This window comes from Oncorhynchus masou, chromosome 23, assembly GCF_036934945.1.
Source record: "Oncorhynchus masou masou isolate Uvic2021 chromosome 23, UVic_Omas_1.1, whole genome shotgun sequence".
In the NCBI taxonomy this organism is placed as follows: Eukaryota; Metazoa; Chordata; class Actinopteri; order Salmoniformes; family Salmonidae; genus Oncorhynchus; species Oncorhynchus masou.
In genome coordinates this window covers 41,400,992-41,473,080 of record NC_088234.1, presented here as the reverse complement: position 1 = coordinate 41,473,080, position 72,089 = coordinate 41,400,992, and the positions used below count along the sequence as shown (strand labels likewise).

At 41.7% G+C, this 72,089-nt stretch overlaps 3 protein-coding genes across 5 annotated transcripts; 2 read left to right on the top strand and 1 right to left on the bottom strand.

Moving 5' to 3' along the window:
* Positions 1-32,162: 32,162 nt before the first annotated feature.
* Positions 32,163-32,490, bottom strand: LOC135510102 (anaphase-promoting complex subunit CDC26-like). Its single transcript, XM_064930889.1, is given in 2 exon segments — positions 32,163-32,252; positions 32,254-32,490. Coding segments are annotated over 2 exon segments (297 nt in total). The 5' UTR covers positions 32,461-32,490.
* A 4,342-nt stretch (positions 32,491-36,832) lies between these two features.
* Positions 36,833-46,523, top strand: LOC135510848 (molybdenum cofactor sulfurase-like). Of its 3 annotated transcripts, none has more exons than XM_064932134.1 (15): positions 36,833-36,988; positions 37,487-37,576; positions 40,099-40,165; positions 40,296-40,940; positions 41,098-41,174; positions 41,440-41,639; positions 41,837-41,953; positions 42,069-42,464; positions 42,694-42,856; positions 42,966-43,053; positions 43,341-43,465; positions 43,639-43,735; positions 43,942-44,080; positions 44,179-44,283; positions 44,637-46,523. In XM_064932134.1, the coding sequence occupies exons 1-15, from the start codon at positions 36,985-36,987 to the stop codon at positions 44,730-44,732; spliced, it is 2,409 nt and encodes an 802-aa protein (XP_064788206.1). In that variant the 5' UTR covers positions 36,833-36,984; the 3' UTR covers positions 44,733-46,523. The 3 variants fall into 3 exon arrangements, 2 of the variants coding, with proteins under 2 accessions (XP_064788206.1, XP_064788205.1); XM_064932133.1 differs by having other exon boundaries at positions 36,833-37,227; positions 44,637-46,522; XR_010451170.1 differs by lacking the exons at positions 44,179-44,283; positions 44,637-46,523 and having other exon boundaries at positions 36,833-37,227; positions 43,341-43,485; positions 43,942-44,035.
* Positions 46,524-47,456: 933 nt separating this feature from the next.
* LOC135510850 (lysophosphatidylserine lipase ABHD12-like) lies at positions 47,457-64,585 on the top strand. Its single transcript, XM_064932135.1, has 13 exons — positions 47,457-47,720; positions 54,847-54,974; positions 55,072-55,177; positions 55,373-55,492; positions 55,569-55,599; positions 55,694-55,739; positions 56,112-56,241; positions 61,014-61,051; positions 61,192-61,271; positions 61,393-61,475; positions 63,588-63,666; positions 63,857-63,981; positions 64,101-64,585. The coding sequence occupies exons 1-13, from the start codon at positions 47,635-47,637 to the stop codon at positions 64,126-64,128; spliced, it is 1,080 nt and encodes a 359-aa protein (XP_064788207.1). The 5' UTR covers positions 47,457-47,634; the 3' UTR covers positions 64,129-64,585.
* Positions 64,586-72,089: the final 7,504 nt, after the last annotated feature.

Sequence of the window (72,089 nt, the reverse complement as noted above, 5' to 3'; positions counted from 1 at the left end):
TCTGAAAATCTGAAAACACCAACAACGATAAGAACCCCAAAGTATGAATGTAAATGAGTTTAATCCATCTCCTTCCATCTCTCTCCAAAAACATACCCTCCCTCCAAATTAGTGCAGTCCAGGATGATTTTGTGGATGGTGTCTGGGATGAACAGTTCAAAATGCATGTCCTGCACAGGAGTAACTGCCATCCAAGTCTGCCCTGGTTGCATCCTTATCACAGGCAGCCATGCGGGGTGGCTCATTCCTTGGACAAGAAGACCATTCAATTCCACCATTTTTTTACATCCATATTTCACCTCCTGCAGGTTGCTGATGAGCTGGTTGCTGAAAGGATGGTCCTAGGGCTGGCTGAGGATCAATCTCATCCTCTTCTTCCAACTCACTGTCAGACTCAGAATTGTCAGAGACAAGATCCTCATATTCTGAAAATTCTTCATTTTCCAAAGTGGAAGACGCTCCTTCCACACTAGCTTCTCACTCTGCAAAAATAATTTGTAAGGCCCTCTAAGCAGGCATTCTTTTTGCCATACTAATTGATTGTGGTAAGGAGCCACACACGCAAAGCTTTTTATTTGCTGTGCCCCTCCCACAATTTGCACCTGGCTGTGGTAGTGTGGGAAAATACTGCATTTTTTGTATCGAAATAACGTATTGTAATAACATTGTGCAAGTTCCCGCAAGACATTGTGTAGTTTCACATACTACAAAGGGCAAAGAGTGATAGAAATGTGGGAGACAGACAGGTTCTTGGTGCAATGTTGAAACAGCACGCCAAGGAAAGAGGAAGACAGAGTGAAGGCACATAGCAAACCTTTTTTGCAAAATTGTACTTGTTTTCACCTAAACACACACACACACACATACACACACACACACTTTTCCAGTGGACCCGAACACCACATATGTAATAAAAATGTGTAGGGGGGTGCACAGTGTGCACACAATGAAAATGTGTTATTTTACATGTTCTTAACAGAAAATGAGCAAAGGCCAATGAGTCTCAAGTATCATTTTTCCTTTAGTAAACATTGAAAATGGGTCCCACAAACCCAAACACGGGTTAAAAGGCCACTACTAAACAGAATGACAATTTTAAAAATAACTGGAAAATCATTTATAGTAGCTTAGTCCTGTAATTGAAAGCTACAGATTTGATAAAATGTAAAATCATCTTAAGGGGAAATTATTTTTGTTCAAAATGTGTGGTTTTAAAAAACTTCTTAGGGCTGAGATCCCGTTAACGGGATCGATATGACAACAGCCAGTGAAAGTGCAGTGCACCAAATTCAAAACAACAGAAATCTCATAATTAAAATTCCTCAAACATACAAATACCTTATACCATTTTAAAGGTAATCTTGTTGTTAATCGCACCAGTGTCCAATTTCAAATAGGCTTTACAGCGAAAGCACCACAAACAATTATGTTAGGTCAGAGCCATATCACAGAAAAACACAGCCATTTTTCCAGCCAAAGAGTAAAATCACAAAAATCAGAAATAGAGATAGAATTAATCACTAACCTTTGATGATCTTCATCAGATGACACTCATAGGACTTGTTACACAATACATGTATGATTTGTTTGATAAAATTCTTATTTATATAAAAAAATCTCAGTATACATTGACGCGTTATGTTCAGTAGTTCCAAAAACATCCAGTGTTTTTGCAGAGAGCCACATCATTTTACAGAAATACCCATTATAAATGTTGATGAAAATACAAGTGTTATACATGGAAATACAGATAAACTTCTCCTTAATGCAACCCCTGTGTCAGAATTCAAAAATGCTTTACGGAAAAAGCAAACCATGCAATAATCTGAGTACGGCGCTCAGAGACCCAACAAGCCAAAAAGATATCCGCCATATTGTGCAGTCAACAGAATTCAGAAATAACATTATATTCACTTACCTTTGATGATCTTCATCAGAATGCACTCCCAGGAATCCCAGTTCCACAGTAAATGGTTGATTTCTTCGATAATGTCCATCATTTATGTCCAAATAGCTACTTTTGTTAGCGCGTTTGATAAACAAAACTCACAAAGCGCGTTCACTAGTTGCAGACGAAATGTCAAAAGGTTCCGTTACAGTCCGTAGAAACATGTCAAACAATGTATAGAATCAATCTTTTGGATGTTTTTAACATAAAACTTCAATAATATTCCAATCGGAGAATTCCTTTGTCTTCAGAAAAGCAAATGTAACGGGAGCTACCTCTCATGTGAATGCACGTGACCAGCTCGTGGCTGCTGGCAGACCTCTGACTCATTCCCCTCTGATTCAGCCCCCCTTCACAGGAGAAGCCTCAAACAAGTTTCTAAAGACGGTTGACATCTAGTGGAAGCCTTAGGAAGTGCAAGATGACCAATATCCCACTGTATCTTCAATACGGGTTGAGTTGAAAATCGACCAACCTCAGATTTTCCACTTCCTGGTTGGATTTTTTCTCAGGTTTTTGCCTGCCATTTGAGTTCTGTTATACTCACAGATATCATTCAAACAGTTTTAGAAACTTCAGAGTGTTTTCTATCCAAATATCCCAATACTATGCATATATTAGCGACTGGGACTGAGGAGCAGGCAGTTTACTCTGGGCACTTTATTCATCCAAGCTACTCAATACTGCCCCCATCCATAAGAAGTTTTAAGAACCAAAACGCAATTACATTATGTATGCAGACAGTGCTGTTCTATGTTCTTATGAGAGAAAAGGTTGGAGACCCCTGCTCGTCTTGCCCAAACCGTTCAAATTTGACCCATATTAAAGGAGATACATTTTATTATTTGTATAGCAGAGGGGCAATTTCGGGATATACTGTATATAGCGTCCCAAAAAAATCACATTGGATAATGCTAATTATTAATTAATAAGTATGCAATATTGTTTTTATGTGAACATAATCAATTACCAAACTTAAATGCAAAACTCCAGTTTGCATTTTCAAGTTGACAGTTGTTGTTCAATGCCCTATCAGATAACACTGCAATACTGAGAAAGTAAATTGTTAAAAGTGTAAAGTTCTGTATTTATTTGCTTAGTGAACCTTGTGTTCTGTTTCGTTGTGTTCTTGAACATAGCCCTGTTTTTTTGTGTTCTTGAACATAGCCCTGTCTTTCATTTTTGTTCATTGATTTCACCAGTGTTAGTTACTCACCTGGTCTCATCAGCTCCTTATTTAGTTCAGTTCATTCTGTTTGTGCCTCTGTGAGGTATTGTTTGTTTTGACTCTACCAAGCCTTTTCCTAGCTCATTTGTGAGAACCAGTTATACCCTTCAGTCCTGGTTTTGATTCACTTGCCTGTTTGCCTACCTGCGTATGACCATTGCCTGCCTGTGACTACGATTCCTGCCTTCTGCGAAGGCGAAATAAACATCTGCAGTGCTCTGCGCGTGAATCTACACCTTTTTCTCCCTGAGTATTCAATAAAAAAAGATAAATCAAAACTCTCATTTGTAATTGTACTACATGAGTATCATTTGTGACAAAAATAAAATGTAACAAAAAAAAATCTTAATTAATTTACCAAGTACAAAATTGTAATTCTTAATGGGTAAAACATTATTCCTCCCATTTTATTTCCTCATTGTCAATACGTTATCCTGACCACATTCTTAACAATTTCACCTGTCAATCTATCACTGTGGGTGGGACTGTCAGGGGAGGAGTAGGATATTTTAGAGCCACGGAGTTGGTTTGGGTTTCAGACCTGTCAATTCATTATTGGGGGTGGGATTTTCAGGGAAGGAATAGATTAGTAATCTAGTCATTAAAGGGACATTTCTACTCTTTCACTGTGTATGTCCATTAATGTTATTTACGTGTCATAAAAATGTAGAATTTCCTCACTACATGCAAATATGAGAGTTTCTGCATCTCACCGTCGCCTGGTTGTAAGCAAACCACAGCCCCGTGGAGTGTGACAAATATCAAAATGTCTGTGTTTGTAGCCAGAACTTTCTGCCAGAGGATTTTGAAAAGGAACAGAAGTCTTAACTATGTTAACTTAACTATATTGTCGGACATTGAAAAGTGATGCTATCCTATTGATTTTCCCCTTCACTTCAAAGAGGGAGCTGTCCGATCAATCAACATCAGAGCAACAGAAAATAAGTCAAGCGGAGGTAATGTAATAACGGAGGTAATAACTAGCTAGTTAGCGAACTACAATTGTTTACCTAAAGCTAAATCTAGCAAGCTAGCTTTCATAATACGCTGGCTAGACATTCCAAAGCATATCAATGTACAGTAATTAGGCAGCTGCTACCCGAGACGATACCGGAGAGTCGGTGTCTGGTGGTGGTCTGCTTGTTGTCAATACCTGGAGGTGGTCTTGAGAAGAGCCGACCGGGCTCCTTTCCAGGTACAGCGAGAGCTGCCGACCTCTTCCTCTTGCTCTAGGAACAGCGGGGGCTAATACACCAGGGAACACTTGAAAGGCGAAAGCCCAGTAGCAGAGCGGGGGAGGGTGTTGCGTGTGTATTCAACCCACTCAAGTTGCTGGCCCCAGGTGGTGAGGTTGGCAGAGACAAGGCAGCGAAGAGTTGTCTCCAGATCTTGATTGGCTTGCTCCGACTGGCCTTTGGACTGCGGGTGAAACCCGGAGGACAGGCTGGCCGACAACTCAATGAGCGTGCAGAACAGCATGATGCATCATGAGCTGGACCATCTCTTCGGCAGAGGGTAGCTTGGGGGAGAATGAAGTACGCGGCTTTGGAAAACCGGTCCACTACTGTCAGGATGGCGATGTTGCAATCAGATGGAGCAAGACCCGTGATGAAGTCCAGGGATATGTGAGAGCAAAACGGTGAGCGACAGGCAGTGGTAGAAGACCAGCCAGAAGAAGACCATTCCAGGTTCTTGTGGTCCATCCACACAATGAAGGATGTTCCGCCCCCTCCAACTAGTGTCTTCACTCCTCCAATGCCATCTCCACATCGAGAAGCTAACGATTCCCCACATCGTAGTTCCTCTCTGTGGCATTGAGGTGATGGGAGAAGAAGGCGCAGGGATGTAACTTGAGGTCCAGGGCAGAACACTGGGACAGGACAGCTCTCACTCCGACATCAGAAGCATCGGCCTCCATCACGAACTGACGGGAAGGGATAGGATGAACCAATATGGGAGCAGTGGTGAAGCGGTGATTGAGGTCCCAGAACGCACAATCAGCAGCTGGGGACCATGTGAACGGAACCTTGGGAGAGGTGAGTGCAGACAGGAGTGAAGACAGGGTGCTGTAACCCCGGAAAAAGCAGTGATAGAAATTGGCAAACCCCAGGAAATGTTGCAGCTGCACTCTGGATGTAGGCTGGGGCCTATCCACCACCACGCTCACCTTCCTGGGATCCATCTGTACATTCCCTGCAGCGATGATGTAACCAAGGAAGGGGATGTTGGAGCGATGGAATTTGCATTTCTCCGCTTTTACAAAGGCTGGTTTTCCAGGAGGCGCTGGAGGACCTGTCGGACGAGGAGCACATGTTCTTTGGTTGAGTGGGAGAAAACAAACTGGTTCAACATGTCGTGGAGAACCTCATTAAAAAGGGGGCAGTTTGAAGTTTGGATGAATGAGGTTCCGATGAAAACTGCCTGTTACTCAGGCCCAGAAGCTAGGATATGCATTCAATAGAAAAAATAAAGTTTTAAATGTTTAATGTTTGAATAATAGAACTGATATGGCAAAAGGGAAAAACCCAAGGAGAGTCCATCCAGACTGTATTTTTTTTTAAAGCTCATCAGTGATGATTACTGTCCTTGGGTTTTGCCTGCATATAATGTTATACATTATTTTCACTGGGAATGGGAATATAAAAGGAATACAGTGCCTTGCGACATTATTTTAACCTTGAACTTTGTGTTTTCTTTGCCACATTTCAGGCTTCAAACATAAAGATATAAAACTGTATTTTTTTTGAAGAATCAACAAGTGCACCTCATTCATGAATCCAAACATTTATTGGATATTTCAAACTTTTTTTTAACAAATCAAAAACTGAAAAATTGGGCGTGCAAAATTATTCAGCCCCCTTCAGTTAAACTTTGTGGCGCCACCTTTTGCTGAGATTACAGCAAAAGTATTCTTGGGGTATTTGTCTCACACATTCAGTTTTGCTTAAATGAAAGACAAACACCTTGTTTTCCCATTCCTCTAAAATGCAAAACAGCAAAAGCATCAGTGAGGTTGGATGTTAAAGGATTTGGGAAACAGTTTACAGTTCTTTCCACAGATTCTCGATTGGATCACAAGGTCTGGATTTGACTTGAAAATTTCATTGGTCCCAGCATTTATGTTTTTTTCTCTGCAAGGTCATTCATTTAGCCATGTTCAAAAAGTCCCCCCGTGTGGTTCTGGGATTTTTGCTCACCGTTCTTGTGATCATTTTGACCCCACTGGGTGAGATCTTGCGTGGAACCCCAGATCGAGGAGATTATCAGTGGTCTTGTATGTCTTCCATAACTAATAATTGCTCCCACCGTTGATTTCTTCAAACCAAGCTGCTTACCTATTGCAGATTCTGTCTTCCCAGCCTGGTGCAGGTCTACAATTTTGTTTCTGGTGTCCTTTGACAGCTCTTTGGTCTTGGCCATAGTGGTGTTTGGAGTGTGACTGTTTGAGGTTGTGGACAGGTATCTTTTATACTGATAACAAGTTCAAACAGGTGCCATTAATACAGGTAAATGAGTGGAGGACAGAGGAGCCTCTTAAAGAAGAATTTACAGGTCTGTGAGAGCCAGAAATCTTGCTTGTTTGTAGGTGACCAAATACTTATTTTCCACCATAATTTGCAAATAAATTAATTAAAAATCCTACAATGTGATTTTCTGTCCCTTTTTACAAGCGCGCTCCTGAAAACAGATTTTCTTCCCTCATTTTGTCTGTCATAGTTGAAGTGTACCTATGCTGAAAATTACAGGCCTCTCTCATCTTTTTAAGTGGGAGAACTTGCACAATTGGTGTCTGACTAAATACTTTTTTGCCCCACTGTATAACACATGTATTTTCATGAATGTTTAATGTTACGATTTTTGTAATTTGAATTTCACGCTCTGCAATTTCACCGTACGTTGGCCAGGTGGGACAGTAGCACCCCAATGATCCGCAAGAAGTTAACCACGGCCTGGAACACAGCAGGAGCGTTGGTAAGTCCAAAATGGCATGACCAGGTATTCTTAGTGGCCGATGGCCGTTCAATAATAATTATTATATTCCATATTCACTTTTTATCAGCACCAGATGCTTTGCGTTCCGCACAGGTTCATCCTTGGAGGGAAAACGGTATTGGGTTGGCACGAAGGCACATCATTAACAAATCAAAAAGTGAAAAGTGGGTAGCAAAGTTATTTCTTAAGTTAATATGATGTCATTATGGCTACGGTAGTTTCCCATTCCTTTGCAAACACGATCAGTGAGGTTGGATGGAGAGATTTGTGACTGACATTTTTTGCACGGGCATAGGGTTTTGTCCTTCTCAATAGGGTAGGTGCAGAGGAAGTGAAGGGGCCCGCGCCTTGCTGAAAATCTCCCATAGGTCCTGGTATTCTGCAGGAATGGCGGAGTGGTCCGGGGCAACTTACGAGCCCACAGGAAGACTTCCCGGGGCAGGTTGCGCTGACTTCAGATCCCAGATCTCAACCCCATAGAAAATGGGCATGGCAGAACGGGCTCCAGCCCATAATGACTTCAGCAGCCTACATGGTAACCAAAAGGGTTCTTCAAAGGGTTCTCCTATGGGGAGAGTCGAAGAACCATTTTAGGTTCTAGATAGCACTTTTTTTCAAAGAGTGTACAGTACAATTTTGGACTATGTCCTACTTTATTCCCTTTGGTCTTGAACCTCGTGGTTTATACAATGTGACTGTTTGAATTTATGGATTTTTCCCACTTTCACAAGATTCATGGTGCCAAAACTGAGCACCCTCACATAATGGACGTAAATCGAGCGCTTAAAGAAGAATTTACTTGCTCAAACTTCCCATCATCCCTCATCATGGCAAAGACACGGAGAAATGCATATGATGCAGCTTTCAAATAAATTCATTAAAAATCTGGCTGTTGGAAAAGGAAATAGAGCTTGCATCATTTTGCCTTAATGAGTCAATGATAAGACGTTGGAAACAGCAGCGTGAGGAACTTTTGAATCAGGAGAAAAGACAACAAAAGATTTCAGAGGGAAAAAAGCAGATGGCCCCACTATTTGTAGCCACTCGACATCAGTGTAAATCGTGCATTTAAGGTGGCGCTCCTTGTTCAGTGGGAGGCTTGGATGACAAGTGGGGAGAAATCCTTCACTAAAACGGGCCGCAGGAGAAGAGCAACTTATGGTCAAGTCTGCCAGTGGGTCCTGACAGCGTGGAGCATTGTCAAAAAATCCACTATGATCAACGGGTTTCGAAAAGGCTGGACTGCTGCGTGTTGAAGGGGCAGCATGAGCTCAACGGGGTATTTGCCTCCGGATGAAAGTGAAGAGAGCACAATGAAAACAATCCAACATCGGATTAAGCAATTCTGAGGCTATTCAAACTCCGACACCGAAGGAAATGACTTCAGTGGTATCAGTGCACAGCAGGAGGAAGATAGTGACCAATGACTTTCTTGGTAGGCTACTGTTTTAATTTTTGTTTACAAGCCATGTTTCGTTAAAGCCTATTTATTTTTGTTACATGCCGTGTTTCGTTTAAAGGCTGTGTAAAGTTAATTTGTTTCAATGTACCGATAGGCACCTGAGGCTTATAGACATGTCCGGCTTATTTATGTACAAAATACATATTTTTTAATAATTCAGTGGGTGTGGTTTATATTCAGGTGAGCTTAATAGTCCAGCAATTACGGTAGTATATTATTCTAGCCTACTCACTATTGTTTGCCGTGCTTGTCTGCTGTAGGTGCTCATACACAACAACACACAACTAGACTGTCTACAAGTCAAGCCCCCCTCAAACTTTTCACATTTTTGCCAACAGGCCATCTCAGTGCCTCATCAAATCAAATTTTATTGGTCACATACACATGGCTAGCAGTGTAGTGAAATGCTTATGCTTCTAGATCCAACAGTGCAGCAGTATCTAACAGGTAATATCTAACAAATTCCACAACAAAACCTAATACACACAATCTAGTAAAGGAATTGCATAAGAATATATACAGTAAGTATAAAATATATGGATGAGCAGTGACAGAGCGGCTAAGATGCAATAGTGAATGATACAGTATATACATGAGATGAGTAATGCGAGATATGTAAACATTCTTAAAGTGGCATTATTAAAGTCAGGTGCTGTAGGTGTCCTGGAGGGTGGGTAGTTTTCCCTCTGATGCGTTGTGCAGACCGCACCACCCTCTGGAGAGCCCTGCGATTGTGGGCGGTGCAGTTGCCGTACCAGGTGGTGACACAGCCTGACAGGGCTCTCTCAATTGTTCACCTGTAAAAGTTAGTGAGGGTTTTCGGTGACAAGCCAAATTTTTTCAGCTTCCTGAGGTTGAAGATGCCCTGTTGCCTCTATTGATTGAGTGTAACAAAACACATACCAGTCTACTGTACCCAGATGAACATGGTTTATTGCATGGTTACACATCTTCAGTATCAGTCTTCATGTTTAGCCACGTCCTCATGATCAGTCTTCATGTCTTTCCAGGGGACTTGCAGCACAAAGAAATCTTCTGCAAGAGGTCAAAGCAGTAGATGGTGATTCTTCACCACCTACTGCTATGACCTCTGGCAGAAGATTTCTTTGTGCTGCAAGTCCCCTGGAAAGACATGAAGACTGATGTACTGATGTACGTGAGGCATGTCCACCTGGCTGTGCATTGCAGAAAGGACCAAAACGGTTGTCTACAAGGAGCCAGAGTCACAACCCCCCAAACCCAACATCCCTGCCAACATCGCCTTTCCCCAACACAAGAGGTTCACCAGCTGAAGAACATTCTAGAACCTGCCTGGAGCATTCAACCAACACAACATCCATATTCAGTTAGACTGATGTTGTAGTATATTATATACTGCCTTGTCACGCCTTGGTCTTAGTATTTTGTGTTTTAGTTAATTAGTTGGTCAGGCCAGGGTGTGACATGGGTTTATTGTTTGTTGTAATTCTTAGTGGTTTTTTTTTAGTTATTGGGATTGTGGCTGATTAGGGGTGTGTGTTGCATAGGTTTGGCTGCCTGAGGCGGTTCTCAATCAGTCAGGTGATTCTCGTTGTCTCTGATTGGGAACCGTATTTAGGTAGCCTGGGTTTCACTTTGTATTTCGTGGGTGATTGTTCCTGTCTCTGTGTTAGTGTTCACCGGACAGGCTGTATAGGTTTTTCACGTTCCGTTTGTTGTTTTTGTTATTTCATGTATCGTCACTTGTTCTATTAAAAACATGAGTAACCAACACGCTGCATTTCGGTCCGACTCTCTTTCGACAAACGAAGAACGCCGTTACATGCCTAGGATGTTCACAACTGCATTGTGGTACAGATATTGCTTGCTGTTGTACATATAGTATTCAGACCCCTTGACTTTTTCCACATTTTGTTACCTTACAGACTTATTCTAAAATGGATAAAATATTATTTATTTCTCGGCAATCTACACACAATACCACAATTACAAAGCGAAACAGGTTCTTCGAAATGCTAGCAAATGTCTAAAAAATAAAAATACCCTATTTACATAAGTATTCAGACCCTTTGCCATGAGACTCAAAATTGAGCTCCGGTGCATCCTGTTTCCATTGATCATTCTTGAGATGTTTCTACAACTTGGAGTCCACCTGTGGTAAAATGAATTGGACATGATTTGGAAAGGCACACACCTGTCTATATAAGGTTCAACAATTGACAGTGCATTTCAAAGCAAAAACCAAGCCCTGAGGTCGAAGGGATTGTATCGAGGCACAGATCTGGGGATGGGTACAAAAATAATTTTGCAGCAGAGAAGGTCCCAAAGAATCAGGCCTTTATGGTATTGGCCAGACGGAAGCCACTCCTCAGTAAAATGAGAAACTGGTCTGATGAAACCAAGATTGAACTCTTTGGCCTGAATGCCAAGTGTCACATCTGGAGGAAACCTGGCACTATCCCTACAGTGAAGCATGGTGGTGGCAGCATCATGGTGTGGGGATGTTTTTCAGTAGCAGGGACGGGGAGACAAGTCAGTTGTGAGGCAAAGATGAACAGAACAAAGTACAGAGACATCCTTGATGGACACCTGCTCCAGACCGCTCAGGACCTCAGACTGGTGCGAAGGTTCACCTTCCAACAGGACAAATACCCCAAAACAATGCAAGAGTGTCTTCGGGACAAGTCTCTGAATGTCCTCGAGTGGCCCAGCCAGAGCCAGGACTTGAACACAACCGAACATCTCCGGAGAGATCTGAAAATAAGTGTGCAGCGACACTCCCCGTCCAACCTGACAGAGCTTGAGGATGGGAGAAACTCCCCAGATATGTGTAGCGCCATACCTACGAAGACTTGAGGCTGTAATCGCTGCCAAAGGTGCTTCAACAAAGTACTTAGTAAAGGGTCTAAATACTTATGTAAATGTGATCTGATTTTTTATGTATTTGCAATGTGTTCTTGCTTTGTCATTATGGGGTATTGTGTATAGATTGAGGGGAAAAAATATTTTATCAATTTTAGAATGAAGCTGTAACGAAACAAAATGTGGAAAAGGTCAAAGGGTCTGAATATTTTCCTTTATGTACTGTATGTCCACCCACGCTGTTTTGCCTGTTTTGACTGCGTTTGAGCTTGTGAATTACTGAAGAAAACGTGCAAGGTTTTTGGATATAAATAGACTTTATCGAACAAAAGGAACATTTATTAAGTAAATGAATGTCTTCTGAGTGCATCATATGAAGATCATCAAAGGTAAGGGATTATTTTATTTAGGTATGCTTTCGCCGTAAAGCATTTTTTAAATCTGACACCATGGTTGGATTCATAAGAAGTTCATCTTTAAACCTATGTAATATAAGTTTTGTTTTCTGAATTTTTATAATGAGTATTTCTGTATTTGAATTTGGTGCTCTGCAATCTCACTGGATGTTGGCCAGATGGGACACTAGCGTCCCACATACCCTAGAGAGGTGTTAATGGTCATCAGACAGAAAATCCTCTCCACAAAGGCATTTGAGCCTGGCACACTGAGGACAAATGAGACAATCCTGAACATGTTTATCAAGTTGGCTTTCCCTAAGTTTTGGAAAACTGCCATCCACTTCTCACTGGTGGATTTTGTGGTATCCTGTCTGACTTTCTGTATTTCCTCCAGGCTAACACAAAACTCTTCATAGAATTGGTCCATACTTACCGTCTCTGTCATTTTGAGGGCAACCACCACCTGCTCCAGGAGAGCAAGGAGAGCTCCTCATAGAGGTGAGAAATCAAACCACTTGTCAATGAATGTAATGACAGTGTCATAGAACTTCAAAGTCCTGTTGCTGCTTGGACATTTCTGCTGACAATTGTTTGTCCATCAGCTGCTTGGTCTGGTATCGGATTTTTTTTTCCTGTTTCAGCTGAAGCATCTTAATTTTTACCTTTTGGACTTCCTCGTAAACATCTGTGATGCAGAGCGTTGTTTCCTCCAGCTTTTTTACGAGTTGGTCAAAAACACACCCACTTTGTGGGAAAAGCACAGATAAATCTCAGCAGCTTCCGTTTTTTCTTCATTCTCAAAAAATACTCTTCAGTGTCACAGGACAGGTCTCCCCAAGGGACCTGAGGTATGATGTAAGAGCTGGCTAACTTTGCAGGAGACAATCGACAGCTGGATGAAGAGAGAGCCATCGTGTGCAAACATGTCGCAGAATTTCACGACACTCACTGTCAACAAAGGCAAAAAATGCACGCAGTCCCTCTCTTCGGGAAGCAGATACTGGTAAGTGGTGGTAGATCTGTAAAATAATTGTTTCAATATCCACTGACAGCTGCTCACAGGCGTGCTTGCAGGCATTATGAGCTAGCTATGTGAGCTGGGCAATTAGCTTTCAGAATGCGATTGTTGGCACTGCTCAATAACTGGTAAACGGAGAGGTGTTTTCCAATTTTGTCAGTTTCCGCTGTAGACGTCACAAAGAATGCACCGATATTGCGAGCAACTTCAGCTAGCGTGGCCTTGTGCATTTCTGTGGATGCATGCTGAGTTAGGGCATTCTCCCCTTCATGGCCAATTGAGAATTCCCGATGCATGAAGTACAGAAAGCTTTCGTCGAGTCACCACTGACGGGCTTAACCCACGTCTTTTTTGCTTCACATTGTTTGTTGTATCTGCAGTCTTTTTTGTATGTTTATCCATATTTCCTTGATATGCCAAACCGACCGAACAATAACAGATATAACTTTGCAGGAATTGGCACATTTATGCTATACTGTGATTGGATGAATATACGGGACAAGGGAGGTCCCGTATGGGACAAACCAATTTAGCCCAATTTAATGGACATCTGGCAAATACGGGACAGTTGGCAACCCTAGTCCCTGCTTTGGAGGAAATGTTCCAGTGGAATAAGGAATAACTTTGTAAAATGCAAATATGTTTATTTATTCAGCAAATTATGTTAAAATGTTCAACAAATTACTTTCATATGAATTTTGAAATGTAAATGTTAGGCCAAGCTACGTTAGCTCGTCGGACACAATGGCTAGCTAGCAGGCGATCTCATCCTGATATATCAGCTGTTTAGGGATGCCAAGTTATTTGTGCATTTTTACATGATTAGTAAATACAATCATGCAGTGTCTGTTTACCTAACTTTCTTCTTGTCACTTCCCCTCTGTAACGATGTAGGCTGAGAGTTGGGAAGCAAGTTCAGGGAGTGAATACATTTAATAAACAAACATGAACAGCACACCGACATGAAACAATAACACCTGGGGAAGGAACCAAAGGGAGTGACATAAATAGAGCAGGCAATCAAGGAGGTGATGGAATCCAGGTGAGTGTCAATAAGCGTTGGTGCGCGTGACGATGGTGACAGGTGTGCGTAATAATCAGCAGTCTGGTGACCTAGAGGCCAGAGGGGGAGTATACGTGACACCCTCCAGTCGTGTTCCACCATTGCATACAAAGAAAATATTTTAAATAATGAAATTATCAAATAAACTTAATCAAGCCTATGAATATGAAAAACTGTTTACAAAACCATTGCACAACTTGAACCAGCCCTGAAATTTGAGCAGTGAGGTTAATTTCTCCCCCCTTAGCTTCATGTTTCTGCTCTGTTCACCTCAGGTTGAAGCACATTCCACCCCATCACCCAGACAGATGTAAACCTCCATCCACCAGGAAAATCACATTATCCCAGGAGTTTAGTATGGAGTTTATTCAGCAATGTGCAACGTCACTATGTTAAAAGTAGATCCACACATGTTATTCTCTATCATGCAGAATTGTTAGCTCATTGTAACATATGACACTCATTCTAAAATAAGACGTGGGTGATTTCTGCCCGTGGGTACTGCACCGTGTGCATGTTTTATTCCTGCCCAGCAAACACCATGTTCATCTATTCATCATCTACAATTTAGACCACAATGAGTTGAGTGAAGTGTACTGAACAAGCTTTTGAATGTGAATCTCCTTGATGTTCCTCACTTTGGAACCAAAAAATGTTATATTCTTTTGAGACATTTACTTTATGTTGGTAATATGTTTTATTTCTTGTTAGATCTAGAGCAAAATGGGTTGAGGAGGGTGAGAAAAACACAAGCAATTGTTTTTGCTCTTAAAAAAGGAAACTATAGGTGAAAATCTCTTTCTGCCTTAAATAATGACAATACCCAGTGTAAAGACCCTAAGATCATCTCTAGCTTTGTGTATTCTTTCTATGAAAATGTGTATAAATCTTTATGAAATATGTCCATGGTCATGTTCCAATTATTTCTGATGAGTTCAAGTCGATATGTGAAGGTGAGTTTTCTATCGTAGAGATTAGAGATGTGCTTAAATCTATGAAGAAGGGCAAATCACCTGGAACAGATTGGCTTTCTGTGGAATTTTATTTACACTTTTGGGGACATTTAGAGGGACCAGTATTCATCATGTTCCAAGAATGCCTATTTAAGGGTGAGATGATTACTACCATGAAACAAGGTGTGATTTCCTTAATACCAAAACCTGATAAAGATCCCCTTTTTTATAGATAATTGGAAACCTATTACATTATTAAATACAGATTATACATTGATAACTTTAGCACAGTGGTCACCAACGCTCGATCGCGATCGACTTGTCGATCTAGTCGATTTCCAAACATGTATGTAAACAAAACAATGATAAAGCCTTGTGTTCCTATTTTTTGTATTAGTCTCGGGCTGTTGTTGGTAGGTGCAGCCAATTCAGCTGCCCTGCGCGCCAGGTAGGCAAACAGTTGCCATTTCATGTCTCTGAAGGTACAAACTCTGCCTTCCCGGTAGGCCTGGAGAGGAGATCAAGTGCATTATGCTACCGCTGGCCAATCAGATTGCTCAGATGACCGAGTCTGCAGTAACGTAGCAGTCATAGAAGAAAGCTACGAGAAAAATTGATACTATGAGATTTCAAAACTTTTAAAACCATGACTACAGAGAGACTCAACGAATACAGCAAAGAGCTGCTGTTTATGTTCTTACTCAGCACTGTCAACAGTTTGTATTCAACACTTTTATAAACCATAAAATGCGCGTTCTTCCTATTTTCACTCAGTGCTACAACAAGAAGTGCAGCAGTAATGAATGGGAAAGGAAAGTGTATCTATAGGCGTTGTTGTTATTATTAGCGGCTTGGGTCTTTTTTAATATCAAGGAATATTTCACTTTCTCTGTTCATAGGAGTAACGAGTTTCGACATCAGCTGGGAAGTCCATTTTTGGTCAGTGTCAGTGGAGGAAAGAGAGCGGAGGGATGTTGAGACGGACCCTCAGTCTGCTGCTCTCTCCCTCCACTGAAACTGACCATCAGATGCAGGCACCATCAGCCCAGTAAAATAAAATGCAAATTATTTAAATGTATGCTCACTCAGCTGTGCCTCACAAGTAATACAACAATGGATCTATTACCGGTGTGATTATTTAGTCTACCTCAAATTTTGAAATATATTTTTTTTAATGTCCCGAACAACAATGCATTGGCAGGTAAATTAAAGCAAAGCCAGTATGCAGAGATAATGGCCTATAGCTTACGGCACAAACCTCATTGCTACAGTACTGTTTTTAATTGATTAATGTTGCATAGGCTTACATTTTGTAAGTCATGAAATCCGAGCGGTAGATTTCGGCATGCATTTTGACTCAGAAAGTGATGTTGACTCTGTTTAGTTTATGCTAATAGATTTCAAATGGGCCTAACCCACCTTTATTAATGAAACCCAAAATGGTTTCACGAAAGGTTGCTAAATCAGCTGTAACATTAGGTTAGTTTTAGACTTGATTGATTACGCTGATTCAGTTGACTTAGAAGCTATTATTTTAGTCCTCGACTTTTGTCAAAAAGCATTTGATACAATTAAACACAAATTCCTAATACATTCGCCAGGGTTGCCCTATTTCAGCTATCTTTTTCCTTTAAGTTGTAGAATTACTATTTATTAGCATTTTAAACAACCTTGAATTAAAAGCTACATTCGCCAGGATTGCCCTATTTTAGCTATCTTTTTCCTTTAAGTTGTAGAATTACTATCTATTAGCATTTTAAACAACCTTGAATTAAAAGGTATTTAAATATTTGGAAGAAAAAAAGAAAAAAATCTCAATTATGAGACGATACAGCTCTGTTTCTAAAAGACCATGATCAAGTTGCTATTGCACTTAATATGATCAAATCACTCATCTGCTTCTGGTCTGGAACTTAACTTAAATAAATGCTAAATATTGTCCATATATAACTCAAATTACCAATCTGTTGAGAATATTCCAGTGAAAGATAATGTGAAATATTTAAAACATGGCAAAAAAAACATATTGTCCGTCAACATCTCAATTTCTCTCAGCGATGAAAGAAAACTAAATCCAGCTTTAATAACTGGCTCCAGTGTGACCTCTCTATTATTGGAAGGGTTTTATTGTCCAAAGCTGATCAAACCAGCAAGGATATCAACAAAACTTTCCTTGACTTTATATGGAAAAATAAAATAAACATCACAAACTTAAGAAGTCTGTCATGTCAAACCAAAGAGCTGATGGTGAGCTTGAAGTACTAGATTTCATTGATATCACCAATGCCTTTAAAGTAAAACTGGATAAAAAACATGCTTACCGCTGAATCTATACGATACTTAATTTTATGAAATTGTGTGATCTTCAATTTTTGTGGAAGTGCAACTATTCTCCAGCAAAATTACCCATCAAACTGTCCAAATTTCATGAACAAGCCTTTTTAGCCTGGAAACTATGTTATGTCCACAACTTCTCTCCACACAAGGCACACATATATTGTTGTTAAAAACAAGTTGTTGTTCTTCCCAAAGTGGTTTGATTAGAAATATGATATTTGTGCTTGATTTATTTGATAAAGGAAATATACTCTCTTATAGAAAGTTCTTACAAACATATAACTTCCCAATACATTATAAAGAATGTCATTCTATATGCAAAGCAATACCTTCAGGACTTACTCAATTCATTAAAGCTCATTTGTGTTTTGGACAACATGTCAATATAGATGCACAACTTATGTTAGAAGGTTTCCCCTGCTGGATAAGAAATGTAATAATACAGTCTTTAACTCCAAGAACAAGATCTCTCCTAGAGGGAAATTCTGCTGGAATGCATACATTACTGAAATTGAATGGAAGAAAGTTTGGTTGCTCCCTCACAAATTTTGTATATCAAATAAAGTAAAATAAATTCACTTTTAAATCTTGCACAAAATATACCCTTGCAATAACTTGTTGTCTAAATTTATGGACTTAGAGGACATTGTCCCGGACCTACTGTTTTGGAATGATCGGCTATGAAAAAGTAACTGACATTTACTCCTGAAGTGCTGACCTGTTGCACCCTCTACAACCACTGTGATTGTTATTATCTGATCCTGCTGGTCATCTATGAACTTTTGAACATCTTGGCCATGTTCTGTTATAATCTCCACCCTGCACAGCCAGAAGAGGACTGGCCACCCCTCACAGCCTGGTTCCTCTGTAGGTTTCTTCCTAGCTTCCGGCCTTCCTAGGGAGTTTTTCCTAGCCACCGTACTTCTACATCTACATTGCTTGCTGTTTGGGGTTTTAGGCTGGGTTTCTGTACAGCACTTTGTGACATTGGCTGATGTAAAAAGGGCTTTATAAATACATTTGATTGATTGATTGATTGATTGATTGATTTTCTGTGATAAAGAAGGGGAAAATATTATACACATTTTTTTGTGAGTGTGAAGTTATTTTGGAGCGAGTTAAGTATCTACATTTTCTATTTTATTAATAAGACCCATGTATTTACAATGAAATATGTAATATGTTATTATTCAAATGAAAACAAAACTACTGAATTAAGTCATTCATTTCTTAATTCTCTCTGATAAATTTTATACACAAAAACAAATATTTGAAATCTGTCCCAAAATGCAATATATTTGACTTGAAATCCAATATTTATCAAATCTCTAGAGTAAATCAATAACAAAAAAACATTCTTTGAACTCTATTAGAACTCTTATCATAGGTTTGTACATTAGTAACCCCTGACCTAACTTTTGAAACTCAATTCATGTGTAGTGGTTTTATTATTTCACTCTAATGTTATTTTATGTTTCTTCAGAGAAAATATATGTGTAGTGATGACCCATGTTTTGTTTATTATAATTAAAAAAATAGCATAGTCATTCAAAAAATATAATCTATCACCATCTGTTTGAAAACACTTCAAAAGTATAGCCTAACTTGTGACAACAGTACCAAAGAAACAGAGCAAGAGGGATATTAAACCTTATTTGTCACTTCCATGGAAGCAAAAGTTTTTGTCAAAGCTAGTTAGCTAGCAGTCAGTGCAGTGGTAGAGAACATGCTAGCTAAGCTAGCTAACTTACTCATAACTAATATTCTGAAAACACAACACATAAAAAATTACTATGCTACACCCTATCATGTTCATATAAACATTTGTTGTAATTTTATTTATGTTTCTCTGACTTCTTACCTGTAAAAAAATGTAATATGATCAGTACTTGATCTAGCTAGCTAAACTGCCTGGCAGCCATTTCCTCAACTGTCAACTGTTGCTATGGTGACCAAGATGTCACATTACCATTTGTATTCTTGTTGTAAATTGTGAAGAAGAGTTTCAAATAATTTTGGGAATCAAAAACTAGTTAGCTATATACAAAATAATGTGCACCCTCTCCCACACACTTTATCTCCTCTAGCAGTTTGACTATCTGATATGGTCCTAGGAATATCAAAACCCTGGATGATTCATCCTGAAACTGATCCTACAGGAATTGCCATATCCTGCAGGAATGTCAAAATCCTGCATGATTTGGTTCTGCAGGATTCGTGCTGGGATTTATCTACTCCTGTAGGAATTTCCAGGTCCCACAGAAATTGCTATGTCCTGCAGGAATATCAAAATCCTGCATATTTAGGTCTTGCAGGATTCCTGCAGGCCATGTTTGTGCAGGATTTTCAAAATTTCTGCAGGAAAAATCATACTCTTGCAGGATTTTGTCAATAATACAGGATTCCTGCAGGACACCTACACTATTCCTTCACAAAAGGTTGAATTCCTGCAGGATTCCTGTCAGACGTTTTGGTAAGGGCAGGATGAACAGTAATTCTTAACACCCATTATAATCTCATGCCGTGAGTCATAACTATTTAAAACTACTTGCTATGTGTTATGTAGCCGTTATAAAGGCTTTATAAATGCATGCATAAGGACACCTACAGTAAAGTGTTACAGTACCCAAAAATCAAAACAGATCATCAAAATGGCAAATGTTTCAAAACTCTAATTCCATTTTCAATTGATGGAGTACAACAAACAAATTCACAAAGTCACTTGTTCACTGCACCGAATCAATCACCCATACCACGGCTGGGTCTGAGTTGCAGGACACGGAGCTGGATTCGGTCGTTGGTTTGGGTCGAATGTCTCCCAACTCCTGTGTGCTCTGTCGCCAGTTACGGGAGATTACTCAAAGAGAAAGGGGAACCAGGTTCTGTACTCAAAGAGAAAGGGGAACCAGGTGCTGTGGGTATTCCCCGCAGCCTGTGTCTGCCTTGTTTAAGCACCTATTTCCTCTCTTCCCAGAAGAGTTCAGAGTCCCACCTCGGTGATCCGATCCTACATGGACTTTCGAGATCAGGCTAGCTAACAAGCGCTGCAAGCTAGCTACTGCTAGCTATTCCAGAATCCCAATGGTGGAATTGCTTGGGGTAGCTCTTATGTTTAGTATACTGTACATGGCTAGCTAGCGTTGAGTCGCTTGGTTATTAGCATGCATAATTTCCGTCTAATGAAGCTTACTAGCTTTCCCCTGGCATTATGGTAACTGTTTCAGTATGATATGTTGGATAAAGGAATAAAGACAGACACCAATGTCAGGTTCAATAGCCTTGTTTATGCATTGTACAAATCCCTACACATGGAGTCCGGGGAACCGTCCGGCTAGCCGAATACCTATCAACTAGACTCCGTAACAGTAACCACATTCCTATTGCCAATTCCAGAAGGTGGAGGAAGTGGGGCTTGTGGGCACCTCCAATAAGGAAGAAGCCTCCGGGTACATGGCTCGGTTAACCCCTGGAGCGAGGGCCGAGTGACCGGTGAGCCACTCCACAAAAACATTACTGGGACATCAGTGGTTACGGCCAAAAGGGGTGCTATGTCAGCCTTTGCCGGAGGCCTCTGTGTCCATGAGGGGCTGGGGTTCACCCAGGCTATACCGTCTCACGGACGCACAACTTAATTTGGAAGCTTTTCCAAACTAAGCCATCTCCCAAGGGTGAGTAATAAGTTGGCCGATTTGCTCTCTGTCCACAGAGGGGACCCCCCCCCTTGTGCCGGAGCCACCGAACACAGAGTGGACCGGGCTTCGGCAAACCTTGGCACATTAACACAATTGTGTTAACCCAAAGTTCCACAGTGTTCACGGGTGTCAAAAGGGTTGCGTCTCCCATATGAAAAGTCCCAGCTAGCACAGTGGATCTGAGAGTCGGGGAACTCGGCTGAGAGTCAGACTCCGCCGACTCGGCAGTATTACTTATGGCTAGGATGCAGGGATTGAGCTCGGGACAATTCCAGTGTGAGGTATCTGGCCCAAATGTATAACTTGAGGCTCGGGACGATTGTGTCTACTCTCTGGCATATGATTACACAGACTGCTTTAAATAATTACATTTCATTATTTATTTATTTTTCCATATTTTCTCATTGTTTTTGTGATCAAAAAATAACATTTACATTTAAATAAAATTCTTTAAGAGTCCTGTTTAAGTAGTATTTTACTATTTTGATACTTTGTGCAAGGCAATTGATAACCATTAAAAACTTTGGATGGGGCCTCCCGAGTGGCGCAGCAGTCTAAGACACTGCATCACAGTGCAAACTGCATTGCTACGGGTGGGTGTTGTTAAGGTGACCAGTGAGCTGAGGTAAGGCGGAACTTTACCTAGCAAAGACTTATAGAAGACCTGGAGCCAGTGGGTTTGGCGACGAATATGTAGTGAGGACCAGCCAATGAGAGCATACAGGTCGCAGTGGTGGTAGTATATGCGGCTTTGGTGACAAAACGGATGGCACTGTGATAGACTGCATCCAATTTGCAAAATAGTGTGGGAGGCTATTTTGTAAATTACATTGCCAAAGTCAAAGATCAGCAGGATAGTCAGTTTTACAAGGGTATGTTTGGCAGCGGGATTGATGGAGTTTTTTTTTTTAGAAATAGGAATCCAATTCTAGATTTAAATTTTGGATTGAAGATGTGAGTCTGGAAGGAGAGTTTGCAGTCTAGCCAAACACCTAGGTATTTGTAGTTGTTCACATAGAGACTGCCAGAGGTTCGGACAACAGGCCCTCCGATTTGACACACTGAACTCTATCTGAGAAGTAGTTAGTGAACCAGACGAGGCAGTTATTAGAGAAACCAAGGCTGTTGAGTCTGCTGATAAGAATACGGTGATCGACAGAGTCGAAAGCCTTGGCCAGGTCGATGAAGATGGCTGCAGCGTGGCTAAGGTACACCCTTGACCAGCTCGGAAACCGGATTGCATATCGGATAAGGTATGGTGGGATTCAATATGGTGGGTGATCTATTTGTTCACTTGGCTTTCAAAGACTTTAGAAAGGCAGGGCAGGATGGGCAGGGCAGGATATAGGTCTGTAACAGTTTGGGTCTAGAGTGTCTCCCCCTTTGAAGAATGGGATGACCGCGGCCGATTTCCAATCTTTAGGGATCTCAGACGATAAGAAACAGAGATAGGGATTGCACAGATTAGAGATAGGGATTGCAACAATGGCCGATATTTTTAGGAAGAGAGGGTCCAGATTGTCTAGTCCAGCTGATTTGTAGGGATCCAGATTTTGCAGCTCTATCAGAACATCAGCTGTCTGGATTTGGGTGAAGGAGAAGCGGGGTGGGGGCTTGGGCCAGTTGCTGCGAGGTTTGCAGAGCTGTTGGCCGGGGCTGGGGTAGCCAAGTGGAAAGCATGGCCAGCTGTTCTCGATTATCATGGATTTATTGATGGTGACAGTTTCCTAGCCTCAGTGCAGTGGGCAGCTGGGAGGAGGTGCTCTTATTCTCCATGGACTTTACAGTCCCAAAACGTTTGGGAATTATTGCTGCAGGATGAAAATTTCTGTTTGAAAAAGCTAGCTTTTACTTTCCTGACTGACTGTGGATATTGGTTCCTGACTTCCCTGAAAAGTTGTATATTGCAGGGACTATTCGAAGCTAGTGCAGTACGCCACATGATGTTTTTGTGCTGGTCAAGGGCAGTCAAATCTGGAGTGAACCAATGGCTATATCTGTTTTTAGCTCTACATTTCTTGAAAGGGGCATGCTTATTTAAGATGGTGAGGAAAGCACTTTTAAAGAACAACCAGGCATCCTCTACTGACGGGATGAGGTCAATATCCTCCCAGGATACACGGCCCAGGTCGATTAGAAAGGCCTGCTGGTAGAAGTATTTTAGGGGGCGTTTGACAGTGATGATGAGTGGTCGTTTGACCGCGGACCCATAACAGATGCAAGCAATGAGGAGGTGATCGCTGAGATCCTGGTTTAAAACAGCAGAGGTGTATTTAGAGGGCAAGTTTGTCAGGAATATCTATGAGGGTGCCCATGTTTACGGATTTGGGGTTGTACCTGGTAGGTTCCTTAGTAATTTGTGTGAGATTGAGGGCATCTATGTCAGGATTTGGCCAGGGTTGTTCCGGGTTTTGGTCACTAGATGCCCCCATTGTGCTTTTTGACCTTATGTTTTTTCCCTTGTTCCCCATTATTATTTGCACCTGTGCCTCGTTTTCCCTGATTGTATTTAAACCCTTAGTTTCCCTCAGTTCTGTGCTCTGTGTTTGTATGTTAGCACCCAGCCCTAGTGTTCTGTGTATTCTTGTCGATTCCGGTGGATGCTCTTGTGGAATTCTGTTTTTGTTTTTGAGTATCTCTTGAGGCTTTTTTGTGCTATTCCTACCACCTTTTGGATTTGCCATTTTTGTATTGAAGGACTTCTCCTTTTTACTTTATTAAATACACTGTCTTAAGTACTGCTGTGTCTGCCTCATCTTCTGGGTTCTGCTGACTATTCGTGGCTCAGTTGGTTAAGTAACTGTTTCTCACTCCGGAGACCCAGGTTCGTAACCGGGTCCTGACAGAAACACAGAGCCAAAAATGAACCCAGAGGCAGCCAGTTCCCAGGACCTTTTTGCCATGCTGTCCCACCACCAGGAGACTGTCCAACGCCACAAAGCCGCCCTGGTTCAGCAAGAGGCCTTAATGGCTAGACATTCTCATCTTCTGTCGGAGATGCTGACTTCCATTAAGCAAATATCTGATCGTCTTACCCCGGCAACAGTTCCCGTCCCAGTACCTCAGATTCACGTACCCATGGCAGTTAACCCCCTGGCTGAACCTCGTCTTCCACCTCCCCAACGGTTCTCAGGTGATCCAAGTGCTTGTAAAGGGTTTCTCACCCAATGTTCTCTCTCCTTTGAGCTACAACCCTCGTCGTTTCCCACCGACCGGTCTAAGATCGCTTATATCATCACCCTGCTGTCGGAGAAAGCCCTGGCCTGGGCTACTGCTGTGTGGGATGCCCATAGTTCCTGCTGTGCCAGCTACTCTGCCTTTGCTGAGGAATTCAAACGAGTGTTTCAAGGCCCAAGCAGTGGTTCTGACTCAGCCAAACAGCTCCTGACTCTCCACCAAGGTTGGCGCAGCGTGACGGACTATGCCATCCAGTTCCGCACGGTGGCAGCAGCAAGTGGCTGGAACAACGAGGCGCTCACGGTGTGCTTTCTGAAAGGCCTTTCCGACACTATCCAAGATGAACTGGCCACTCGGGAACCACCGGACAATCTCGAGTCCCTGATCAAGTTGGCCTCACGCATTGACCAGCGTCTGAGAGAGAGAGAACTCAACCGTAGACCTCTAGCCACTATCAGTCCCAGCTCCGAGTCCCCACCTTTATCCTCGCTGGCTCCATCGGAACCCATGCAGATTGGACGCATCTCCCAGGCTGAGAGAGACCGCCGGATGAGGGAGCGACGCTGTCTATATTGCGGCAAACCGGGCCATTTCCGTCCCACGTGTCCCGGGCTCCAGGGAATCGCTCTGTCCCGTACAGACCGGGGGGAACTGTAACGGGAAACATAACCTCCTCCCATCCGTCCAACTCCCGTCTGCTCATTCCAGTCACCCTCTCCTGGGACAACCACAAGCTTCACCTTCAAGCCTTGGTAGACTCTGGATCCGCAGGTAACTTCATGGATGGTGTCTGGGCAAAGGAGAATGGCGTTCCCTCTGAACCTCTAAGTGAACCCATGAGGGTCACTACATTGGATGGAAGCCCTTTGGGATCTGGACTTGTCACTCATGTCACTACCTCCTTGCGACTTTCAGTTTCACAACACCAGGAATTGATGAACTTTCATTTGATCTCCTGTTCCGAGTTCCCTCTCGTCCTTGGATACCCCTGGCTTCACAGCCATAACCCTCACATCGACTGGTCTGTGGGCACTATCAAGCAGTGGGGTCCTACGTGCCAAGCTACTTGTATTTTCCAGAATTCCCGAGTTCTACTCCCGAGTCTTTAGAATCCATCGACCTGACCCGAGTTCCCGAGTGTTACCATGACCTCAAACTGGTGTTTAGCAAACAGAGGGCCACCATGCTACCACCCCATAGACCTTACGATTGCCCCATCGACCTGTTTCCGGGCACTTGCCCCCCAGGGGTCGGATCTTTTCCCTATCTCCACCCGAACGAGCTGCTATGGATACCTACATCAAGGACGCTCTGGAAGCAGGCCTCATGCGTCCATCCACCTCCCCGGCGGGAGCAGGGTTTTTCTTTGTGGCCAAGAAAGACGGTGGATTACGTCCTTGCATCGACTACCGGGGACTCAATGCCATAACCGTCCGTAACCGTTACCCGCTACCCCTTATGGCCACAGCCTTCGAGCTGCTCCAGGAAGCAGTTGTTTTCACTAAGCTTGACCTGCGGAACGCATACCATCTTGTGCGGATCAGACCTGGTGACGAGTGGAAGACCGCTTTCAACACGCCTACTGGTCACTATGAATACTTGGTGATGCCCTTCGGCCTGACCAACGCCCCAGCTGTGTTCCAAGCGCTCATAAACGATGTGCTTAGGGATATGCTTAACATATTTGTGTTCGTTTACTTGGATGACATCCTCATCTTTTCGAGCTCCCTTCAAGAACACACTAAGCATGTCAGACAAGTACTCAAACGCCTCCTGGACAGCCATCTGTACGTTAAGCCGTAAAAATGTGAATTCCATTCATCCCGAGTACAATTCCTGGGATTTGTAGTGGAACCCGGTCGAGTCCAAATGGACCCCAGGAAGGTAGGGGCGGTAGCGGATTGGCCCACCCCCAAATCCGTTAAGGAAGTTCAGCGTTTCCTGGGCTTCACAAACTTTTACCGTAAGTTCATCAAGAACTTCAGCTTGGTGGCAGCCCCTCTCTCAGCTTTAACCAAGGGTGGCAATGCAAGGTTTTTGTGGGGAAGAGAAGCTGAGACGGCCTTCCAAGGACTCAAGCAGCGCGTTCTTCTGCTCCCATTTACCGACTACGGATGAACCATTTGTGGTGGAGGTAGACGCATCAGAGGTTGGTGTTGGAGCTGTCCTGTCTCAGAGGGGTGAAGACAAGAAGCTTCATCCGTGCGCTTTCTTCTCACACCGGCTTACCCCGACTGAGAGGAACTACGATGTGGGGATCGTGAACTCCTAGCGGTTAAGATGGCATTGAAGGAATGGAGACACTGGCTCGAGGGGGCTTCTCACCCGTTTCAAGTACTTACGGACCACAAAAATCTGGAGTATATCCAGCAGGCAGCGGTTGAACTCTAGACAAGCTAGATGGTCTCTTTTCTTCAATCGATTCCAGTTTATCCTCACCTATCGGCCCGGGTCGAAGAATCTCAAACCGGATGCCCTGTCCCGAGTCTACGCTCCTGCCATTCGAGATGACACGGACATGCCTGTCCTTCCTGCTGCTAAGATTGTGTCTCCGATCTCGTGGCAAGTTGAGGATACCGTGAGACGTGCTCAAGCTAGCGAACCGGACCCGAAAGGAGGTCCTGCCAATCGGTTGTTTGTCCCCAAGGCAGTGAGGACTCAGGTCCTTCTGTGGGGGCACTCCTCTCGCCTCACCTGTCATCCGGGCGTAGGTCGCACCTTGGAGTTCATCCAGCGTAAGTTCTGGTGGCCTACCATAAGAGAAGACGTTGCCACTTTCGTCAATGCCTGTCCCGTGTGCTGCCAGGGCAAATCTTCTCACCTCCGCCCTCAAGGACTCCTTCACCCTTTACCTGTTCCCCACAGACCCTGGTCCCATATCTCATTGGACTTTATTACTGGACTTCCTCCATCCCATGGCAATACTACTATCCTAGTCATAATCGACAGGTTTTCAAAGGCGGCCAGGTTCGTCCCTCTGACTAAGTTACCTTCTGCCAAGGAAACGGCTGAGTTGGTAATTAATCATGTGTTCCGAGTCTTCGGCATTCCTCAAGATATGGTTTCTGACAGAGGTCCCCAGTTCGCCTCAAGGTTTTGGAAGGCCTTCTGCCAACTCATGGGGGCTTCTGCCAGTCTATCTTCAGGGTACCATCCGGAGTCCAACGGCCAAACAGAGAGGATGAATCAAGAGCTGGAAACCACCCTCCGATGTATGACTCGTGACAACCCGTCCACATGGTCATCCTTTATTGTTTGGGCCGAATACGCGCACAACACCTTGCGCTCCTCCTCCACTGGTATGTCCCCGCACGAGTGTCAGTTTGGCTATGCTCCTCCATTGTTCCTGGACCAGGAGGCAGAAGTCAGAGTGCCTTCAGCCTTGAAGTTCGTCAGACGCTGTCGGCTTATGTGGAGGAAGACCGTCTTAATCTTATGCGTTCCTCACAGAGGTACCAACAACAAGCCAACAGACGTCGCCGTCCCGGGCCTACCCTGCGCCCCGGCCAGAGAGTCTGGCTCTCCACAAGAGACTTACCTCTACGGGTGGAGTCTCGCAAGCTGTCCCAAAAATACATCGGTCCCTTCAAGGTTGCCAGGAGAGTTAACCCAGTTTCTTATCGCCTACACTTACCCAGATCCCTTAAGATTAATCCCACATTTCATTGTTAAAACCTGTTGTTTTTTCCCCTTGTCCCGGCAGACAGACCTCCCCTCCGCCTCGTGTCATTGGAGGCCAGCCGGCTTATACCGTCCATCGGATACTGGATTCCCGCCGGGTGCAGCGGTCCTGGCAGTATCTGGTGGACTGGGAAGGCTACGGTCCCGAGGAGCGCTCCTGGGTTCCTGCCAAAGACATCCTGGACCCTGACCTCATTCGTCAGTTCAGGGCCCTCCACCCTGAGAGAGCTGGTAGGAACGTCAGGAGCCGTTCCTAGGGGGGATTCTGTCAGGATTTGGCCAGGGTTGTTCCGGGTTTTGGTCACTAGATGCCCCCATTGTGCTTTTTGACCTTATGTTTTTTCCCTTGTTCCCCATTATTATTTGCACCTGTGCCTCGTTTCCCCTGATTGTATTTAAACCCTTAGTTTCCCTCAGTTCTGTGCTCTGTGTTTGTATGTTAGCACCCAGCCCTAGTGTTCTGTGTATTCTTGTCGATTCCGGTGGATGCTCTTGTGGAATTCTGTTTTTGTTTTTGAGTATCTCTTGAGGCTTTTTTGTGCTATTCCTACCACCTTTTGGATTTGCCATTTTTTGTATTGAAGGACTTCTCCTTTTTACTTTATTAAATACACCGTCTTAAGTACTGCTGTGTCTGCCTCATCTTCTGGGTTCTGCTGACTATTCGTGGCTCAGTTGGTTAAGTAACTGTTTCTCACTCCGGAGACCCAGGTTCGTAACCGGGTCCTGACAATCTAGTTTAGATTGTAGAACAACCGGGGTGTTAAGCATATTCCAGTTTAGGTCACCTAACATTACGAACTCTGACAATAGATGGGGACAATCAATTCACATATAGTGTCCAGGGTAAGGCTGAGAGCTGAGGGGTGTCTATAGCAAGCGGCAACAGTGAGGAACTTATTTCTGGAGAGATGGATTTTTAAAAGTAGAAACTCAAACTGTTTGGGCATAGACTTGGATAGTATGACAGAACTCTGCAGGCTTTCTCTGCAGTAGATTGCAACTCCGCCCCCTTTAGCAGTTCTATCTTAACGAAAATGTTGGAATTGGGGATGGAAATTTCTGAATTTTTGCTGGCCTTCCTAAGCCAGAATTCAGACACGGGACAAGCAAACGTCTTACTGCTACACCATCTTGGAGAAATGGTTATATCATACTTATATAATTTCACTCGTGACAATATAATCATTACCAAACTTCTAATCGATCAAATAATCCACATGGCGCAAATTAGCCATTCAGTTTTTTATTACAGTTCAGCACTCCCTCATTGACCCACACTACAAACAAAAACTCCTCGCTTGGTGAGCGAAAAAAATGAATTAAAAACGCCACCTGCTGGAGAAGACTTTGAGATTTTGAGCCCAGTTATCCGTCTCGATTTGCCTCTTACTCTGGTACTTGCTAAAATGTGTTGTGTGTCCCCTACGCTCCTGCAGCATCATCACATTGACTGTTCACGAGGCCTCATGCCCATTCTGAGGGAAGGAATATCCTCTCATCTCCAGACATGGGCAATCCGAGTGGTTTCTACGTTGGATCCAGGGTGGCTGGTACAGATGGTATTTCCTGTTTCCGGAAAGGGGTCGGAATTTTACGCCCGTTCTAGACTTGTGTCTTCAGCAAGCATCTCAGAGTTCGGCCGTTCAAAATGCTCACAAACCAGCGGCAGTTGCAGTCTGTGCATCCCGGCGATTGGTTCACCACCATTAAACTAAAGGATGTGTACTTTCATGTGCCTCAGTCAGGAGGTTTCTGAGGTCCATTACGAAGCGATAGCCCACTAGTTTTTGGTGGTGGCTCAGGGGCTTAGGGTGTTGACCTATCTGGACGTCTGGCTGATAGCAGCAGTCGAGGGAACAAGCAGTCTCTAGTGTTATAGAATCCACCAGATGTGGGCGCAGTGGGACTAATTTCCAGCGTGTGTGTTGTTGTTTATGTCTGGCTGGCGCCGCATAGTCTAGCTCTCCCCCTCACATAAGCGATATCAATCACCTCCAGCTCATGGCTTCAGCCCATCTGACTGTCCCCATGCACCCCACACTCTGCCATATGCTATAATGCCAACTGTTATTAATAACTGCTATTACACAGTCTGCTTGACAGCTTATGTAGTGTGTTATTACATGCTACATATTTTTTTTGTTTAATTTAACCTTTATTTAACTAGGCAAGTCAGTTACGAACAAATCCTAATTTACAATGATGGCCTACCCCAGCCAAACCCAGATGATGCTGGGCCAATTGTGTGCCGCCCTATGGGACTCCCAATTACTGCTGGATGTGACACACCAGTTTATCAGTTTAACTTTTATTTAACTAGGCAAGTCAGTTAAGACCAAATTCTTATTTTCAATGACAGCCTATGAATAGTGGGTTAACGGCCTTGTTCAGGGGCAGAATGATAGATTTGTACCTTGTCAGCTCGGGGATTTGAACGTGCAAACTTTCGGTTGCTAGTCCAATGCTCTAGCCACTAGGCTACTGCCGCCCCAAGGGTAGTGCCTTAGACCATTGTGCCACTTGGGAGCCGAGTGCTCATTGGCCATTGGACAAAAAAATTACACAAGTTGGAAATTGCAAATTCAACAATGAGTAGTTTGGAATGAATCAGTAGCTAACTGCAAGTGAGTTCAAGACAACTGGGAACCCAGGAAAAAACTAGCTCCGACTGGGAAAATACTTTTTGAACAGTCATCCAACTCGGAATTCCAAGTCGGGAACTCGGGGCTCTTTCAAGAGCTCCGACCATAAGATCACTTGCGTCATGATTCAACCTGAGAGTTCCCAGTTGTCTTGAAAGCACCATAAATCCAAAGAATGCCAGACTTTGATGACAAAGTTTGATGACAAGGACCGCCGCGCCAACTTCCTGTTCAAGTGAGCACAGGACAACAAGGTGAGTTCAAAAATGTCTTGTGTGCTTCTGCAAAAATTATGTAATATGCTATGGTGATATGTATACTGTAGCTAATAAAGAAATATCAAGTGTATGTTGTCTAGTAAGCTGTTAGTAACCAATGTGTCTCACCCTAATAATTTGGCCCCTTTCCACCTGATAACTTAGCCTACTATTCTGACTTGGTGGTGCACATGTAGCCTATAGCCTGTTTTAAAGAAATGTAATCATCAAATATTGTAAGAGCTGCTCATATGCCCCCTTTATTTATCCTGCAGTTCTGACTTGGTGTACAGGGAGAATACTGTAAGAATGGCCCTTGTTCTGAAGTCTGGTGCTGTACATTTCAAAAGTGCTGAACAAATAGTTATATTGACTACATCCATCCTAGTTCGCTCATTAATGTCTTAATCGAAATTAAGGATGGCCTTTTATCCGCTCGTCATCCCCTGATGCCATAGTGTGTACATCTCAATTGTCAGTAGAAACAAAATTTGTTTAAGCAAGTCAGCCATATCAGCTATGTTTTTTTGAAAGGCAGTAAATGAGGCTGAATTAACTGTTTCATTGCCAGAAAAGGCTCCACTGATAGCCAGGTGTAGCAGTGGTAATCATTCACAGCCAGGTGCTTTCAGGTGAGGGCGAAGGACACTGTGTACCTTGTCCCCTAGCTAACTAGCAGCCTCCTTCTTCGTGGTGGGGTTTTTCAGCGGTTGGCATCCACCGTTGGTGCATTACCGCCACCTACTGTGCTGGAGTGTTGGCCAGAGACAGCGCTAGCTGCCTCAATGGCTGTGGGCGCGGTATGTAGTAAGTGGTGCATAGTGGGTGCAGCATCTAGTGGGTGCGGCATGTAGTAACCACAGTCTGCACATATACATTATTGTTATTTTCCAGACAAATTAAATTTGGAGCTTGAGGTGATTTAGCCCTCCAATCGCTAGAGGGCATCCGAAGTTTGGGGTTGTCCGAAGTTGGGCGACAATTAGCTAAGTTAGCTAGCACCACTATCTCTTGCTTGCTAGCTATGCATTGTTTTTTTTATCATTCAAGAACTGTATTTGTTTGATTCTGTTGCAGTCTCCTGTCCTTGACATAATGTGGCCTTGAAGGCAAATAAAAGTACAATCATACCATTGTAATTAATGACTGATTTAGTTAAAGTCCATTCAGTTAATCCATCTTTCCACAGATGCTACCAAGTCTGGATGTTTGTAATAAAGGAGGGAAACCATTGTACACGACCACTGCCATCAAACATGACATTGTACAAAAGGCCACCCTTTGCATCGCAAGTCATAATTTTTCAGGTAAATGCAGCAACATTACTTTAGACTTATGAATGCAATATGATCCTCAAAGTACACATTTCTTTGTAGAGATATACTTCTCAGGTAAACAAATACCCCTGACCATGTCAAGAGCACAGTCACGGTGCCAACCACACACCACTGCTATAGGGGCCAACCATTTTAGCTGTCTGTAATGTGTCCATTAGGAACCCAAAATTGCAGGTTTCCAAAAGGCGATGGCAAGGTGTTGGGTTTAGGATGGGGCTAATTAGCCTATTCTCTCATTGATCATCTGTTCCCGTGTCTTCCCATCCCCTGTTCCACTACCGGCTCCCACCATGTCACTCGACATCGCCATGCCAACAACATCCACCTCATCTCGCTGTTTCTTCCGACTCTCAAGCTCTTTCTTGACACTCTCCAACTCCTCCGGGTCATCCAACTTCAGCTCCAGACGGGTGGGCTTTCTGCACAGCATCTTCTACCACTAACGTTAGATTTTGTTGTTGTTTATTTTGGATAGTAGCTAGCCACACTCTGTAGAATCCGCCATCCTAGCTATGCATAGTTGGGGGCACAGTGGGGCAGCTCGTGCTCATGTTGTGCCACTACGGGTGTGAATGGCTAGCTAGTGGCAATACTATCTAACAAAACACCAAACATTGTTTGGACTGTGTAGAGCAGGGCTCTCAGACACTGTTCCTAGTTACCTAGTCATTAAGCTAACGTAGCAGGCGTATCTAGTCTGTTACCTACCCTTTTTTTAATAAACTGTCATTGTTATTGTAGCCTGCACATCTTACCTTTTTTCACAGCTGTCACAAATCCTGTTGTGCCCCAGCAACGTTGATTGTTTTTGTACAATTCTATTTGCTTCCATTTCATTTCAACATTTTTGTGTTATTTTTGGCAAGTTGTCGGTATTATTTGTCCTTTTTTAAATAAAAAAACATTGTAAGTACATCTGCGTTCCAATTTGCTCATAATTCTCAGAGTTCCTTTGAATGGTACAGTTTTGTAATACTCTCAACTCATCCTGTGGTATAAGCACATTCATAACTGTTTTATAACACCTCAAATTTATGTCACTTTACTTAAGGTGTCTGTGCACACTCTATAAGGGCATATGACATGGTTATGATGCCCATCATTCCATTCAATGTAATAATGTGACACAGAGGTTGGTAAATTACATAACATCTGTTATGTAGACTTATGTAGCACGTAATAACATATGACATTAGTTGTCATGCAGACTGTATAACAGCAGTTTCTATTAACAGTTGGCTTTAGAGCATATGACAACAGGATGAAGAGTCATTTTTAACACCCATTATATCCAGTGACTCAACTATTTAAAACTGCTTATGATAGCTTATGACAAATGTTATAATGTGTTATATAGCTGTTAAAAAAGCTTTATGAATGCATGCATAAGGACAACTATAGCAAAGTGTTACAGATTGTTTTGCTTAGTGTAAAAATGTGAAAATTGCACCCAAGTGATTAAAAAAAACAGCTTTCATGCATGAGTAACATGAGTGACAATTAACAATATTGCATTTCTGTGTATAGACATCACAACATGAATGTGTCTGTGTGTGTGTGTGTGTGTGTGTGTGTGTGTGTGTGTGTGTGTGTGTGTGTGTGTGTGTGTGTGTGTGTGTGTGTGTGTGTGTGTGTGTGTGTGTGTGTGTGCGCGCGCGTCAGTTCTTTAGTAATCATATGTGAATGAAACTGAAGGCAAGGAGGTGCTAAGGAGCTGCTACACAGGCAGCATGGTGAAGACATATTGACCCATAAATAGTTGTGATGTTGTGAATGTATGACAAAACAGAATAAAGCCTGCATCTTCAAGACCCTCACCTCTGACCCTTCCAACAAAAAAAAACGATTTAATCTTGCAGATATAAGCACCAAGCTTCTTCACGTTTATCCGGTTATGACCTATTTTGATGGCATTGCCTAGTGAAAGACCACTGACTGTTCAAAATAGCCAAACATTTTTTATTTATGGATCTTTCAAGAAATAGAATTGCAAATTGCCTATTATTTTCTCTTATGTTTATGCACATTCTTGACTTGCATTTAAATTCACTCCTTGTATTGTATTGTAAATTCACTCCTTGTAAACTGGTGGAAATTGGTCCTTTGGTCTGGAGTCCAAATTTGAGATTTTTGGTTCCAACCGCCGTGTCTTTGTAAGATACGGTGTGTGTGAAGGGATGATCTCTGCATGTAAAGCATGGAGGAGGAGGTGTTATGGTGTGGGGGTGCTTTGCTGGTGACACTGCCTGTGATTTATTTGGAATTAAAGGCACACTTAACCAACATGGCTACCACAGCATTCTGCAGCGATATGCCATCCCATCTGGTTTGGGCTTACTGGTACTATCATTAGTTTTTCAACAGGACAATGACCAAACACATATCTAGGCTTTGCAAGGGCTATTTGACCAAGAAGGAGAGTGATGGAGTGCTGCATCAGATGACCTGGCCTCCACAATCTCCTGACCTCAACCAAATTTAGATGGTTTGGGATGAGTCTGACCGCAGAGTGAATGAAAAGCAGCAAACAAGTGCTCAGCATATGTGGGAACTCCTTCAAGACTGTTGGAAAAGCATTCCAGGTAATACTGGTTGAGAGAATGCCAAGTGTGCAAAGATGTCATCAAGGTAAAGGGTGGCTATTTGAAGAATCTCAAATATATTTAGATTTGTTTAACACTTTTCTGGTTTCTACATGATTCCATATGTGTTATTTCATAGTTTCTATCTTCACTATTAATCTACAAATTAGAAAATAGTACAAATAAATAAAAACCCTTGAATGAGTAGGTGTTCTAAAAACTTTTGACCGGTAGTGTACGTCAGTATAAACACACAAAAAGTAGGTCACATGGGGAAGAGGCGTTGTGCCGTGAGGTATTGCTTTATTAATTGTTTATTTTATCAGGTTTGCTGTCCACTTGCTCTATATGGGATGGAAGGGAGTTCCATGCAATCATGTGTCTGTATAATACAGTATGTTTCCTTGAATTTGTTCTGGACCTGGGGACTGTGAAAAGACCCCTGGTGGTATGCCTGGTGGGGTATTTGTGTTTGTTTAAGTTCAATGTACAAACAGTATTAATGTTTCTTATAGAAACAAGAAGCAATGCAGTCAGTGTTTCCTGAACTCTTAGCCAAGAGAGACTGGCATGCATATTGATATTAGCCCCGTGATTACAATAAAGAGCAAAACATGCCGCTCTGTTCTGGGCCAGCTGCAGCTTAAGTAGGTCCTTCTTTGCAGCACTTGACCATATGACTGGCCAACAATCAAGATAAGCTAAAACTAGATCCTGCAGGATCTGCTTTGTGGAGTGTGGTGTTTTAATCATGACAGTTTACAATTTAAGGTAACACCAAGTAATTTAGTCTCCTCAACTTGCTCAAGAGCCAGACCATTCAGTACCAGATTCAGCTGAGGTCTAGAACTTAGGGAATGATTTGTACAACATATAATGCTCTTAGTTTTATAGATGTCCAGGACCAGTTTATTACCGGCCACCCATTCTAAAACTGACTGCAACTTTTTGTTTAGTGTTGCAGTGATTTCACTCGCTGTGGTGTCTGACACATACAGGGTTGAATCATTGGCATGGACACATAGGATTCGCTTAATGCCAGTGGCAGGTCATTGGTAAAAAATAGAAAAGAGTAGAGGGCCAAGAGAGCTGTCCTGTGATACACCATAATTCACATGTTTACATCAGAGAAGCTTCCATTAAAGAAAACACTCTGTGTTGTATTTGATAGATAGCTCTGAATCCATGACATGGCAGAGGTTGAAAGGCCATAACACATAACTTTTTTTCAAAAACATGGTCAATAATATCAAAGGCTGTACAGTACTGCTCCCACAATCTTCTCATCTGACATTTGTGTCAGTGCAGTACATGTTGAGTGCCCTTCTCTATAAGCATGCTGAAAGTCTGTTATTAATTTGTTCACAGAGAAATAGCATTGTATTTGGTCAAACACATTTATTTTCCAACAGTTTGCTAAGAGCTGGCAGCAAGCTGATAGGTCAGCTTTAAGAACCAGTAAAGACCGCTTTACTATTCTTGGGTAGCAGAATGACTTTGGCTTCCCTCCATGCCAAATCTATGCATAGTCACTTTAATAACTCTACCTACATGCACATACTACCACAACTAACCGGTGCCCCCGCACATTGACTCTGTATTGGTACCCCTCTGTATATAGTCTCGCTATTGTTATTTTACTGCTGCCCTTTAATTATTTGTTACTTTTATCTCTTATTCTTATCCATATATTTTTTTAACTGCATTGTTGGTTAGGGGTTCGTAAGTAAGCATTTCACTGTAAGGTCTACACTTGTTGTATTCGGCTGATGTGAGGAATACAATTTGATTTGATGCCTGAAGACAAACACTTTCCTCGAGGCTCAGATTAAAGATATGACAGGAGTGTCTAGAGTCAGCTACTATCCTCAGTAGGTTTCCATCTAAGTTGGCAATGCCAGGATATCGATAACAATCATTTCCCCACACTAACTTAACCAAATTCAAACGTACAATGCTTTTCTTCATTATTTGTTTTGGAATGCATGAGCATGATGGCTCACTGTTTGTTGTTGGCATTTCCTGCCTATGTTTGCACACGGCCAATGAAGAAATCATTTAAATAATTGGTCTTGACTGAATAGGAATTTGAATTGTTCTGGTTAACACACTAAATCATTGATAACAGCAACAATATTTCATTTTCATTAGCCAGTAATGTGTTTTGCTCACTTATTGCCCCCTATTGACAGTCTCAGTCCACTTCCATACGTACTGTAGTTGAAGTTGTATTCCATTTCCTGCTATCTCTGTCATAGACCTCAGTCCCCTAATCGAGATCTGTTGAACTGAGGAACGCGAGGTAACTCGTTAAGATACAAATGACTGTTACTGTCCGTCAGAGATGCAGTGTGGACTTATAACTTTTGTCAATGAGTAAGTGTTTGTCTCTTAGCTACCACTACTGTCATGTGCAAGTTACGTTGTAGACCGAACTTCAAAGTCACATTTTAGGTAGGTAGACGCAAAAATGCCACTGCAAGAGGCCACGGAGAAGGAGTCGTTGAATTTTAATCAACTGTGCACGTTTGAGAGCTTCGAGGAAGTTTGGAGTCATTACGGTTATAAAAATGACTTCAAAGACGTAATAGAACGGGAGTTCTCAAGGACTAAAGGTACAGTACTTTTGCGTGGGGATTCAATCACAGCGCCAAACGTATTTTAAAGTTAGTAAATCAACTTATGCTAATTCAACGCAAACCGGCGCGACACATTGTAACACAGGACGACTGTTTTTGTTGTTGTGTGCTTATGGCAATACGTCCACTTACCACTAAGTGGTGCAAGTGTTGTTATTCAATGCACATAAGTGATTATCCACGAAGAAACTCATTCCTAAGATTTCTCAAATTCCAAAACCAACTTTTTTGACAGGCATTACATACCTGGATCATGCTGGAACAACGCTATACCCTGAGTCACTGGTGAGAGAATTCTATCAGGATATCTCCAGGAATGTATATGGTGAGTTTTTCCTCACATACCAAATATAATTAGATTCAACTGATAATGTGCTGAGTTGTTAAGTGTAAAAAAAAAGAAAAAGAGACAATTCTATTAAAGGGGCAATCTGGAATTGCTACATACATTTTTGGACTGTTTATGTAAATGATGCCCTTGTTTTCATTAAGGAGTTAAGTATTGGCCATTGCATGTCAATTGTATTACCATTCAAGCGTATTATTAACACTGTCTATTGAGAATTGACCTGTTTAAAGTTGTATGCCAGGTTAGGGCAGGTCCTTTTAGGATCCCTGTTCTCCGTGTTCATGGAGAGCTGTTTGTTGAGGTAACATTTGAGTCATTTAGCAGATGCTGTTATCCATAGCAACTTGCAGGAGCAATTACGGTTACGTGCCTTGCACAAGGGCACATCGACAGATTCTTCACCTCGTCATCTCAGAGATTCAAACCAGCGACCTGTCAATTACTGGTCCTACGCTCTTAACCACTAGGCCCTATGCTCTTTACCTCTGCCAAACTCAGATGTGTGAGTTCATGGGTGTTTTGCGCTGTGTTTAATTTTTTTTTCAAAAAAGTATTTTTGTCAACTATTTTTCCTAATACACTTTTTAAATACTCAATGTTGTATCCAGTCTTCTTCAGCACTTCCTGCACTGTAAATAAATGCCTCCTATTTTTGCACCTGAACCTACTCTGAGACTGTTGTTGCGCCACATCAATTAAATAGGCTGCCGGGTCCTCTATTAACCTCTTTTCAAAGGCTGGTATTCCATCGTACTTGCCTTTGTTTTCTGTTTGTTTGTTTATTTATATATATATATATATATATATATATATATATATATAATCAGTTGAAGTTGGAAGTTTGCATACACTTAGATTGGAGTCATTAAAACTTGTTTTTCAACCACTCCACAAATGTATTGTTAAAAAAACTATAGTTTTGGCAAGTTGGTTAGGACATCTACTTTGCGGATAACACAAGTAATTTTTACAACAATTGTTTACAGACAGATTATTTCACTTATACTTCACTGTGTCACAATTCCAGTGGGTCAGAAGTTTACATACACTAAGTTGACTGTGCCTTTAAACAGCTTGGAAAATTCCAGAAATTTATGTCATGGCTTTAGAAGCTTCTGATAGGCTAATTGACATAATTTGAGTCAATTGGAGGTGTACCTGTGGATGTATTTCAAGGCCTACCTTCAAACTCAGTGCCTCTTTGCTTGACATCATGGCAAAATCAAAAGAAATCAGCCAAGACCTCAGAAAAACAATTATAGACCTGCACAAGTTTGATTCTTCATTGGGAGCCATTTCCAAACGCCTGAAGGTACCACGTTCATCTGTACAAACAATAGTACGCAAGTATCAACACCATGGGACCACGCAGCTGGCATACCACTCAGGAAGGAGACGCCTTCTGTCTCCTAGAGATGAACGTACTTTGGTGCGAAAAGTGCAAATCAATCCCAGAACAACAGCAAAGGACCTTGTGAAGATGCTTTAGGAAACAGGTACAAAAGTATCTATATCCACAGTAAAAGGAGTCCTATTTCGACATAACCTGAAAGGCCGCTCAGCAAGGAAGAAGCCACTGCTCCAAAACTGCCATAAAAAAGCCAGACTACGGTTTGCAACTGCACATGGGGACACATCTGGTCTGATGAAACAAAAATAGAACTATTTGGCCATAATGACCATCGTTATTTTTGGAGGATAAAGGGGTAGGTTAGCATGCCGAAAAGCACTATCCCAACCGTGAAGCACGGCTGTGGCAGCATCATGTTGTGGGGGTGCTTTGCTGCAGGAGGGACTGGTGCTCTTCACAAAATAGATGGCATCATGAGGATGGAAAATTATGTGGATATATTGAAGCAACATCTCAAGACATCAGTCAGGAAGTTAAAGCTTGGGTCGCAAATGGGTCTTCTAAATGTACAATGACCCCAAGCATACGTCCAAAGTTGTGGCTAAATGGCTCAAGGACAACAAAGTCGAGGTATTGGAGAGATCATCATAAAGCCCTGACCTCAATTCAATAGAAGATTTTTGGGCAGAACTGAAAAAGCTTGTGCGAGCAAGGAGGCCTACAAACCTGCCTCAGTTACACCAGCTCTGTCAGGAGGAATGGGCCAAAATTCACCCAACTTATTGTGGGAAGCTTGTGGAAGGCTATCTGAAACATTTGACCTAAGTTAAACAATTTAAAGGCAATGCTTCCAAATACTAATTGAGTGCATGAACACTTCTGACCCACTGGGAATGTGATGAAATAAATAAAAGCTGAAATAAATCATTCTCTCAACTATTATTCTGATATTTCACATTCTTAAAATAAAGTGGTGATCCTAACTGACCTAAGACAGGGGATTTTTACTAGGATTAAATGTCAGGAATTGTGAAAAACTGACTTTAAATGTATTTGGCTAAGGTGTATGTAAACTTCTGACTTCAACTGTATATATGAATACTCCTGTATCCTGATTTTAATATTCTTTTAATATTTTTGTCTTTAGGCAACCCTCACAGCCATAACCCCAGCAGTAGACTGACGCATGACACAGTAGAGAATGTCAGATACAGGTAGCTAAAGCCTCTCCTTTCGCAGAAAGAAGTTCTCATCATTATTCCACCCGAATGAATGTGACTATGTGAACACATTTGTGCCCGGCTATTGAGGATATGTCCTGAACAGAAATGTATTTTCTTGCAGGATATTGCAGCATTTTAACACCACTCCTGACAAATACTCTGTGATTTTCACCTCTGGCTGTACGGCAGCTCTCAAATTAGTCGCTGAGAGCTTTCCCTGGAGGCCTCCCACTGCTACGGAGCCAGCCAGTCAGTTCTGCTATCTGACTGATAACCATACCTCGGTGGTCGGCATCAGAGGAGTTACTTCAGCACTGGGAGTGGTTTCTCTACCTGTCTCCCCCGAGGAGATAGAGGCCAGAGCCAGAGATGTAGCCCAGAGTGAATGCAGCAGTTGCCAGACACCACACCTCTTCTGTTATCCAGCACAGAGCAATTTCTCTGGCAGAAAGTACTCCCTGGGTTACGTGAGGGGCATCCAGGCGAGGAAGCTCTACCCAGCGTGTGACAGCCACGGCCGGTGGTTTGTCCTGCTGGATGCTGCCTCTTTTGCCAGCTGCTCTCCTCTGGATTTGCAGGAGCACCCAGCGGACTTTGTTCCCTTCTCCTTCTATAAGATGTTTGGCTTCCCCACAGGTTTAGGGGCTCTTCTGGTCCGGAATGACACAGCTTCCCTCCTAAGAAAAGCATACTTTGGTGGGGGGACAGCAGCGGCCTACCTAGCGGGGGAGAACTATTACGTGCCAACATCCAATATGGCTAACCGGTAAACTGTTCCATGAGCCTTGAAATTATATTGTGGATGTGAATGCACACACATTCTTTATGAAGTTGAATGAGCCTGGCTTAGAGAGGATAACATTGTATTGTATTTGATTTTTTTTGGGGGGGGGTGATAAACCTTGTTTGTCGTCTGATTTAAGGTTTGAAGATGGCACCATCGCTTTCCTGGACGTCATTGCTCTAAATCATAGTTTTGACACTCTACACAAACTCACAGGTATATACATATGAATATTTTAAAGGCACGGATGAAACAAAGCGAAGTTGCTCATATAATGCATCAGTATCATCTGCCATTACACTAAGTGTCAAAGTAAGACCTATGCATTCAAAATAATTCAATTGGTCGAGTGGTTGTTCATTACATCAATATGACAAATCTTTTGAACATCAATATATATGGACCAATATTCTACAGAGATTGAATTGAGTCAATAAAACCTTATTAAACTATTGTATTGTTTCCTTGTTTTCGCCTTCAGGAGGCATGGACAAGGTCCAGCTGCATACATTTGGTTTAGCACGCTATACTTACATGTTGCTGTCTAGCCTTTGCCATGGCAACGGACAGCCAGTTGCTCAGATATACTCCGACAGCGAGTTTGAGAACCCGAGCACGCAGGGAGCCATCCTCAACTTCAACTTGACGGACTGTCACGGACAAATAGTTGGATACTCTCAGGTTCACTCAAATGAGCCTATTTGATGCACTGCACCCTACAGTATTTGCATTTAGTAATTTTGCACATACAAACACATGTGAAAGAGGACATTACCAAGTCAATTCATAATGAACATAGCCTGGGTATTATGAATGCAATAAAATAAATGTCTCTTATTGATAAACATTTCTAACCATTTTCCTTTTCCTCTTCTCAGGTGGACAAGCTGGCTAGTCTTTTCAATATCCATGTGCGGACAGGTTGCTTCTGCAACACCGGTGCCTGTCAGCTCTTCCTTGGCACCACCAATCAAGACGTGAAGAGCAACCTACAGGTGCGTGGTGAATTTGAGGTGGCATTGCGCATGTGTTTGTGCAAAAGACGATAAAAGACGATGAAGATAATTATTGATCCTAAATATACTGTTGTCCTCTCCTGTTTTCTTCAAGGCGGGTCATGTCTGTGGAGACGACGTAGACCTGGTTGATGGTCGTCCAACAGGATCTGTACGCGTATCCTTCGGCTACATGTCAACCTTCCGGGACTGCCAAAACTTGTTGAACTTCATCGTGGACTGCTTTGTGGAGAAACCAGTCGAAGTGGACCAAGTGAAACTAGACAGACTGAAATCGAACACCTCTTCTCGAGGTTCCAGTCAGTGTCTGCTTACTGTGCTTACCAATGGGGAAACTAAACACATAGACAATAGAGAGCATGCCTCTACAGATCCAATTGTGAACGAATGTGGAGGCAAGGCCATCACCAAGGAAGCAAAGAGCCAAGGGAAGGCCCAGTATCTGACTAATATATACATATATCCAATCAAATCCTGTGCAGCGTTTGAGGTTTGTGCACATTTCTATTTCAGTATTGTTTTGCTCTCATTTAAATCTACAATGCAAATGATGATCATTCTCCAATACCCATGTTATATTTGTATAAAAGTCACAGAGATCTACCTGTTGTTGGATATTTGTGGTAAGAATGACTATTTCATCAACTAAACACAATTGCAATGCGTGTGCCTATCAGTATACTGAATCAATTTTTTAATTGTGATGTGTGGTTATGCAGGTGACTGACTGGCCAGTGTGCCCTCTGGGACTGCTCCATGACCGGGGCTGGATGGTGGTGAATGGTAATGGAGTGTGTCTGAACCAAAAGAGAGAACCACGCTTATGCCTCATTCATCCACAGATCTACTTGCCCTCGAACACACTGCTCCTGCAGGCATCAGGTCAGACATTATAAATATATAGTCTTTTTTTTTGTGACAATCTAGGAGTCTTTATTCAGCAGCGTCGCTCACATACATTTCAGTCATACATCTACCTCTTATCTTTCAGGAATGGACACAATTTCTGTCCCTTTGGAAAACCACAATGAGCCCCACCAGATTCATGGTGTGTGTCAAAGCAAGTTGTGTGGTGACCGGTGAGTTGAAAAAAAATATATTATAATAATAAGTAAACCACTAGCTATGTCATTGTAGAAAATCTATAGAGTAGGCTTGAAAGACATGTATGATCAGTGTCGGGAATGACATACAGTATTTATTATGATCCATTTTTTTTCATAGTCATTGGTCTACCAGAAGTCTGCCACATTGACTTCAGGAAAAACACCAAGGGGGATGAATGCTTTTGCAAGGCACTGTATTTGACCATCACCTTGATTCAGAAATGTTGTAGTGGTTGTTATTGTATTCTCTCTTTCCCAAGGGTGCAAACAGTAGATTGTGGCGATGAAGCTGCATCATGGCTCTCAGAGTTTCTTGGACAGCCTTGTCGTCTGATAAGGCAAAGTCCTGATTTCATTCGCAACATGAAAAAGGGCCATGAAAAAGGTGAAAGGGAGATGTCCTTGGTAAACTCAAGTTCAGATACCATACTAGGGTATCCATCATAATGGTTTCTTCAGTAATTCCTATTGTCTGTAAAAATCTATTGCTTTACCCCAATGGGATGTCTTTGGTCTCTTTAATTCATAATGATTTCCACTTTTTTGTCATTGCCCCAGGGGTCTCGTCCACTGCCCTCTCCTTGGTGAATGAAGCCCAGTACTTAATGATCAACCATGCCAGTGTTGATTTGCTTCAGAGACACATCACCAGCAGGTATAGTATAACATGTTATATTGCCTGCGGGCCTCACACATTCCTGGTGGAGCACATTTGGAATTTGTGACATACTAAATTATTCAGTATGTAGGCCTAGTGAATTACATGTACAAATATCATCATAGGTAAACCTTTGGTTATTGATTAATGTGAGCCAGCCTTTTTTCTTGTTCCTTGTGGTTTATCTAACCACTATGGGACAGACAGGAATCCTCTGACCATCAGCCTCTTGACATCCATGAGCTTGTTAGTCGGTTTCGTGCCAATTTAGTCATCTCTGGATTGGAGCCATTTGAGGAAGATGATTGGTCACACTTGATTATTGGAAATACCCATTTCCAAGTGAGGATGCAGATTGGTTTTCATATATGGTGACACGTATTACTGAAATGGCAACAAAAATCTTTAACTGCATCAACTCTTTGTGATATGACGTGAAGGTGGCAGGTCGGTGTGGCAGATGCCAGATGATTGGGGTTGATCAGAACACAGGAGCCAAGACCAAAGAGCCTCTTCTGTCTCTCTCTGCCTATCGCAAGGGGAAGGTCAGTGGGGGGTTGCGTTTAATTTCAAAGTGTGACAATATGTTCCATGGTTGGTGTGTTGAGTTTTCAGATAGTCCCTATCCCATGACACGTTATCTGACTTACTACTGGGTCGACTGCATTTGCAACGGTCCATGTCATTGACCTTAGACTAGAGGTAGGTAGAGTACATAAAACAAACAAGAGCATTAACTGACAAGGAAAGCACACAGCAGAGTATTCAATATACAGTATCCCTTATCCCAGAAGGACCCCATTTTGGATACATTTTTAGGCTTGTTGTTTGTTGTTCTCACTACCGTTTTGGCCATTCAGTGAGTATGCTGTAAATGTGTTGTGATTTTGTTTTTTAGGTGACCTTTGGTGTGTACCTTGTCCACCAATCACTGGATGGCTCTAATGCAACCCTATCTGTTGGCGCTGCTGTAATGTCTCAATGGTCAGGATAAGGTTACCATTTCCAGATGTTTTTATATGTCTGAACTCAAAATTATTTTAAGCAAACATAGTTAGGTTACCATTTTAACTTAAGTGTTTGCATATTGTAGGAAGACAACCCAGGTAATCACAGAGCTCATACAGACCAACATGTAAATCAATTACTGGACCTTTTAGTTTACATGATTTTAATGTTTTGTAAATTAACAAAAGAAAATACAGTTTCTGTTGTCTTTGAATAACTGATTTGGTTGACTTCTTTTTTTATGTATAAATTGAGTGTTTGCCCTCCCAAAGAATGTTTTTTATCTTTACCAGGGTGCCAACTTAAAAAAGCATTCACACCGTTCTCAATCATGTTGCATCCCCTCTGTTCCTGAACCCAGTTAGAAAGACTGGGGACTTGCCTTAAAATAATTTGTATTAAATTCATCGGAGAACATTAAAGTAATGCCTTCCCTTTTTTTTTGAAAGTTCCACCATAAGCATCTTGCTCCTGACCTAGGATTATGATGGGGTTTCCATTCACCACACTCCCCGCAGTGTATCCCAGCTTCCTTGCACTTGCCTTCCCATTGATCCAAACCTGACTGAGTCCGTTGTGGAGTGTCCCAGCTCCCACACGGAGACATCCACATATTCTGCTTGCCTGACAGCCCTGTGAATGCACTTCCCACATATCTGACAGGTAGCTGCATGCCACCATTGGACTCTTTGAACAATTGAAAGTCATTGGTGCTTGTTGGAGTTGCACCCAATCGAACATTTCTAGAGAGACCTGAAAATACCTGTACAGCGACGCACCCCATCCAACCCGACAGAGCTTGAGACAATCTGCAGAGAAGAATGGGAGAAACTCTCCAATGACAGGTGTGCCAAGCTTGTAGCGTCATACCCAAGAAGACTTGAGGCTGCAATTGCTGCCAAAGGTGCTTCAACAAAGTACTGTGTAAAGGGTCTGAATACTTACTTGTAAATGTGATATTTCAAACTGTTTTTGTTTTTTCATTATGGGGTATCGTGTGGAAGTTGAGGAAATGCACGGTATGTTACACAATATAGTACTTTAAATATGTTAATGTTATAAGAATGTGATGATATGTTGCCAACCTTGTTGGTTTTGCGAGATGTAGCTTAGGGGATGAAGCTTAGAGGATCCCTTCTCCTGTTATTTAAATACTCATCATCATTCAGTGCATAACAACATGCAAGAGAGTAGCCTTGATTGTAAAAAGCCCCTGGCTGGCAGAATTTACATTTAGCTGGTTGTGCGCTTTCACACAAATAGTGTGATTTGAGCCCGCGTCTAAAAATGATGGTCAAGAAATAGTTTTCTGACTTCCCCATGACCATTAACCATGCTACAGTAGGAGTTCTAATGTATCTGCAATTGTATGGTGGTCTTTTTCTGACATTTGCTGGATCAGGTTTTTGACCATAGAATAGAACAGAATAGAGATTAGTCAAGTTTTAATCTTGCTTATCCTTGAAAACAAATATTGAGACATTTGGTCAGATGCTCGTAGTGTATCCACGAGAGATTGGTAAAGTATTATATTCTAGTGGATTCTATTATTTTATTCTATATAAGCACATACAAAACAGAACATAGTACTAGTGTAGGTCTACATCATAGCCCTATACTGTAGGTAGCCAACTGAATTGTATATGTGCCATGTGAAAAGATCCCTCTAACAAAATTATTTTAAATCCCCATCTCGTGTACAAACTGAAGTATGCAATAGGCCTTTGTGCTTTGGGATTGTGTTCAATGAAAGACTGTGTTCCTTACTTTCAATGATTGCCATACATATTTCTAATTTATAAATTCAGAAGGTAGGTTCTTGCGTGGCCTGTACATAGGCTACTCTGGGTCACCTTAAACCTTTTACTCCTCCCTCATTTCTTTATCAACAATGTGGGACTACTGTAGTACTTTCACCCACATCAGAGACAGAAGAGGAAGCAAGACATCCCACTCCCTCATTTTTCTGTTACAAACGAGGTCAATGAACTAAGTAGACCAGACCCAGCTGCTATTGCATTGGTGCCTATGGGAGAGCCATCCCCTTAAGCAGACAGGAACTGACTTTATCCGCAATCTTTGACCACATATTATAGAGCTATGCTGCATTCATAACCAATTGGGAAGTGGGAATGTACCACCTTAACGTTAGCTAGAGGAGACTATATAGATTAAACATGTTTTCACATGGACATTACCATTGAGGGCTTAAATCATTGTAAAGTAGTCAACTGGGTTGGACTTCCTATATTTGAAGGAATGATCCCATTATTCCTTCCGGGTCGTCATAAGGGATCAGCCAATGAATTACACTTGTGAGCAAATATTCCATAAATGTGGGTGGTAGTAAATTGCGATCCTTGGCTTCATAACTGTTCAAATAACGCACTGTAGGTGGCCATATTCAACCTTTCAGTTTGTTTACCAACTCAGAGAGGCAGTAAAAGAAGAAACCAGACTACTTTGAAATGGAGATAGCCTCAATGGTGCTGCTTGTGTGCTCACAAATGCCATAATAGGACATATATAAATATTATATCTCTTTGGTTCTCTGTTTGCCACATAGGACTGGGAAAAATCCATTTGTATGGCCCTCTAACTGGAAATTGCTCGTGGGAAATGGTGGAAGCCCTCAATGACAAACAGGTTTTATCATCTAGAGTTCTCTAACTCTATAATGGTAACTTTCCACTTGGTTACGAACGCAGCATTAGACAAAAAAAACAGACGTACGGTAGGCGACGAAGACAAAGTACAGTAGTTAGTCACAAAGCCTAGATGTCAATCTAGATCAGACCATATAGTTTCACGACAGTGTTTTACAGGCTGCATTGATTATGCAGAGGACTGGAGGCTCATATAGTAAATAGATTAGTAAACGTCTCAGGATGAGGAAGAGGACTGGTGACCGTGACTCCAAGAAGCAGAAGACTGCCAGAGATGAAGCTGGTGTGTCATCGAGTGCGCAACCGAGGTAAAATTGCGTAAAATTATGCTCTCTAGACTATAGTATAGTAAATAAATACGCCTGTTTGGAGCACGCCCGTTTGTAGTCCTAAAAAACTGAAATTACACCTCCGGGTTCGTTCAGCCATTCCTATGCGGGAAAGGAATGAGGTTTTTGAATATAGTCCGAATGAAAATAAGGTCTGAGCAGTGGCGATTTTATAATGTACTTCTTGGTGGAGCAAACTCACCATTTTTTTTGTTGATGCATGTGTTGATAAAGAGATATGATGAAGGGCGAGCCGGTCAAGGATCGATGCAGACAAGGTGGTAGATTGTATGACAAGCGACAGTTTATTCAGAGTAAAGATATCTGGTACAGCGTATATACGGGCCCTTCTATTAGCTCATGAGGAACCAACAAAAAAAGCCCCGCTAATCGTTTGCACAAGCAATTAATACAGAACAGAAAGTAGGTTGATTCTAGAAGTTCGGTTCTTTGGATTGGTTCAGGCTCAGTCTGGGGTGTAGTCTTCCGTCATTGGCTCAGTTGTCTGTCCGTCATCGTAGAATCCCTCCATGCCTGTTCTCAGTCACACAATGTTCAGCTAGAAAAAGGAGGTTATGTGTGCGCGCTGGTTTGTCTCCAAGTCAAGGTTGTCTCTCCCTATTCTGTTTCTCCCTGCCAATGTGTGTAGGAGTCTTATCTGTATGTCCTCTCTAGTTAGTGTGTAATGTGTGTGCGTTTGTGTCCTCACTGGATGTTGTGGCCGAACTGAAGGCTAGCACCTGTGGCTAGGATGTATCCTATTTTGACAGTGTTGTGGATGATTTAAGTGAGTCTGTGAAAATACGTTGCTATGTGTTGTCTCAGTTACAGCAAGGCAATAGCAGTAAGTAGCAGTCACCTGCATAAGATGGTCACCTGCATAAGAATTAACATTTCTTTACACATGCCAGCAAAGCCACTACATTATACCACACAACACTAAACAATACATTAATTGAACTATAACCGTGACAAACGGTGCCCTCAAACTGTTAGGGCCTACATAAAGCTGTCCCAACAGCAGCTTCCCAACAGCAGCCCAAACACTGCTACACTGGCAGCGAAACAATTAATTCAGCCTCACTTACTGCCTAAAAAAAACATTGCTGATATGACTGACTTTCTTAAACAAATGTTGTTTCTACTGACAATTGAGATGTATAAACTATGGCATAAGGGGACGACGAGTGGATGAGAGGAAATGCGTAATTTCGATGAAGACATTAATGAGCGAGTTAGGATGGACAGTCAAAATAGCTATTTGTTCAGCACTTTTGAAATGTACAGCGACAGAATTGAACATGGGATGATCTTACAGTATTGTACACCAAGTCAGAACTGTAGGATAAATAAAGAGGGCATATAAGCAGACAATGAAAGCTCTTACACTATTCAATGTTGACATTTCTCTGAAACAGGCTATAGGCTACATGTGCACCAGCAAGTCAGAACAATAGTCTAAGTTATGAGGAGGAAAGGGACTAAATTATTAGGGTGAGGATCATGGGTTACTTACAGCTTACTACATAACAGGTAGCCTAGAGGTTAGAGCATTAGGCCAGTAACCAAAAGTTGCTGGATCAAATACCAGAGCTGACAAGGTAAACATCTGTTGTTCTGCCCCCAAACAAGGCAGTTAACACACTGTTCCCCAGTAGGCTCTCATTGTAAATAATAATTTGTAACTGACTTGCCTAGTTAAATAATGGATAAATAAAAACATACACTCAGCATTACTTTCTTAGCTACGGTATACATATCTCCCTGGCATATTACATAATTTATGCAGCAGCATACAATACATTTTTGGACTCCCCTTGTTGTGCTGTGCTCACTTGAACAGGAAGGTGGAACGGCTGTCCTTCGTGGGGAAATTTGTCAGCAAACTTTGTCATCAAAGTCTGGCATTCTCTGGATTTATGGTGCTTTCAAGACAACTGGGAACTCGGAATAAAACAAGGTCTAATCATGACGTCAGGGATCTTCAGGTCGGAGATCTTGAAAGAGGCCAGAGTTCCTGACTTGGAATTCCGAGTTGGATGACCGTTCAAAACTTATTTTTACAGTCTGAGATCGTTTTTTCTGAGTTCCCAGTTGTCTTGAACTCACTGAAGTCTGAGATTTCCGAGTTTCCAGTAGTTTTGAACGCGGCAGAAGTCATGCTGGATTGACAGCATGGCCAATGTTGAATGCCTATCCTTTTTAAGCTTGGAAAAGAGACCCTTAATAATTCCAGACTTGGACAACACACCCACTCCACTGAATAGTAGGCTAGTGATTGCTTTGCAATGCTTGCAGTTAGCCACTGATTCCTTCCAAACCACTCATTGTTGAATTTGCGATTTCCTACTTGTGTAAAGTTTGTTTAATGACCGATGAGCACCTATTCATTTTATCTATAATTTCTCTTCATAACTTCTCTTCATATGACAAGGATTGAAAAGGATTTGTCAATAGATTGTCAACTTGATTCATGATGATGACTTCTAGCTTGCTAACTAAGATTTTGAAGTATGATGTTGACATGGTCAGTTCAATCAAAGCTACGGTAGATGTAACGTGAATTAACGTCATTTTATCTGTGGCCAATGACTTTGAGCCTACTTGGATGGGCACTTCTAATGTAACTCTATGGCAACACTCAAGGGGCTTGAATTTTCGAGCTGTCCCCATAGATTTTGCGGTGACGTAGTGTCCCCATGAGTGACAGAACACTGAGCCAATAAGGACACAACTATAGAATATTATCAACCCCTATGCTCCGTATTTTCCGCTGGCTTCCCCACCACTACAGAAAGCACTGAGCTAGGCTGAAACACCTGCATTTTGGAGTTGCCTTACTCAAGAAAGAGAAAAAGACACCATGTTTGTATGCAGCTTTATTAACTCAATGATCCTTTTTTATTTACATTGTTTGCAAACTAATATGTGCCATGTATTAATGCCAAAGTTACATGCAAAACAGGCAAACATGTGGAGCTCAAAACAGGTGAATGATGGGTCGCCACCTAGGCGTAGTGGCCTTTTAACCATTTTAAATGAGGATCTTCCTGCTATGGCACATCTGTGAGAAGGGCTGTCCAACTGTAGACAATAAGAACAGACCCCTGCATAGCCCATGTACCAAGCGCTACAAGCTAACTGAGTGACTGCTTCAGAATACAGCAATATTTTCTGCCTTATGTATAAATAACCAGATAAAGAGATTTGCCGACCTTTTGCTAGAAATGTATTTCTTTCGATTAACAAAATATCACGAGGGGAAATGTGCAAAGGCAAACTAGTAAATTACCCACCACCTTAACATGTAAATTACCCACCACCTTAACATGTAAATTACCCACCAACATAACTTGTGAATAAGAAAAATATATATTATAGAGAAAAACGTGTTCACCACCAACACAACTGTCTTGAGCACCCAACATCCGTTTTTGGGGAGACCTGGGTTGTTTTTGGGTTGAGACGTAGGCTGTCGCACTCTGAACCGGACGGAGCGGACTCAAGGTACTGTTAGATGATCCTGAAAAAGTTCAATGTCATGTCCCGGACAAATGCAATACGGTTGTCAGGAGGAAGATGGGGTTCAATGGTGTCAGAGGACACTTTCTGGACTCTGTCGATGTTGCATTATTTCAGCTTCCAAAGGACTCTCATCTGTCGTCCTCTTCGGCCACTGGAGCTGGGTCGGGCAGATGGGGCGGAGGTCAGAGAGCGATGGCACGTCTGGAAGGTGCGTTGGTGAGAAGGGCCAGGGAAGTGATGAGCCAGGTCGGGTAGATGATGAACCACCTGTTGATGGGCCATTTGGCCTCTGCTCGGCCTCTTGGCTGTCCACAACGCCATACAGACATACAGTGCATTCGGAAAGTATTCCGATCCCTTGACTTTTTCCACATTTTGATACGTTACAGCCTTACTCTAAAATTATTATTTGTTTAAAGATCCTCACAAATCTACACACAATACCCCAAAATGAGAAAGCAAAAACAATTTTTTCAAATATACATTTACATAAGTATTCAGTACTTTGTTGAAGCACCTTAGGCAGCGATTACAGCCTCAAGTCTTCTTATGACGCTACAGGCTTGGTACATCTGTATTTGGAGAGTTTCAAATTCTTCTTCTCTGCAGATCCTCTCAGGCTCTGTCAGGTTGGATGGGGAGCATCGCTGCACAGCTATTCTCAGGTCTCTCCAGAGATGTTCGATCGGGTTCAAGTCCTGGCTCTGGCTTGGCCACTCAAGGACATTCAGAGACATGTCCCGAAACCACTCCTGCGTTGTCTTGGCTGTGTTCTTAGGGTCGTCTGAGGTTCTGAGTGCTCTGGAGCAGGTTTTCATCAAGGATCTCTCTGTACTTTGCTTCATTCATCTTTCCCTCAACCCTGACTAATCTCCCAGTCCCAGCTACTGAAAAACATCCCCACAGCATGATCCCGCCACCAACATGCTTCAACGTAGGGATGGTGCCAGTTTTTCAGACGTGATACTTGGCATTCAGGCCAAAGAGTTCAATCTTGGTTTCATCAGACTAGAGAATCTTGTTTCTCATGGTCTTAGAGTTTTTTTAAAACTCCAAGCAGGCTGTCATGTGCATTTTACTGAGGAGTGGCTTCCGTCTTGCCACTCTACCATAAAGGCCTGATTGATGGAGTGCTGCAGAGATGGTTGTCCTTCTGGAAGTTTCTCCCATCTCTACAGAGGAACTCTGGAGCTCTGTCAGAGTGGCCATCGGGCTCTTGGCCACCTCCCTGACCAATGCCCTTCTACCCCGAATGGTCAGTTTGGCCGGGCGGCCAGCTCTAGCAAGTGCCTTGGTGGTTCCAAACAACTTCCATTTAACCTCTTGAAACTCTGGGGGCGCTATATCATTTTTGGATAAAAAGACGTGCCCGTTTTAAGCGCAATATTTTGTCACAAAAAGATGCTCGACTATGCATATAATTGGTAGCTTTGGAAAGAAAACACTCTGACGTGTCCAGAACTGCAAAGATATTCTCTGTGCGTGCCATAGAACGTGAGCTACAGGCAAAACCAAGATGAAACGGCATCCAGGAAATGAGCAGGATTTTTGAGGCTCCGTTTTCCATTGTCTCCTTATATGGCTGTGAATGCGAGAGGAATGAGTCTGCCCTTTCTGTCGACATTTCCAGGCACCCAAGGTGTCTGCAGCATTGTGACGTATTTGTAGGCATATCATTGGAAGATTGACCATAAGAGACCACATTTACCAGGTGTCCGCCCGGTGTCCTGCGCCGAAATTGGTGCGCAAACCTCAGCTGCAAGTATTTTTCCATGGAATTCAGAGAAGAAAGCAGGCTTCATCCTGGTGGAACGATATATCAATGAAGAGATATGTGAAAAAACACCTTGAGGATTGATTCCAAACAACGTTTTGCCATGTTTCTGTCGATATTATGGAGTTAATTCGGAAAAAGTTTGACGTTGTTGGTGACTGAATTTTCGGTTCTGGAAGGTTTGAGAAGGGCCAGGGAAGTGAGCCAAATGTGATGTACAAAACGGAGCGATTTCTCCTACACAAAGATGCTTTCAGGAAAAACTGAACATTTGCTATGTAACTGAGAGTCTCCTCATTGAAAACATCAGCTCTTCAAAGGTAAAAGATTTTATTTATTTGGTTATCTGGTTTTTGTGAAAATGTTGCGTGCTTAAATGCTACTCAAAATGCTAAGCTAGCTTAGCATACTCTTACACAAATTAGTGAATAGCTATGGTTCAAAAGCATATTTTGAAAATCTGAGATGACAGTGTTGTTAAGAGAAGGCTAAGCTTTAGAGCAGGCGCATTATTTTCATTTTATTTGTGATTTTCAGAAATCGTTAACATTGCGTTATGCTAATGAGCCTGAGGCTTTATTCACGATCCCGGATCCGGGATGGGGAGTTTCAAGATGGTGGAGGCCACTGTATTCTTGGGGACATTCAATGCTGCAGACATGTTTTGGTACCCTTCCCCAGATCTATGCCTCGAAACAATCCTGTCTTGGATCGCTACGGACAATTCCTTCGACCTAATGGCTTATTTCTTGCTCTGACATGCACTGTCTACTGTGGGATCTTATAAAGACAGGTGTATCCCTTTTCAAATCATGGCCAATCAATTGAATTCCAAGTTGTAGAAACATCTCAAGGATGATCAATGGAAACAGGATGCACCTGAGCTCAATTTCGAGTCTCATAGTAAAGAGTCTGAATAATTATGTAAATAAGGTATTTCAGTTATTTATTATTTTAATTAGCAAACATTTCTAAACCTGTTTTTGCTTTGTCATTGTGGGGTATTGTGTGTAAATTGATGAGGGAAAAAAACATAATTAAATACATTTGGAAATTAAGGCTGTAACGTAACAAAATGTGGAAAAGGTCAAGGGGTCTGAGGACTTTTGAGTGTAACGACAGTCGAAAAATAAAAGCAAACGTACAAGTAGAGTAACAGTAGGAGCATGTCCATTGATTCCGTGTTTATAAATACCATAAGGGTTGTGATGTAGACACAGGGACAGCACTTCCGTTGCAAAACTTCCTCAATACTGCCCCTCAAGTCTGCTCAAGGAGCTATACGCTGCGTTCCAAATTTCTTGGGGCGCACTTGTGCATACAAGGAGCAGCCCATTTTGTGACTTACAATGACACTGCGATAATCCGTCGGCTCCGTAGAGGCCTTAAGTAGATCTTATTTGTTTTGTTTGATCAGATAATATCAGCCAGTTAACATAACCTTTATTAATTATGAAGCCGTTATGTGCTTAAGCCGTTATGTGCTTATTTTGATTACATAAGCTTCAAAATTCAAAAAGTGATGTTAGTTGTTGAATATTATCTCATAGAACAAAACACATAAGATCTTCTCAGCTTACAGTATGTTTGCCACAGACCTTATTCTCTGTGTTTATCCAAAAGCCCATTTATTTCTCCATAGGCTTTGGCCAACGAGCCATCGCGGAGTTAGCCTACAAAAAGACTCCTTAACTATTATTGGCCTAAAATGCACTTCAATGCCAATATACAGTAATGTCTGCTGACGCAGCATGGACCTTTGTCATTGCAATGTTGACGCTTTTTGTCTCTCTCTCTATCTCTCAGACCTAGCTCCCGTTTGTTGTGGTGGGTCAAAAGAGGTCTCCTGGTTGTGTGTGTCATTTATGTTTCTGTGCCTTTCATGATGCGACTGTTCCCTGACATCATAAAACACCTGGTGTATTCTCACAGAGGTGAGTGTAAGCTAATCATGATAATTATCCAAAATACTGGACAAATCAGGAATAACAAATCATATAACATATTGTCTGTTTCTCTCCTTGTTTTTAGTCAGGGTCCCATTCTTCGTCAACCTTAGCCAGCCAGCTGACCTGTATCTTAACCACACTGTGAACATGTACCTTAAATCTGAGCAAGGGATCTCATTGGGTGTTTGGTGAGTAGGCTTTCTCCAGGTTACTTTGTGAGTAGGGTAATGTAGCCTACCTTCCTTACTTCAGAAGTACACTCACTGCCACTGGACAGTATAGCTTTTATAAAGACAGCATTGAACTTTATACATCAAAGTCTACACATCGTCCCTTCCACGTGTTGTCACTTCCTAATGTTGTCACTGTACAATATCTTCAAGGCACACAGTCCCTGAAAGTCAGTGGAAGGAGGCACAGGGAAAGGACTTGGAATGGTACCAAGATTCTTTGGGAGCTGGAATTCCGATTATCATTTATCTCCATGGCAATGGAGGCACAAGGTAGCAAGAACAATGGATTCCTATACAATAATATTGTTCTCACTTTGAATCTAAAAGTACACATTCTTTCATACAGGGCAGCAAGTCACCGTGTGGGATTAGTACGTGTAAGTGACTGTCGACTACATCAAAAGTTACTTCATCATGGCAGAAAATGACATTGGTGATTGATAAATTTGTGATTGGCTTTTGTGTCCACAGGTGCTGAGTGCAATTGGTTACCATGTTTTGGCTTTGGACTACAGAGGTTGGTTAAACTTAAGTTTGACTAGACCGTTAAAACATATTTGATTTATTTATTTAGTCTGAATACATTTTAATAATAGTTACACACATCCTTGATAACCTAGCGTTAGTCTACATTTTGTGGTGTGACAGTGTTATTTTACCTTGCTTGCTGTAAGGAGAGTCCGATAACCAACTCCCAATTCCTTACACTGCATTAGAGATCACCCTCTGGTGTGGGTTGCCTGTGACTTCCCCCTTGTGGTCAGATACGAATCATTGCACAACTCTGCATCAAGTTTACCTCAGGCAGACAGACATGACATCATAGGCCTATACATAGTCTAGTATGTTTGCATAATGAACAACCATTGATATAAGAAACTCTTAACAGGTTTTGGGGACTCCACCGGAGAGCCCACTGAAGTTGGTCTAACCACTGACACCCTCTACTTGTACCAGTGGGTAAAAGCCCACAGTGGGAGCAGTCTGGTGGTATTATGGGGACACTCTCTTGGCACTGGGTGAGTGACCAAATGTGTGCCTTCAGGTGGATGGTTCAGTTTGTAGAGATGAGATAAGCGAGAGGAAATTATTATTTATGTCGATGCGCAGTAGACCTGGGCAAACAATAGTTGTATTTGGACATTTCTTTTAAAATACTAACTTTTCAAATACTCAAGGTAGTCTAATATAGTTTATATGGAGTTTCAACTAAAAGGCAACTATTTTCTTTAATATTCAAATACATGTCTCAATAAAACATCATATTTTAAAGTATTTTGAATACCTCAGAAAACCAAATCATATTTGAAGGTATTTGGAGAGAAAAATGATGTATTTGATGGCTGCAAAGTATTTGATGAAGAACAGTTAGTTGAATTAGTCTAAATATGTCATCATTAGCACATGGTTTGGAGGGCTCTCCGATATAGATATGAATCTTAATATAATGTATAGCCTAGAATTACATACATGAGGGACATGGAATCAATCACCTCAACATTTGAGCAGACCACTTTTGTAGATTCAAAATTACTAACAAATGCATTTTCATAGTGAGTGAGACAAAGTAATACAGTAACACTAAACATCAAGTTCTTATACATGTGATGTACTATTGACTTTGTAATTATTACATTAGCAACATAGTTGTTACATAGAACTTTGGAAATGGCTTTTTAATTGAATAACAATGGAGTGATTACATAAGTAGAATAAGAACAGTCACTTTCTCTGTGTACAGTACTTTCAAAAATGCTCAGCTCTTTGCTATGTAATTAAAATGTAATTACCAAAGTATCATGTAACAACATGCTAATAAAATGTTGCTCTATTAAGTATAACAAAATATATCCCAAATCGGCCTTCTTGAATTAACTACAGCCAAGGTAGGTGGAAAATCATGTTAGTTTGTATTTCGAGTAAAGTATCCCTTTAAAGATGGTATAGTGTGTGTTTGAAATAAGAACCATTAAAACAGATGGCCAAAGAAGTTCAACGTTGTTTTTACTAAGCATCCAATTTGCTGTTTGCAATGTTTGCAAAAATTCCTTTGAATTTCTCTTCAGTATTTTCAGGTATCATAAATGAATTGCTGCTTTCGACCTTTACAGAGGCATGTTGAAAGAGTCACTCACAACTTATTTATACATATGTACTAAATATAATTGGTTAGTTGGTTTGACTTGATTATGTACACATTAAGGAGAATTTACATTTACAGAATGTTCAGATATAAATGTCTTGTGTAGATCAAATATGACTGTCAGATTGGAATAGCATAGGAGATTGTGTTCTATTCGTTCTCTTTCTATATGCAGTTCCATACAACTGTGCCATTAGTTGAAGGCAGCCAATTCCAATAGTTTCTGAAAAGTAGTCACTCCCTGAGGTCCGTATTCAAATGTTTTTTTATGTAGGTGTTTTCTCAGAAATGTATTCAAATAGTTTTTAAAAAGTAGGTCATTTCTCATATCTGTAGTCAAATAGTTTTAAAAAGTAGTCAGTTTTTGTGATTTGTATTCAAATAGTTGTAGTCAAAGTAACTATTTATTCCCCCCAAAACGTGTTACTTTCCACAAAGCATAGTTAAAACTATACAGTGCATTCAGAAAGTATTTAGACCCCTTTCCTTTTTCCACATTTTGTTACGTTACAGCCTTATTCTAAAATGGATTAAATAAAACATTTTCTTCACCAATATACACAGAATACCCCATAATGACTGCACAAAAACAGGTTTTTAGAAACTTTTACAAATGTACAACTAAAAACAGAAATAACTTATTTACATAAGTACTCAGACCCTTTGCTATGCGACTCGAAATTGAGCTCAGGTGCATCCGGTTTCTATTGATCATCCTTGAGATGTTTCTACAACTTGATTAGAGTCCACCTGTGGTAAATTCAATTGATTGGACATGATTTGAAAAGGCCTGTCTATATAAGGTCCCACAGTTGACAGACATGTCAGAGCAAAAACCAAGCCATAAGGTCAAAGGAATTGTCCGTAGAGCTCCGAGACAGGATTGTGTCGAGGCACAGATCTGGAGAAGGGTACCAAAAAATGTCTGCAGCATTGAAGGTCCCCAAGAACATAGTGGCCTCCATCATTCTTAAATAGAAGAAGTTTGGAACTACCAATAATCTTCCTAGAGCTGGCCGCCCTGCCAAACTGAGCAATCGGGGGAGAAGGGAGGATGCCCAAGAACCTGATGGTCACTCTGACAGAGTTCCTCTGTGGAGATGGGAGAAACTTCCAGAAGGACCACCATCTCTGCAGCACTCCACCAATCAGGCATTTATGGTAGAGGGGCCAGGCAGAAGCCACTCCTCAGTAAAAGGTACATGACAGCCTGCTTGGAGTTTGCCAAAAGGTGCCGAAAACAAGATTCTCTGGTCTGATGAAACCAAGATTGAACTCTTTGTCTTGAATGCCAAGCGTCACATCTGGAGGAAACCTGACACCATTCCTACGGTGAAGCGTGGTGGTGGGAGTAATTTTTTTTCAGCAGCAGGGACTAGGAGACCAGCCAGGATTGATGGAAAAATTAACGAGGTAAAGTACAGAGATCCTTGATCAAAACCTGCTCCAGAGCGCTCAGTAACTCAGACTGGGACGAAGATTCACCTTCCAACAGGACTACGATCCTAAGCACACAGCCAAGACAACGCAGGAGTGGCTTCGGGACAAGTCTTTGAATGTCCTTGTGTGGCCCAGTCAGAGCCCGGACTTGAACCTGATCAAACATCTCTGGAGAGACCTGAAAATAGCTGTGCAGCGATGCTCCCCATCCAACCTGACAGAGCTTGAGAGGATCTGCAGAGAATAATAGTAGAAACTCCCCAAATACAGGTGTGCCACGTTTGTAGCATCATACCCAAGAAGACTTGAGGCTGTAATTTCTGCCGAAGGTGCTTCAACAAAGTACAGAGTAAACAGTCTGAATACTTATGTAAATGTGATATTTCCATTTTTTTTTATAAGTTTGCCAACATTTCTAAAAACCTGTTTTTGCTTTGTCATTATGGGGTATTGTTTGTAGATTGATAAGGGGGAAAAAATATTTAATCAATTTTAGAATAAGGCTGTAACATAACAAAATGTTGAAAAAGTCAAGGGGTCTGAATACTTTTCGAATGCACTGTAGTTATCCCAGATCTGATGCACAGTTTCACACATTTATGAGGGGTGGCAAAAAATCTAATGAAACAAATAAGCTTTAAATTAAACTTTACACTGGAGTCTCTTAAATGAGCAATGTGAGCTTTCAAATCAAACAATTAACACTTAAATCATATAACCATGATTTGAATCATGAAAAACCATCTCATGTAATGAAATGGGGGTGTAAGTCAAAGGTACAGATGTAGGATTCTTAATTTGATCACTGTTTTGTTGCTGAGAATTTTCCTGTTCAGCAGGAAATGTAAACTTGTAGTGTATTTGAGTTTAATAAAGACTTCTAAAGTTTGTGATTTCCACTTTGAAATTTCAGACTTGATCTGACCTAACAAAAAAATGTATCAACTGCTATAAAAATGTACATTGATTATAATCCACATAATAATTCACATTTCCTGCTACTGCAGGATTATTGTCCAGATGTCGCAAACTGGCTCAAATGACGATCCTTTATCTGTAAAGGTAATGTCGCGGAAATTCTTACACAGGGACACTCAAAGTCAATCTGAAAGGAATGATTATTTATTGTCAGAGCGCTGGATAGGTTCCAGCCAACTCAATGCACCATAGTACACATGTCAATCAGGAGCTCTCCCTGGGCAGACCCAGCAGTTGTCTTATATACAGCTATACACAGACAAGTTATATTTGCATGATTTAGCATAATTAATTCATCCTTATCCTTTTTTTGTTTCATCCATGTGACAAATCAATACTGGTTCATAACATGTGACAGACCAATACCTGACCAGGCTTCTCCTCTCTAATCTGAGACCTTGGAACTGAGATATCTTCCGTTCTCAAAACAAGGTCTGGGCGTGCTGCCAAATTACAGCTACTGATAGTGAGGATTTGTACAGTTAGCCACTTGCATGAACACAGAAATTGGTCTATAGAACAGCACATGAATATAACACAAAGCCCAGACATTAAAATTACATTACAGTCATCAAAGGTAATATTGTGTCTGTTACTAAGTAAGCAAACACAATATTACCGATGATTACTTTTTAACGTTTTTACATTTACCTTGATTAACTTGACCTGTACGTTTTATTAACTTTGCCTTACATTCCAAATAGATATGTATTCCATTCCACTGGTCGGCTTTTAATGATTTAAATCATATCATATTTTAACTGTTTGTTTGATTTGAAAAGAAAGCATTGTCCATTCAAGAGACTGGACGGCAGTTAGCCTACCTATAACCGAACGGTTGCTGGTTCGAATACCCGAGCCGACAAGGTGAGAAATCTGACTATGTGCACTTGAGCAAGGCACGTAACCCTAGTTTGCTCTCTATGGCTGACCCTGTAAGAAACAACACATTTCCCTGCACCTATCAGGTGTGTGAGAAAACATATTTTTTTAATTAACACTTATTTGTTTACTTTTTTGCTTGTTCCACCCTCATAAACAATATATATATATATATTGTGTGATGTTTAAGTTAGAGAATCTGTCACTACTACTACTTATCTACCACCACTAACGGTGACGATTGAAATAATCCAATCAATAATTAGAAATATGACAGAACATTTTGACAGTGACTCAAAGTACGAGACATGATCAGTAAACACCATTTTACCCCCCGTGTTTGTACAGAGTGGCCACTAACACTGCAGTCAAACTAATTGAACAAGGTAGGCTTTACTGGACCCATTAAATGTTTTATACCCTCTAGTTACAGTACAGTACACATTTCATGAATGTTTTTTTGTGTGACTCAGTTCATGGAAGTTGACCTGATGTAGTTAGACTCAGAATATTTTGCTTTTATCAGGGATTGTTGTTGATGGTGTGATCATTGAGGGAGCATACACCAACATTCGACAGGGGGGTGCCCATCATCCGTTTGGCTGGGTAAGACTCACATACCCTCCTCTCCATGGCGATACAGTACATCTTAAAATGCCATGATTTAGAATGTATTCATGTACTAAACTGCACTTCTTTTCCTCTTTAATTTTCCTTGTGTCCTCAGTTTTATTGGAAGTTCCCAGGTTTTGAGTACTTTTTCCTGGACACAATGGCAGAAAACAATGTCATCTTCCCTAATGATGAAAAGTACGTATTTTCTCGATTTAGATTCAAATGAAAACAAAACATTTTCTTGTACATTTATTTTGGTTCATGCAACTTTTCAGTGTTCTTGTCATCCTTTATTTTGAGATTATCAGTACAGGTTTGCGAAAAGCAATAAGAAATCAAATCAAAATAACTAACTGTTACAGTGCCTTCAGAAAGTATTCACACCTTAACTTTTTACACAATTTGTTGTGTTACAGCCTGAATTCAATATTGATTCAATTGAGATTTTATGTAACTGGCCTACACACAATACCCCTTAATGTCAAAGTGGAATATTTTTGTACAAATTCATTCAAATGAAAAGCTGAAATGTGTCACGCCCTGACCTTAGTTATCTTTGTTTTCTTTATTATTTTGGTTAGGTCAGGGTGTGACGAGGTTGGTATGTGTGTTTTTGTCTTGTCTAGGGGTTTTTGTATTCTATGGGGTTTTGGTATGTCTAGGTATATGTAGGTCTATGGTGGCCTGAATTGGTTCCCAATCAGAGACAGCTGTTTATCGTTGTCTCTGATTGGGGATCCTATTTAGATTGCCATTTCCCATTTTGGTTTTGTGGGTTATTGTCTATGTATAGTTGCCTGTGGCAGCACTCGGTTTAATAGCGTCACGGTAGTTTGTTTAGTGTGTTCATTAATTAAAATAGAATGTATTCATATCATGCTGCGCCTTGGTCTCATCAATACGATGAACATGACAAAATTTCTTGAGTCAATAAGTATTCCACCCCTTTGTTATGGCAAGCCTCAATAAGTTCAGGAGTAAAAATGTGCTTAACAAGTCACATAATAAGTTGCAATAACAGTGTTTAATGTGATGACTACCTAATTTCTGTGAATTGCAAACACAGATTTTTCCATTTCTCGCAAAAAAGGGCACCCATTGGTAGATTGGTAAACGAAAGCAGACATTGAATATCCTTTTGAGCATGGTGAAGTTATTAATTACACTTTGGATGGTTTAGCAATACACCCAGTCACACAGACACAGGCGTCCTTCCGAACTTAGTTTCCGGAAAGGAAGGAAACTGCTCAGGGATTTCACCATGAGGCCAATGGTGACTTTTATAACAGTTACAGAGTTTAATACCTATGATAGAAGAACACTGACTGAATCAACAACATTGTAGTTGCTCCACAATACTAACCTAAATGACAGAGTGAAAAGAAAGAAGCCTATACAGAATACAAATATTCCAAAATGTGCACCCTGTTTGCAATGAAGCACTAAAGTAAAACTGCCAAAAATGTGGCAAAGAATACAAAGTGTTATGTTTGGGGCAGATCCAACACATCACTAAGTACCACTCTTCATATTTTCAAGCATGGTGGTGGCTGCATCATGTTATGGGTATGCTTATCATTGGCAAGGAATAGGGATTTAAAAACATATATATTCTAACATGTATTGACTCAGAGATGTGAATACTTAATGTAAATTAGATATTTCTGTATTTAATTTTAAAATAACTTTGCTAACATTCCTAAAAACATGTTTTCACATTGTCATTATGGGGTAGATGGGTGAAAGAAATGTTGAATTAAAATCGAATTGTATTTGTCACATGCGCCGAATACAACAGGTGTAGATCTTCCAGTGAAATGCTTACTTACAAGCCCTTAACCAACAATGCCGTTTTAAGAAAGATACCTAAAGAAATAAAAGTAACAAATAATTTAAGAGCAGCAGTAAAATAACAATAGCGAGGATATATAAAAGGTGTACCGATACAGAGTCAGTACCAAATCTTTTCAGTCTTCTGAGGGGGAATAGGTTTTGTTGTGCCCTCTTCACGGCTGTCTTGGTGTGCTTGGACCATGTTAGTTTGTTGGTGATGTGGACACCAAGGAACCTGATGCTCTCTACCTGCTCCACTACAGCCCCGTCGATGAGAATGGCCCTCCTTTTCCTGTAGTCCACAATCATCTCCTTAGTCTTGATCACATTCAGGCTTTTAACACAACAAAATGTGGAATAAGTCAAGGGGTATGAATATTCCTGAATGCACTGCAACCAAATGTGTTTGAGAATCGTTCTGAGAGATTGAGGTTGACTGTTCATGAAAAGTGATGCTTCATCAATTCTCCACAGCTTGAAGAGGATGAGGAGTCGTCTTCTGATCCTTCATGCAGAGGATGACCACATAGTGCCCATCCACATGGCTCAGCAGGTGTGGCATGATACTTTGACTGTAACTGACAATAATTCCTCTATTGTCATCTGTCCATAGTATCCCAAGCAACATTTCTGATATTATCTGTATGGGTTGAATGAAGATATATCAAGAAGAGTTCCTGGAAACATGATAGTTACAATAAAGGACTTTTCCACTTCTAATTCTTTGTTGTGTTCCTATCAAGCTGTATGAAATAGCACAGAGTGCCCAGAACTCAGAAAATCAAGTGAAGATGATACCGTTTTCCGGATCCCTTGGGTACCATCACAATGGATTATACAAAGACCCTCACCTGCCTGAAATCATCCGGTTAGAAAATCTTGCAACTCTTCAGTTGCAGTTTCTATTTGACAAAAATTGCAATTCTGATTCTAAATCATTTCATTCTAACAATAAACGTAAAAATGTTTTCATCCATATTGTTACAGGGAATTTGTACATACATTGTCCCACTAATCCAGTGACCTATGCAGAAGAGCCTTTGGACATCAAGTGTTTCAACATATCTAGAGGACCGCAAATCCTAGATGCACAGTTTACACATAAATGTGTCTCTTTACCTTATGGCAAATCAGTAGGATGACCTTCAATCACATGGTCCAATCATTGACCTAATAAGTTACATTGTTAGTAAAGTTAAGCAGTTACTTAGCCAATGCATTATTATCTAGCTATAGCCTATGTGCAAATGACAAAATCTCTTGAGATGGAAGCAATGACTGTCGGTTTATGAATGACAAATGTGAAGAATGATGACTAATCAATGTTTAAAGTGTCAAACCTAGGCAAATTCTTTGTATTGATTACAGAAAAGTTACTGCTGAAAACTTTTCTTTTTGGCGTGTATTATCCCCAGATTCCAAAATCATGTTTACAAGTACAAATAAAACCTGATCGATGCTCATGAATCTCACTCCATGACTCCTGCCTCTTTGTTGATTATGAACTTGCTTGTTTACCCGACCGTGGGAAAGACTACCCACTGGGCAAAAACTGGTTGAATCAACGTTGTTTCCATGTCATTTCAACCAAATAATTCAATATGAGGATGTTGAATCAACATGGAAAACTGGTTAAATTAGCAAAATGTTCAATCCAATGACGGGGTGAAATTCTTTGTTGATTTCAATTTGAATTCACGTTAGTTGACAACTCAACCAAATCAATACTCGATGTTGAACTGACGCCTGTGCCCACTGGGAATGTTTATTTCCACACTCAGGACTCTGACTATTGGTTACACAGACAAGGCCTTCCATCTTATTCTAACCCTCTCTCGGCGGCTTTGTATTCGTTACCTGATAAAACTGCTGTACAATACGATCTTGTTGCCATCTGATGCACATTCAAATGTGATTCAAAGAAATCTACACTGCAAAGCTCTCCCTGTCTTCTGCTGTGCCCTGATTGTATTACTGCTGATGATATCTGGAAATGTGCATGTACACCCTGGCCCATCTATTGTCAATATCCCCAATAGAGAGCAATAGTAATGCTGTCTTTTTGTAGACACTGTAACTCCACCATGGTTCATTGGACAAGCGCCCACTCAGGCTATCTGGAAGGCCAAAGTCAGTTACTTTAAGGAGCTGTTCTCTCTGGATCTAACCCCAAGAAGTTCTGGAAAATGGTGAGATACCTGGATAATTAACCCTCCTCTTCACAGCTGACTATGTCCCTTAATGTTGATCATGTGGTTGTTACTGACAAGGAACGTATGGCTGAGCTCTTTAATCACTTCATTAAGTCAGTATTTCTATTAGACTCATCCATGCCTCCTTGCCCGTCCAACACTTCCTCATCTCCCAGCCCTTCTAATGTGATGAGCCCTGATGCTCCTCCCTCTTTTTCCCATGCCAAGCTTCTCCCTGCAGGCGGTCACAGAGTCTGAGGTGCTAAAGGAGCTCCTTAAACCTGACCCTAAGAAAACATCTGGGTCATATGGTTTAAATCCTTTCTTCTTTAAGGTTGCATCCTCTGTTATCGCTGAGCATATCTCTCACCTTTTTAACCTGTCTCAACCGTCCCGCAAGGGACCCACCAATTCTGAAGTTAAGGATGTCTCACTGCAACCTTAAAGGCCCTAAATGATGTCACCACTGCCCTTGACTCTAAGCAATGTTGTGCTGCTATCTTTACTGCCTTTTCCAACGTTTTCTATACAGTAGACCATTACATTCTTGTGGGTCGGATAATGAGTATTGGTGTTTCTGAAGGGTCTTTGGAATGGTTTGCTAACTATCTCTCTCAAAGAGTGCAATGTGTAAGGTCAGAACATCTGCTGTGTCACCCGTGCAACGAGAGGTGACAAAAATCTAGATTGCCTTTATTCCACACACAGAAACGCATACAAGGCCCTCCCTCACCCTACCTTTGGCAAATCAGACCATAACTCTATCCTCCTGCTTTCTGCTCACGAGCAAAAACTCAAATCGGAAGTACCACTGACACACTCAATATGGAAGTGGTGTGGATGCTAAGCTACAGGACTGTTTCGCTAGCACAGATTTGAATATGTTCCGCGATTCATCCGACAACATTGAGGAGTTTACCCCATCAGTCAGCGGCTTCATTAATAAGTGCATCGATGACGTCATCCCCACTGTCACTGTACGTACAGTGCCTTGCGAAAGTATTCGGCCCCCTTGAACTTTGCGACCTTTTGCCACATTTCAGGCTTCAAACATAAAGATATAAAACTGTATTTTTTTGTGAAGAATCAACAACAAGTGGGACACAATCATGAAGTGGAACGACATTTATTGGATATTTCAAACTTTTTTAACAAATCAAAAATGGAAAAATTGGGTGTGCAAAATTATTCAGACCCTTTACTTTCAGTGCAGTTAACTCTCTCCAGAAGTTCAGTGAGGATCTCTGAATGATCCAATGTTTGTCAGGACCCGGTTACGAACCCGGGTTTCCGGAGTGAGAAACAGTCACTTAACCAACTGAGCCACGAATAGTCGGCAGAACCCAGAAGATGAGGCAGACACAGCAGTACTTGAGACGGTGTATTTAATAAAGTAAAAAAGGGAAGCCCTTCAGGCAAACATATAACTCCACAACGTCAAAAGGAATTCCACGAGAACAAAGGTAATCCTCCAAGACAAAAAGGTAAATCCACAAGGTGGTAGGTATAGCATGAAAAGCCTCAAAAGATACTCAAAAATAAATAAACAAGAACAAAAACAGAATTCCACAAGAGAGACCAACGGGAGCAACAAAAGTTCACAGCATACTAGGGCTGGGTGCTAACATACAAACACAGAGCAAAGAACTGAGGAAAACTAAGGGTTTAAATACAATCAGGGGAAACGAGACACAGGTGCAAATAATAACGGGGAACAAGGGAAAACAAAAGGTCAAAAAGCACAATGGGGGCATCTAGTGACCAAAAACCAGAACAACCCTGGCCAAATCCTGACAATGTTGACCTAAATGACTAATGATGATAAATACAATCCACCTGTGTGTAATCAAGTCTCCGTATAAATGCACCTGCACTGTGATAGTCTCAGAGGTCCATTAAAAGCGCAGAGAGCATCATGAAGAACAAGGAACACACCAGGCAGGTCCGAGATACTGTTGTGAAGAAGTTTAAAGCCGGATTTGGATACAAAAAGATTTCCCAAGCTTTAAACATCCCAAGGAGCACTGTGTAAGCGATAATATTGAAATGGAAGGAGTATCAGACCACTGCAAATCTACCAAGACCTGGCCGTCCCTCTAAACTTTCAGCTCATACAAGGAGAAGACTGATCAGAGATGCAGCCAAGAGGCCCATGATCACTCTGGATGAACTGCAGAGATCTACAGCTGAGGTGGGAGACTCTGTCCATAGGACAACAATCAGTCGTATATTGCACAAATCTGGCCTTTATGGAAGAGTGGCAAGAAGAAAGCAATTTCTTAAAGATATCCATAAAAAGTGTTGTTTAAAGTTTGCCACAAGCCACCTGGGAGACACACCAAACATGTGGAAGAAGGTGCTCTGGTCAGATGAAACCAAAATTGAACTTTTTGGCAACAATGCAAAACGTTATGTTTGGCGTAAAAGCAACACAGCTCATCACCCTGAACACATCATCCCCACTGTCAAACATGGTGGTGGCAGCATCATGGTTTGGGCCTGCTTTTCTTCAGCAGAGACAGGGAAGATGGTTAAAATTGATGGGAAGATGGATGGAGCCAAATACAGGACCATTCTGGAAGAAAACCTGGGACGGAGATTTGTCTTCCAACAAGACAATGATCCAAAACATAAAGCAAAATCTACAATGGAATGGTTCAAAAATAAACATATCCAGGTGTTAGAATGGCCAAGTCAAAGTCCAGACCTGAATCCAATCGAGAATCTGTGGAAAGAACGGAAAACTGCTGTTCACAAATGCTCTCCATCCAACCTCACTGAGCTCGAGCTGTTTTGCAAGGAGGAATGGGAAAAAATGTCAGTCTCTCGATGTGCAAAACTGATAGAGACATACCTCAAGCGACTTACAGCTGTAATCACAGCAAAAGGTGGCGCTACAAAGTATTAACTTAAGGGGGCTGAATAATTTTGCACGCCCAATTTTTCAGTTTTTGATTTGTTAAAAAAGTTTGAAATATCCAATAAATGTTGTTCCACTTCATGATTGTGTCCCACTTGTTGTTGATTCTTCACAAAAAAATACAGTTTTATATCTTTATGTTTGAAGCCTGAAATGTGGCAAAAGGTCGCAAAGTTCAAGGGGCCAAATACTTTCGCAAGGCACTGTACATACCACAACCAGAACCCATGGATTACAGGCATCATCCACCCTGAGATAAAGGCTAGAGCTGCCACTTTCAAGGAGTGGGACACTAATCCGGTTGCCTAAAGGAAATCCTGCTACGACGTCCAGCAAGCCATCAAACAGGCAAAGCATCCATACAGGACTAAGATCGAATCCTACTACGCCAGCTCTGATGCTCGACGGATGTGGCAGGGCTTGCAAACTATCACGGATTCCAAAGGGAAACCCGGCCGAGAGCTGCCCAGTGACGCGGGCCTACCAGACAAGTTAAATGTCTTCTATGCTCACTCCAAGGCAACACTGAACCATGCATGAGAGCCCCAGCTGTACCGGATGACTGTATGATCTCACTCTCTGTAGCCGATGTGAGTAAGCCCTTTAAATGTGAGTAAGACCTCTTACTGCAGTGAGCTAAATCAGGGTCACACAGAGTGTTCTTTGTGGTCTTAACCTCTTGAAACTGGGGGGCACTATTTTTATTTTTGGAAAATAATGTTCCCAAAGTAAACCGCCTATTTCTCAGGACCAGATGCCAGAATATGCATATGATTGACAGCTTAGGATAGAAAACACTCTAAAGTTTCCAAAACTGTCAAAATATTGTCTGTGAGTATAACAGAACTGATATTGCAGGCGAAAGCCTAAGAAAAATCCAATCAGGAAGTAACTCATGTTTTGAAACCGTTGTATTCCTATGCATCCCTATTGGCTATTGAAAGGGATATCAACCAGTTTCCTTTTTCTACGTATTCCCTAATGTGTCTACAGGATTTTGATGTAGTTTCATGCCTTTATGTTGAAGAATGAGCGTAAACGACTACATTGTGTAAGTGGCCAGCTGAGGGCTCTCAGAGTGATTCTTGCGTAAAAGACAGAGGTAGTGTCACGTTCTGACCTTTATTTCCTTTGTTTTGTCATTATTTAGTATGGTTAGGGCGTGAGTTGGGGTGGGCAGTCTATGTTTGTTTTTCTATGATTTGGGTATTTCTATGTTTCGGCCTAGTATGGTTCTCAATCAGAGGCAGGTGTCATTAGTTGTCTCTGATTGAGAATCATACTTAGGTAGCCTAGGTTTCACTGTGTGTTTGTGGGTGATGTTCCTGTCTCTGCGTTTGTTTTCACCAAATAGGCTGTTTAGGTTTTCTCACGTTTATTGTTTTGTTAGTTTGTTCATGTGTAGAGTCTTTATAAATTAAACATGAATAGAAACCACGCTGCATTTTGGTCCGCCTCTCCTTCAAGTCAAGAAAACCGTTACAGGTAGTCATTTTTCCTCTCGCTCCTACTGAAAAGCCAATTGTCCCGGTTGATATATTATCAAATAGATATTTGAAAAACACCTTGAGGATTGATTATAAAAAATGTTTGCCATGTTTCTGTCGATATTATGGATATAATTTTGAATTTTGTTCGGCATTGTCGTGACCACTATTTCCGGTGGATTTCTCAACATAACGTGACCAACAAACGGAGGTATTTTGGGTATAAAAATAATCTTTATGGAACAAAAGGAACATTTACTGTCTAACTGGGAGTCTCGTGAGTGAAAACATCTGAAGCTCATCAAACGTAAATGGTTAATTTGATTGCTTTTCTGATTTTCGTGACCAAGCTTCCTGCTGCTAGCTGGACATAATGCAATGCTAGGCTATCGATAAACTTACACAAACGCTTGTCTTGCTTTGGCTGTAAAGCATAATTTCAAAATCTGAGATGACAGGGTGATTAACAAAAGGCTAAGATGTGTTTCACTATATTTCACTTGTGATTTCATTAATATGAATATTTTCTAGTAATATTTTTTGACCGTTGCGCTATGCTAATTGGTGTAGTTGATGACAATTCTCCTGGATCCGTGATGGGTAGTTCCAAGAGTTAAACAAATCTACTTTGATAAAAAAATATACACCTCACACATGGATATGAGCTTAATTGTTTTAATATACCTGTACCATTTCAGATATAGAGTTGAAATGTATTCAATTTTGATTTTGCATCCCTATATTACACTTTATATACATCACCGAAGACTGAAATATAACAAAACAGTTTGACATAGAAACACTGGATTGTCAGCGTAAAAAAAAGTAGATTAATTATGGAATTATGAAAAATATCAATAACATTCCACCTAAGAGGCCACTAGGTCATTTGACTGCAGGAAAGGGCTACACAGGTTCACATTCGCAAGGTCGCGGGGCCAGACGGAATACCAGGACGCGTACTCAGAGCATACGCTGACCAGCTGGCAAGTGTCTTCACGGACATTTTCAACCTATCCCTGACCTGGTCTGTAATACCAACTTCTTTCAAGCAGACCAACATAGTCTCTGTGCCAAAGAACGCCAAGGTAACCTGCCTAAATGACTATCGCCCCTTAGCACCCAATTTGTAAGTCGCTCTGGATAAGAGCGTCTGCTAAATGACTTAAATGTAATGTAAATGTATCTACAGCCATGAAATGCTTTGAAAGCTGGTCATGGCTCACATCAACACCATCATCCCAGACACACTGGACCCACTCCAATTTGATTACCTCCCCAATAGATCCACAGATGATGCAATCTCTATTGCACTACACACTGCCCTCACCCATCTGGACAAAAGGAATACCTATGTAAGAATCCTGTTAATTGATTCCAGCTCAGCATTCAACACCATAGTCCCCGCCAAGCTCATCACCAAGCTCAGGACCCTGGGACTGAACAACTCCCTCTGCAACTGAATCCTTGACATCCTGATGGGCTGTCCTCAGATGGTAAGGGTAGGCAACTGCACATCTGCCGTGCTGACCATCAAAACGGGGGTCCCTCAGGAGTGTGTGCTTAGTCCCCTCCTGTACACCCTGTTCAACCACGACTGCATTGCCGCGCACAACTTCAACACTACCATCAAGTTTGCTGACAACATGACAGTGATAGGACTGATCACCGATGATGATGAGGCAGCCTATAGGGATGAGGTCAGAGACCTGGCAGTGTGGTGCCAGGACAAAACCTCTCCCTCAAAGTCAGCAAGACAATAGAGCTGATCGTGGACTACAGAAAACGGAGAAGCGAGCACGCCCTCATCAACGTTGTATTGGAGCGTGTCGAAAGCTTCAAGTTTCTCAGTGTCCATCACTAAGGAATTAACATGGTCCACACACACCCACACAGTTGTGAAGAGGGCACATTCCCTCAGATCGTCAAAAAGTTGCAGCGTTGAGAGCATCTTGACTGGCTGTATCACCGCTTAGTATGGTAACTGCAAGGCATCCGACTGCGAGGCGCTACAGAGGGTGGTGAGCATGGCCCAGCACATCATTGAGGCCGAGCTCCCTGACATCCAGGACCTCGATATCAGGTAGTGTCAGAGGAAGGCCAAAAAAATTGTCGAAGACGCCAGCCACCAGCCACCAAAGCCATAGACTGTTCTCTCTGCTACAGCACTGCAAGTGGTATCAGTGCACCAAGTCTGGAACCAACAAGACCCTGAACAGCTTCTACCCCCAAGCCGTAAGACTGCTAAACAAGGCTGCTAAATAGCTAATCAAATGGCAACCCAGACTACCTGCATTGACTCTCTTGCACTGACTCTATGCACACACACTGGACTCTACCCACACATTCACACATATATACACTGACACCCCCCCAC

Bases quoted from the DNA above. Each gene is read 5' to 3' on its own strand.
- LOC135510848 (XM_064932133.1), top strand. From the start codon at position 37,083: ATGCCACTGCAAGAGGCCACGGAGAAGGAGTCGTTGAATTTTAATCAA. The intron at 43,054-43,340 runs GTGAGTTGAAAA...CTCTTTCCCAAG, and splicing joins AGCAAGTTGTGTGGTGACCG to GGTGCAAACAGTAGATTGTG. The intron at 44,284-44,636 runs GTCAGTGGGGGG...TTTGTTTTTTAG, and splicing joins CTGCCTATCGCAAGGGGAAG to GTGACCTTTGGTGTGTACCT.
- LOC135510850 (XM_064932135.1), top strand. From the start codon at position 47,635: ATGAGGAAGAGGACTGGTGACCGTGACTCCAAGAAGCAGAAGACTGCC. The intron at 61,052-61,191 runs GTAGGCTTTACT...TGCTTTTATCAG, and splicing joins AGTCAAACTAATTGAACAAG to GGATTGTTGTTGATGGTGTG. The intron at 63,667-63,856 runs GTGTGGCATGAT...GTTCCTATCAAG, and splicing joins CCATCCACATGGCTCAGCAG to CTGTATGAAATAGCACAGAG.